This window comes from Ursus arctos, unplaced genomic scaffold, assembly GCF_023065955.2.
Source record: "Ursus arctos isolate Adak ecotype North America unplaced genomic scaffold, UrsArc2.0 scaffold_12, whole genome shotgun sequence".
Classification (NCBI taxonomy): Eukaryota; Metazoa; Chordata; class Mammalia; order Carnivora; family Ursidae; genus Ursus; species Ursus arctos.
In genome coordinates, this window is record NW_026622786.1 from 71,641,431 (window position 1) to 71,712,878 (window position 71,448).

The 71,448-nt window shown below is 45.7% G+C and overlaps 5 protein-coding genes across 5 annotated transcripts; 1 reads left to right on the plus strand and 4 right to left on the minus strand.

Annotated features, from left to right (window-relative positions):
• Positions 1–2,349: 2,349 nt before the first annotated feature.
• On the minus strand, positions 2,350–3,297 carry LOC125282897 (olfactory receptor 2A12-like). Its single transcript, XM_048220492.1, has one exon. The coding sequence runs from the start codon at positions 3,295–3,297 to the stop codon at positions 2,350–2,352; it is 948 nt and encodes a 315-aa protein (XP_048076449.1).
• An 8,878-nt stretch (positions 3,298–12,175) lies between these two features.
• On the minus strand, positions 12,176–13,123 carry LOC125282896 (olfactory receptor 2A12-like). Its single transcript, XM_048220487.1, has one exon. The coding sequence runs from the start codon at positions 13,121–13,123 to the stop codon at positions 12,176–12,178; it is 948 nt and encodes a 315-aa protein (XP_048076444.1).
• An 11,477-nt stretch (positions 13,124–24,600) lies between these two features.
• Positions 24,601–25,548, minus strand: LOC113249843 (olfactory receptor 2A12-like). The gene has a single exon (XM_026491293.4). It carries the CDS (start codon positions 25,546–25,548, stop codon positions 24,601–24,603), a length of 948 nt encoding a protein of 315 aa, XP_026347078.3.
• An 11,476-nt stretch (positions 25,549–37,024) lies between these two features.
• Positions 37,025–37,972, minus strand: LOC130543402 (olfactory receptor 2A12-like). Its single transcript, XM_057310262.1, has one exon. The coding sequence runs from the start codon at positions 37,970–37,972 to the stop codon at positions 37,025–37,027; it is 948 nt and encodes a 315-aa protein (XP_057166245.1).
• Positions 37,973–56,016: 18,044 nt separating this feature from the next.
• On the plus strand, positions 56,017–56,955 carry LOC113254281 (olfactory receptor 2A12-like). The gene has a single exon (XM_026497475.3). The coding sequence runs from the start codon at positions 56,017–56,019 to the stop codon at positions 56,953–56,955; it is 939 nt and encodes a 312-aa protein (XP_026353260.3).
• Positions 56,956–71,448: the final 14,493 nt, after the last annotated feature.

Consider the following 71,448-nt stretch of genomic DNA (forward strand, 5'->3'; position numbering starts at 1 on the left):
CGCTGGCTGTCTCTGTCTCTGTCAAATGAATAAATAAAATCTTAAAAAAAAAAAGAATACGGGAGTCCGGCTTTTGAGTTTAGTTCACTACACAACACTACGAAGAATCTGATGAAAAAATGCTAAATTCAGGGGCGCCTGGGTGGCACAGCGGTTAAGCGTCTGCCTTCAGCTCAGGGCGTGATCCCGGCGTTATGGGATCGAGCCCCACATCGGGCTCCTCCGCTATGAGCCTGCTTCTTCCTCTCCCACTCCCCCTGCTTGTGTTCCCTCTCTCGCTGGCTGTCTCTCTCTGTCAAATAAATAAATAAAATCTTTAAAAAAAATGCTAAATTTACTAGCAACCAGGGAACTACAAATGAAACAAAAAAAGATGTTACCACTTTCCACCTGTGAGACAGATAGCAACTTCAGAATGCTTGAGATAGAGAAATAATGTCAAGTGTTGATGAGAACTAGACGGGTGTATCAGTATAATTACTTGGAGAACAGTTGAGGAGTATCTAGTAAATCTGACATCTCTTTGATTCTGCCACTGCCCAGTCCATGGCTACACATAAATCCTAGGGGGAAACCTTGTATATGGAGAAATGTTCAGAGACATTTGTTGCAGAATTGTTTAAATAAAGAAAAATTGGAAATAAATGATTGACAATAAAGAATTAGATAAATGAGGGGCACCTCGGTGGCTCAGTCAGGGAAGCATCTGACTCTTGATCTCAGCTCAAGTCTGATCTCAGGGTCGTGAGTTCAGGCCCCCTACTGGGCTCCATGCTGGGTGTGGTGCCTACTTAAAAAAGAAAAAAGTGAAGGTTTGGGCAAAGAAAGCAACTTTATGGGGCCCCTGGGTGGCTCAGTCGGTTAAGTGCCCTACTCTTGATTTTGGCTCTGGTCATGATCTCAGGGTCCTCAGATTGACCCCGAATTGGGCTCCATGCTCAGCAGGGAGTCTGCTTGAGATTCTTCTCCCTTCTCCTCTGCCCCTCTCCCCGTCCCTCTCCAAAAACAAAACACAAAACAAAACAAAGATTCTCCCTCTCCCTTTTCTTCTGCCTCTTCCTCTCCCACTCAGGCACACGTGCCTGCTCTCTCTCAAAAAAAAAAAGAAAAAAAGAAAAGAATTAGATAAATGAGGCGTGGTATACTCAAACGCTCGCTACAGAGAATGCGGTAGGCCTGTGTCTACCAAATGGGTCGATGTCAAAAACATGATGTTCGGTTACCTTTTTTTCAGAATAATGCGGATATCATGCAGCCATTATAAATCTTCAACCTCAAACAAGAACAGTTCTGTGGGTGCAATTGTCTGTAAGCAAAAGTTTATTTTTTTAAATTTTTTTACAAAATTTAATTTTTAATTATGTTAGTCAGCATACACTATACCCTTAGTTTCTAGTGTAGTGTTCCATGATTCATTATTTGCATAGAACCCCCAATGCTCCATGAGTTTCAAACCACACGGAGTAGACTTCAGTTGAATGTTAGCGGTTGATTCACAGGAGCTGGGAATATTCATAGGACACTTCAATAGTATCTGTAATTATTTAATCCTTTTTAAAAAGAAAAAAAGGCTCAGGCTAAATATGGCAAAATATGAACAAGTGTTTCTTTGGAGTATGGGAAAATGGGGTCTTTATACCATTATTTCTCTCTGTGAGTAGCTGTTTCTTTCTTTCTCTCCTATTCTCTCTATATAGAGATAAATGCACACAAATATATAGATTTCCATATACACGTTCTTTTTCCTTTATGAAATACAGATGGTATTTATTTCTCAAAATAAAAATGAGATTAAATAATAAAAGCAGGGAAGACTTAGTATCACAAGCTGAGTCCAGACCAAATCAATTATTAGCCACATTGCTATACATTTGTGTCTAAAATAGTTCTAGCTTGGAATTTATAGCTCCTAGTGCAAAAAGCATTGCGAATTATTACTTGTAAGCGCAAGTAGAGACTGTGGACCTGCATGGCCTACTTTTCACGTCATTTTCACCCCCAAATCCCTTACACTGTGGAGAAGCATGTGTGCATATTACACATTTGGCTGTCATCAGAGGAACAGACATCAACTTCTCGAGGTGAGGATGGAACCAGGAAAAACAATAAAGCAATAGCCGTGAACCATGACCTAGTCACTGCAGAAGAAAGCCTTTGTTCTCAACACTCAACTGAGTCATTGGGGTGGTGGCAGCCATGGAGGGGCCTTCATTTATGGGTAGCCATACAGCCACCCCTAACTTGGGTGCTCACAACCCCAGAAAGATTTGTTAGAACCTACTTGTATGTCAACCAAATGAGTCCCATCAAATCTGCCCATGACTCTGGACAGCTCTGATGCATCCTAGGTCACTGAGCGGTTCTTCTGTGACCAAGTACATTCAGAAAGGCCCTTTTCACATCCTTGTTCCGGAGGCTGTAGATGATGGGGTTGAGGAAGGCAGAGACAACATTGTAGAACAGGGCCAGCTTCTTGTCCCACTCGGGGTCATACCAGGAGCCAGGCCTCATGTGCATGATCATGGCTGGCCCATAGAACATGATGACCACAGTGATGTGGGAAGCACACGTGGAGAAAGACTTGAGCCTCCCCTGGGTTGACTGGATTCTTAAGATGGAGGCAAAGATTCGCACATAGGAGGCCAAGATGAGAGAGAATGGGACCAAGAGCAGGATGAAACCCAAGATGAAGTCCAAATGGTCATTGAAGGACGTGTCCGCACAGGCCAATTTCAGGACGGCAGGGACCTCACAGAAGAAGTGGTTTATCTTGTTGGGGCCACAGTAAGGCAGCTGCATGGTGAAGACGGTGTAGATCAGGGCCCCAGCTACACTAATGCACCAACAGCCTGTGACCATCTTGATACAAATGGGACGGCTCATGAGTAGGGGATAGTGAAGGGGGAAACAGATGGCCACATACCTGTCATAGGCCATAATGGCATAGAGGACACACTCAGCAATGCCCAGGACCAAGAAGATGAACATCTGGGCAGCACAAGCCCCCCAGGAGATGGTGTTCTTTGGACACACCATATTAACCAACATCTGGGGCATGGTGGTAGTGACATAACTCACGTCCACCAAGGAGAGGACACTGAGAAAGAAGTACATGGGCGTGTGCAGGTGTGAGTCCAGGTAGATCAGGGTGACGATGAGTCCATTTCCCAGAAGAGTGATGAGGTAGAGGAGAAGGAAGAAGGAGAACAGGGCTAGCCTGACCTGTGAGTCACTGGAGAATCCCAGGAGGAGGAACTCAGACACAGAGCTGTGGTTCTCCTTGCCAAGGCTCTGCATGGTGGGCTGCCTATTAGGGAGACAAGGGCTTCCCTGCTCTGTGTTGGCCGCAGGGGGAGGGAGGACAGAGCTGACAGAAGCGGAGTCACACACACATAGCGCTTTGCACAGACTCGCACGGATTTCATCAAACCTTGTGGAGTGGGACGCAAAGGGAAGGAAGGATAGGGCATGTGGCACCCGGAAATACATCAGGAGATCTGGATTCCTACCTGTAATGGAACATAGGATGCCTGACTGCCCACAGGTCCTTGTCTGGAAACCACCCCCACCCACAGACGGCAAGGCATTCGGTAGCCATGTTTGTAGCAGGGGACGCAGACAACCAGGCCACTGCTGAGTTGTACCAAAGTGTACACCTGTCCCGGTCTGGAGGACAATTCTCTGCTGAGAATTCAAAAGGACGACACTGTCGGTGTCTATGTCAGTGGGCTGTGTGTGCCTGACGTACAATGTCCCGGAGTCAGTGTGGTGGTAACAAGGTCACAGGGGCGCTGGCGCAATAGAGAAGAAAAGTGGAGCCTTGAGAAATGCTAAAGAGCAGACGTGCAGGGCAGCAGACAGAGACCTCACAGCCCCAAGCCACCGGGAGCGTGACTCTGACTCCTGACTTACAGCCCCAGGTCCCCCTTCGTTTCCTGTGCTTGGATGCCTGTGGGATTTTCTGTTGAATCCTTGAAGTCACTCCCCCATGAGCACATTTCTAATGCAGCTCTTCCTGAATGTCCCGTGGTTGTCACTTACCCAGCTGTGTGACATTGGGAAAGTCCCTTCATATCCATTGGCCTCAGTCATCCCACCTGTTAGAGACGAAAAATCTATGGTACAGAGGGTCAGAGGGACAGAACAAGGCAAGTCACACAAGGGGAAAGAGGCAGAAGAGAGAGGAGGAGACAGGACCAGGTCTGTCTGCGGTTCTGGAAAGGGGGGGCGGGAGAAACAGGGGGGCTGCCTGGGGCAAGTACACCACCGAGAGCCAGCCGAGCCCAGGCAGGGAAGGAAAGGGACAGAGGCCATAGGAAGGGGCATGGAGACAGGAGGGAGAAGGAGCTGGAAGAGGACAGCGAGCAGGTGGCTGACGGCAGACCAGACAGAGTGGACAGAGGAGTGGAGGCCAAGGGGCAGGAAGCTGGAGGAGGGAAGGGTCGAGGGCCAGGTTCCATGGGGAGACCCAGGGAAACGCTGCAGGGGGGCATCTGTGTGAATCACAGAGGCAGCAGAGGCTGAGAAGAGGAGAACCAGGGACCCTAGAGAGGGGCCTCACCACAGGCTCCTGCAGAGGCCCAGCGAGCAATCCACGGAGGAGTCAAGAGGGCAAGGGAGGCCGAGCGAACTGCAGACCCAGTCAGAACAGCAGAGCCAGGGGTGCCTGGGTGGTTCAGTCATTAAGCATCTGCCCTCGGCTCAGACCGAGATCCCAGAGTCCTGGGATCGAGCCCCGCATCGGGCTCCTCCACTGTCAGCCTACTTCTCTTCTCCCACTCCCCCTGCTTGTGTTCCCTCGCTCACTAGCTGTCTCTCTCTCTCTGTCAAATAAATAAATAAATAAATAAATAAATAAATAAGTAAAATCTTAAAAAAAAAAAGAAGAAGAAGAAGAAGAGCAGAGCCAGAGCCAGAGCTGCAGGAGGCAGGGGGAGGACAGAGACAGAACCTTGGAGGCAGGGAAGCAGGGCAGCAAGCAGAAACAGAGCCAGGAAGAGACCGACGGACAGGGAGGGAAAGCAAGAAAGAGAAAGGCAGGGACAGGCAGTCGTGCGCCCACTCACACGGACATGAGGAGAGAGACAGGCGGCCGGTGAGCACGACTGTGGCCCAGGCTGGACTTCTCCTCGACCTCCCTGCGAGGTCGCTTGTCCCCAGCATGGTCGGGGCATTGCTGTCCGAGCTTATCAGCCCACAGGGAAGGGGGTTGTGGGCAGGGCTCCCGCAGACTCAGGGGGCCACTCTTGAGTGGCATGTGGCCCCAGGGCCGTAGTCGGGAGAGTCCCTGCAGCCTCTGGCCCAGGCTCCTGCTGAGGAACCTCACTCCCCAAGGACCTCAGGCCGTGGGCTCCTGGAGGCCCAGGTGCAGCGGGGGAGAAGGGGCTCAGCCGGGGTGGCATGGCCCACGCTGGGGAGGGTGTGTGTGGGGCTCGGACAGGGCGCCGAGGGCAGGTCTTTTCTCAGCTGTTCCTCCTTTCCCAGGAAAAAAAATGAGGCACCAGGGGAGGTCTAGGGTGATGAAGGCCAAGAAATTGTCCACTCCCCTGCCAAGTGGTGTCCCCGGGGCTGTCTCACCCATTGCGTACTGCAGGCAAAGTGTCTAGGGTCCTGGGGCTTTCTTAATCCACAGACACGCTGGAGGCCCTGAAGAAAACAATACTGGCTCAAAGATCGGGATCTCACAAAATAAAAATTAGTAAATATTTAAATGACTTTTAAAATAACAGTTTATCAGGCAGCGTGAACTCATTCAACTTTCTCATTGTGACACAGTGACACATTAATTATGCTTATGTGGGGCATGGTTACACTTCCCCGTGTCTTATAAAAGACGGTAACCTTGGAGGTCGTCAACTGCCAGTGGCTCTCAGGTCTCAGCCCCCTGGGAGGGTATGTTCTGGCGTTTCAGATAACTTGTGAGCAGCTTTCCTCTTGGTGGAGAAAAGAGCCAGAGAGAAAGGGTCAGAACTGTAGCAACAAAGACTAAAGACCGATAAGAGGAAGAACTTACACCCTGCAATTCTGACGTAGCAGCAAAGACCTGGGAGCCCTCTGTCTTTTGATGTTTCTGGCCAAAGGGTGAGGAGATCAGTTCTGTCTGGAGGGCAAAGGACACATCGTGCTCCATCCTTTCTGGGCATGCGATGGCCGGGTGCTCACAGATGGCCCAGGGAGCTGGCATAGCATTTGGAACGAGGCCCAATATGTCTCGCAGGAGTCAGACTGGGGTTTGGCTTCATTACATAGGAATGGTTTAGTTGGGAGCTGCATGGGGGAGAAGCCACTGTGAGCAGAGCCCCAGAACCTGGCTTCTGGGACAGGAGGCCTCCTCAGGCCGGGCCACCTGGCTCACACCAGCCTGCCTCATGGATGGGGGAGGGTGTGGGAAGCCAGGGCTGGGCGCCCTGGAGCCTCACTGGGTGCTGTGCTCCTCGATGAAGCCCCTCTCTCTCCCAGTGTTGGCACAGTGAGGGCTGGGGGCTTCCTCCTCAGTGACAGGGTCTCTGTCCTGTTCCCTGCTGTCCTGAGTCAGACCCCCACAGGGAGTCCACTGCAGCACTGACCAGGCCACAGTGGCCTCTTGCTCCCGTTGACGGGACCTCAGGATTTGGTGGTGTCTACGGCCAGCTAAAGCCGCACTCAGCTCCCTCTGAGACCCTCAGGGCTGGAGGCCTTTGCCTGCCCCACAGGGGAGTTCCCACCCTGAGATCCCCTCACTCTCTGGAGGGCTGTTGCTTTTCTGGCATTTCCTGGCCCAGCCTGGAACAGCCTCTCCCTGGCTGCCCACCCCAAGCACTAGGGCTGTGGGGGTGTCACCCACCTCCTTCCTCATGTCGCCGGGTGACAATGCTGACCCCAAATTCCAGTGTAGGCTTCCCCACACACACCACCAAGCACATCTCCCATACCAGTCAGTGTCCTGCAAGTCACCTGAATTCTGACACAGTCCACCTGGACATAGGGTTGGATCCCACAGGTAAGGGCTCAGTCCTACAAGACTGTCCCCCACTCTCCCAGCTCAGTACCGCTGGCCCCAGAACCGGCAGAGCAAGGGCACCCCCCTAGAGCTGAAGAAGCCAATACGGGTCTTTGCTTGGATCACTGTTGCTATTGTTTTGAATGTTCTGGGTTTTTTGGATATATGAGAAAACCCTTTCTCTGCCCCCCAACCTGTCTCTCACACGTGATTTCGTACATCCAGGGTTTTGGACCGCAGTGAAACATTTTTAACTGATACCTGATTTTACTAACTTACCAGATTTCAGATACTTAAATTAATCTCTTTACTTAGTGACCTACATTCCATAATTATGTCTTCTATTTAACCAGGATATACTTGGTCAAATTGATTGTTAACGAAGATGATATTTAAGAGTTCTCACCATAGTCGGGCAAGCTGAGACACTATTCAGTAGCAGGGATTGAATTGACTTCACTTGTGAATTCAATCTCTACGAAGCTCTCTCTGAAAAACTGACCTGGCTTACGAGGTCACAACCTCATAGATGTCACCCACTGGCCAGCAGGAAATTTCTGGAAACTTTGGAGCCTTGATTGGAGAGGAATTCACCCAAATTTATACGTACTGTGGGTCAAATATGAAGGACAGACTTTCTTGGGATTGGGTTTCCAACCTCAGCATATCGAATAATAGAGCATTTAAAAATTTCAATTTGAGATTATATATGGCAACTTCCAGGCAAAAGTTAATTCTGTGGCTTTAAAAGTGCTTCAATACTGCATGTCTCTAGACGGTCCGGATGGCTAAAATTCCTACTACACCGGTACAGTGAGGCCGGACAGAAGGAGACCAGTTTTTTTTAAATCAAGAATAATTTTTGAAGATTATTTATGATCACAAGGGTCGGTATTGTAAGAAAAAACATCAAGTAAGACTCACAGAGGGAACAGGGATTTCTTGGTGTCCAGCAGACCCCCAGAGGATTATCTAACATTATAAGGCTGTTCTATTTTAATTAACTTTCTGTGGCCTTGGGTATTTTATAAGTCTGCAGGTGTAACTGTGGAGTTCTAGAAAGCTAGTAGCAAGACAAATGATTTCTGTCTATAATATGCAAATAATTCCTATTCATAAAAACCTAAATCAAATTTGTCCAGGAGAGAATATAAATTTGTGTAAGCCAAGTGCTCCAATCATCACATCTTACTGGATCCTTCATGAGTTAATGAGCTTAGTGAAATCTTTGACACATGTTCATTTAAGAAAAACCATAAAGGAAAACATTCATAAGTTTATTAAGAATTCTATTGATTAAAAGTCATTATTCTATTCATCAAAGAAAAGAAAACTCTTTAGCAGTAAAAACAAAGCAACATGATACAAGTCAAAACCTATTATCAAGTGAATAAATCAAGTTCCAGAAGAATAAATGTAGTATAATTCAATTTAAAAATCACCACAGCCATAAAGGAAGGATAAGATCTTGCCACTTGTGACAACATGGAAGGACCACTTAGAGAGCATTATGCTGAGTGAAATAAGTCAGAATGAGAAAGACAAGTACCATGTGATTTCACTCCTGTGTGTAATCTAAAAAAACAAAAGGACAAACAAGGAAACCAAAAGTAGAATCGGACCTATAAATAAAGAGAACAAACTGGTGGTTGCCAGAGGGGAGGGAGGTGAGAGGATGGGCAAAATGGGTGAAGGGGAGAGGGAGATACTGACGTCCAGTAATGGAATGAAAAAGTCATGGGAATAAAGGTCACAGCACAGGGAGTATGGGCAACGACACTGTAATAGCGTTCATGGGGACAGGTGGTAGCTACGCTTGTGCTGAGCACAGCGTAATGTGCAGAGATGTTGAATGACTGTGCTGTGCACCTGAAACTACATTGTGAGACAGCTATTCCCCCAATCATAATAAACAAGATAAAATGAGAATGTGACCAAAAAATAGAGTGCTTTAAACATTTAAGAAATCATGAGAACACGTGATAGTTTAATAATTGTATTATATTTCTTTTAAAATATTAAGAAAAACAAAGATATTTTGAACCTTAAAATCGAGATGCTGAAATGTTAACGGTAATTATCTCCACGTCTAAGGTAATGGATAGTTTTCATTTTCTTCTTTTCATTTGCATCTGTGTTCTAAAATGTAAGAATAAACTGTATTACTTTTGCAATAAAGAAAACAAGCAATGTTGAGAAATCATTCTTTTTGATGGTTGAGTAATATTCCATTGTATATATGGACCACATCTTCTTAGTCCAGTCATCTGTTGAAGGGCATCTCGGCTCCTTCCACGATTTAGCTATTGTGCACAATGCTGCTATGAATATTGGGGTGCATATGGCCCTTCTCTTCACTACGTCTGTATCTTTGGGGTAAATACCCAGTAGTGCAATTGCTGGATCATAGGTAGCCAATTTTTAACTTTAAGGGACCGCCACACTATTTTCCAAAGTGGCTGTACCAATCTGCATTCGCACCAACAGGGTAAGAGGGATCCCCTTTCTCCACATTCTCTCCAACATTTGTTGTTTCCTGCCTTGTCAATTTTTGCCATTCTAACTGGCGTAAGGTGGTATCTCGATGTGGTTTTGATTTGAATTTCCCTGATGGCTAATGATTTTGACATTTTTTCATGTGACTGTTAGTCATTTGTATGTCTTCATTGGAAGAGTGTCTGTTCATATCTTCTGCCCATTTTTTGATTGGATTATTTGTTTCCCGTTTTCTCAACATTTGCAGCAACATGGACGGGACTGGAGGAGATAATGCTAAGCGAAATAAGTCAAGCAGAGAAAGACAATTATCATATGGTTTCACTCATTTATGGAACATAAGAAGTAGGAAGATTGGTAGGAGAAGAAGGGGAAGAAGAAAGGGGGGGTAAACAGAAGGGGGAATGAACCATGAGAGACTACGGACTCTGGGAAACAAACTGAGGGCTTCAGAGGGGAGGGGGGTGGAGGAATGGGATAGGCCGGTGATGGGTAGTAAGGAGGGCACGTATTGCATGGTGCACTGGGTGTTATACGCAACTAATGAATCATGGAACTTTACATCAAAAACTAGGGATGTACTGTATGGTGAATAACATAATATATTAAAAAATTATTATAAAAAAAAGAAAACAAGCAATGAACTGAGAGAAGATAGTCTCAATGCATGTAATAAACAAGGAAGATCCAAAATATATAAGAAAGTGCAAATCAAGGAAAGGAAAATGATATCTCATAATCGTTGAAAATTACAGCTTGTTTTTCACTATGAGAAATGCTTTTCATGTATTATCTCATGTAACCCTTCCAACAAACTCCTGAGGTCTATACTACTTTCTTCCCGTTGACAGATGGGGAAACGGAGGCTCAGAGAGTTATGTACCTTGCCTGTCACCACTGAGTTAGTACAGGGTACGGCTGGGATAGAATACGGGAGTCCGGCTTTTGAGCTTAGCTCACTACACAACACTACCAGAAATCTGATGAAAAAATGCTAAATTCATTAGCAACCAGGGAACTACAAATGAAACAAAAAAAGATGTTACCACTTTCCACCTGTGAGACAGATAGCAACTTCAGAATGCTTGAGATAGAGAAATAATGTCAAGTGTTGATGAGAACTAGATGGGTGTATCAGTATAATTACTTGGAGAACAGTTGAGGAGTATCTAGTAAATCTGACGTTTCTTTGATTCTGCCACTGCCCAGTCCATGGCTACACATAAATCCTAGGGGGGGATCCTTGTATATGGAGAAATGTTCAGAGACATTTGTTGCAGAATTGTTTAAATTGTGAGAAACTGGAAATAAATGTTTGACAATAAAGAATTAGGTAAATGAGGGGCACCTCGGTGGCTCAGTCAATTAAGTGCCCGACTCTTGATTTTGGCTCCGGTCATGATCTCCGGGTCCTGAGATTGACCCCGAATTGACTCCATGCTCAGCAGGGAGTCTGCTTGAGATTCTTCTCCCTTTTCCTCTGCCCCTCCCCCATCCCTCTCCAAAAACAAAAAACTAAAGAAAACAAAGATTCTCCCTCTCCCTTTCCTTTGGCCCTTCCCCTTCCACTCAGGCACATGTACCCGTGCTCTCTCTCAAAAAAGAAAAAAAAGAAAAAAATTAGATAAATGAGGCGTGGTATGTTCAAATGCTCGCTACAGAGAATGCGGTAGGCCTGTGTCTACCAAATGGGTCGATGTCAAAAACATGATTCTAAGTTACACTTTTTTCAGAATAATGCAGATATCATGCCACCATTATAAATTTTCAAACTCAAAGAAGAACAATGCTGTGGGTGCAATTGTCTGTAAGCAAAAGTTTCAAATCACACGGAGCAGACTTCAGTTGAATGGTAGTGGTTGATTCCTAGGAGCCGGGACTATTCAAAGGACACTTCAATGGTATCTGTAATTATTTAATGTTTTTTAAAAAAGAAAAAGGCTCAGACTAAATAAGGCAAAATATTAACCAGTGTTTATCTGGGGTATGGAAAAATGGGTCTTTGTATATTATTTCTCTCTGTGGGTGTCTGTCTCTTTCTTTCTCCCCTGTTCTCTCTATATACAGATAAACGCATACAAATATATTTTTCTTTATGAAATATATACACATAGTACTTAATTCTCAAAATAAAAGTGAGATTAAATAAAAAAGCGGGGAAGACTTAGTACCACAACGTACTCCAAACCAAATCAATTATTAGTCACATTGCTACACATTTGTGTCTAAAATAGTTTAGCTTGGAATTTATAGCTCCTAGTGCAAAAAGCAATGCTAATTATTACTTGTAAGTGCATGTAAATACTGTGGACCTGCATGGTCTACTATTCACGTCATTTTCACCCCCAAATCTCTTACACTGTGGAGAAGCATGTGTACATATTACACATTTGGCTGTATCCGAGGAACAGACATCAACTTCTCGAGGTGAGGATGGAACCAGGAAAAACAATAAAGCAATAGCCGTGAACCACGACCTAGTCACTGCAGAAGAAAGCCTTTGTTCTCAACACTCAACTGAGTCATTGGGTGGTGGCAGCCATGGAGGGGCCTTCATTTATGGGTAGCCATACAGCCACCCCTAACTTGGGTGCTCACAACCCCAGAAAGGCTCAGGTTGGTTGGAACCTACTTGTATGTCAACCAAATGAGTCCCATCAAATCTGCCCACGACTCCGGACAGCTCTGACGCAGCCTGGGTCACTGAGCGGTTCTTCTGTGACCAAGTACATTCAGAAAGGCCCTTTTCACATCCTTGTTCCGGAGGCTGTAGATGACGGGGTTGAGGAAGGCAGAGACAACATTGTAGAACAGGGCCAGCTTCTTGTCCCGCTCGGGGTCATACCAGGAGCCGGGCCTCATGTACATGATCATGCATGGCCCATAGAACATGATGACCACAGTGATGTGGGAAGCACACGTGGAGAAAGACTTGAGCCTCCCCTGGGTTGAGTGGATTCTTAAGATGGAGGCAAAGATTCGCACATAGGAGGCCAGGATGAGGGAGAATGGGACCAAGAGCAGGATGAAACCCAAGATGAAGTCCAAATGGTCATTGAAGGACGTGTCTGCACAGGCCAATTTCAGGACGGCAGGGACCTCACAGAAGAAGTGGTTTATCTTGTTGGGGCCACAGTAAGGCAGCTGCATGGTGAAGACGGTGTAGATCAGGGCCCCAGCTACGCTAATGCACCAACAGCCTGTGACCATCTTGATACAAATGGGACGGCTCATGAGTAGGGGATAGTGAAGGGGGAAACAGATGGCCACATACCTGTCATAGGCCATAATGGCATAGAGGACACACTCAGCAATGCCCAGGACCAAGAAGATGAACATCTGGGCAGCACAAGCTCCCCAGGAGATGGTGTTCTTTGGACACACCATATTAACCAACATCTGGGGCATGGTGGTAGTGACATAACTCACGTCCACCAAGGAGAGGACACTGAGAAAGAAGTACATGGGCGTGTGCAGGTGTGAGTCCAGGTAGATCAGGGTGACGATGAGTCCATTTCCCAGAAGAGTGATGAGGTAGAGGAGAAGGAAGAAGGAGAACAGGGCTAGCCTGACCTGTGAGTCACTGGAGAATCCCAGGAGGAGGAACTCAGACACAGAGCTGTGGTTCTCCTTGCCAAGGCTCTGCATGGTGGGCTGCCTATTAGGGAGACAAGGGCTTCCCTGCTCTGTGTTTGGCCCTTGGGGGAAGGAAGACATAGCTGACAGAAGCGGAGTCACACACACATAGCGCTTTGCACAGACTCGCACGGATTTCATCAAACCTTGTGGAGTGGGACGCAAAGGGAAGGAAGGATAGGGCATGTGGCACCCGGAAATACATCAGGAGATCTGGATTCCTACCTGTAATGGAACATAGGATGCCTGACTGCCCACAGGTCCTTGTCTGGAAACCACCCCCACCCACAGACGGCAAGGCATTCGGTAGCCATGTTTGTAGCAGGGGACGCAGACAACCAGGCCACTGCTGAGTTGTACCAAAGTGTACACCTGTCCCGGTCTGGAGGACAATTCTCTGCTGAGAATTCAAAAGGACGACACTGTCGGTGTCTATGTCAGTGGGCTGTGTGTGCCTGACGTACAATGTCCCGGAGTCAGTGTGGTGGTAACAGGGTCACAGGGGCGCTGGCGCAATAGAGAAGAAAAGTGGAGCCTTGAGAAATGCTAAAGAGCAGACGTGCAGGGCAGCAGACAGAGACCTCACAGCCCCAAGCCACCGGGAGCGTGACTCTGACTCCTGACTTACAGTCCCAGGTCCCCCTTCGTTTCCTGTGCTTGGATGCCTGTGGGATTTTCTGTTGAATCCTTGAAGTCACTCCCCCATGAGCACATTTCTAATGCAGCTCTTCCTGAATGTCCCGTGGTTGTCACTTACCCAGCTGTGTGACATTGGGAAAGTCCCTTCACGTCCATTGGCCTCAGTCATCCACCTGTTAGAGACGAAACATCTGTGGTACAGAGGGTCAGATGGACAGAGGGACAGAACAAGGCAAGTCACACAAGGGGAAAGAGGCAGAAGAGAGAGGAGGAGACAGGACCAGGTCTGTCTGCGGTTCTGGAAAGGGGGGGCGGGAGAAACAGGGGGGCTGCCTGGGGCAAGTACACCACCGAGAGCCGGCTGAGCCCAGACAGGGAAGGAAAGGGACAGAGGCCATAGGAAGGGGCATGGAGACAGGAGGGAGAAGGAGCTGGAAGAGGACAGCGAGCAGGTGGCTGACGGCAGACCAGACAGAGTGGACAGAGGAGTGGAGCCCGAGGGGGCGGGAAGCTGGAGGAGGGAAGTGCCGAGGGCCAGGTTCCATGGGGAGACCCAGGGAAACGCTGCAGGGGGGCATCTGTGTGAATCACAGTGACAGCAGAGGCTGAGAAGAGGAGAACCAGGGACCCTAGAGAGGGGCCTCACCACTGGCTCCTGAAGAGGCCCAGCAAGCAATCCACAGAGGAGTCAAGAGGTAAAGGGAGGCCGAGCGAGCTGCAGACCCAGTCAGAACAGCAGAGCCAGGGGTGCCTGGGTGGTTCAGTCATTAAGCATCTGCCTTTGGCTCAGACCGAAATCCCGGAGTCCTGGGATCGAGCCCCACATCGGGCTCCTCCTCTGTGAGCCTGCTTCTTCTTCTCCCGCTCCCCCTGCTTGTGTTCCCTCTCTCCCTGGCTGTCTCTCTGTCAAATAGATAAATAAAGTCTTTTAAAAAAAAAAAAAAAAAGAAAAAGAAGAGCAGAGCCAGAGCCAGAGCTGCAGGAGGCAGGGGGAGGACAGAGACAGAACCTTGGAGGCAGGGAAGCAGGGCAGCAAGCAGAAACAGAGCCAGGAAGAGACCGACGGACAGGGAGGGAAAGCAAGAAAGAGAAAGGCAGGGACAGGCAGTCGTGCGCCCACTCACACGGACATGAGGAGAGAGACAGGCGGCCGGTGAGCACGACTGTGGCCCAGGCTGGACTCCTCCTCGACCTCCCTGCGAGGTCGCTTGTCCCCAGCATGGTCGGGGCATTGCTGTCCGAGCTTATCAGCCCACAGGGAAGGGGGTTGTGGGCAGGGCTCCCGCAGACTCAGGGGGCCACTCCTGAGTGGCATGTGGCCCCAGGGCCCTAGTCGGGAGAGTCCCTGTAGCCTTTGGCCCAGGCTCCTGCTGAGGAACCTCACTCCCCAAGGACCTCAGGCCGTGGGCTCCTGGAGGCCCAGGTGCAGCGGGGGAGAAGGGGCTCAGCCGGGGTGGCATGGCCCACGCTGGGGAGGGTGTGTGTGGGGCTCGGACAGGGCGCCGAGGGCAGGTCTTTTCTCAGCTGTTCCTCCTTCCCCAGGAAAAAAAAATGAGGCACCAGGGGAGGTCTAGGGTGATGAAGGCCAAGAAATTGTCCTCTCCCGTGCCAAGCGGTGTCCCCGGGGCTGTCTCACCCATTGTGTACTGCAGGCAAAGTGTCTAGGGTCCTGGGGCTTTCTTAATCCACAGACACGCTGGAGGCCCTGAAGAAAACAATACTGGCTCAAAGATCGGGACCTCACAAAATAAAAAACAGTAAATATTTAAATGACTTTCAAAATAACAGTTTATCAGGCAGCGTGAACTCATTCAACTTTCTCATTGTGACATAGTGACACATTAATTATGCTTATGTGGGGCATGGTTACACTTCCCCGTGTCTTATAAATGATGGTACCCATGGAGGTCCTCAACTGCCCAGTGGCTCTCAGGTCTCAGCCCTTCGAGAGGGTATGTTCTGGTGTTTCAGATAACTTGTGAGCAGCTTTCCTCTTGGTGGAGAGAAGAGCCAGAGTAAAGGGTCAGAACTGTAGCAACAAAGACTCAAGACCGATAAGTGAAGAACTTACACCCTGCAATTCTGAGGTAGCAGCAAAGACCTGGGAGCCCTCTGTCTTTTGATGTTTCTGGCCAAAGGGTGAGGAGATGAGTTCTGCCTGGAGGTCAAAGGAAACGTCGCACTCCATCCTTTCTGGGCATGAGAAGGCCGGGTGCTCACAGATGGCCCAGGGAGCTGGCATAGCATTTGGAACGAGGCCTGATATGTCTCCCAGGAGTCAGACTGGGGTTTGGCTTCATTACATAGGAATGGTTTAGTTGGGAGCTGCATGGGGGAGAAGCCACTGTGAGCAGAGCCCCAGAACCTGGCTTCTGGGACAGGAGGCCTCCTCAGGCCGGGCCACCTGGCTCACACCAGCCTGCCTCATGGATGGGGGAGGGTGTGGGAAGCCAGGGCTGGGCGCCCTGGAGCCTCACTGGGTGCTGTGCTCCTCGATGAAGCCCCTCTCTCTCCCAGTGTTGCCACAGTGAGGGCTGGGGGCTTCCTCCTCAGTGACAGGGTCTCTGTCCTGTTCTCTGCTGTCCTGAGTCAGACCCCCACAGGGAGTCCACTGCAGCACTGACCAGGCCACAGTGGCCTCTTGCTCCCGTTGACGGGACCTCAGGATTTGGTGGTGTCTACGGCCAGCTAAAGCCGCACTCAGCTCCCTCTGAGACCCTCAGGACTGGGGGTCTTTGTCTGCCCCACAGGGGAGCTCCCATCCCGAGATCCTCTCACTCTCTGGAGGGCTGTTGCTTTTCTGGCATTTCCTGGCCCAGCCTGGAACAGCCTCTCCCTGGCTGCCCACCCCAAGCGCTAGGGCTGTGGGGGTGTCACCCACCTCCTTCCTCATGTCGCCGGGTGACAATGCTGACCCCAAATTCCAGTGTAGGCTTCCCCCCCACACACACCACCAAGCACATCTCCCATACCAGTCAGTGTCCTGCAAGTCACCTGAATTCTGACAGGCCACCTGGACATAGGGTTGGATCCCACAGGTAAGGGCTCAGTCCTACAAGACTGTCCCCCACTCTCTCACTTCAGACGCCAACTGAAAGTCCATGTTCTCACCTGTGTATCTGACCCCCTCCTTGGGTTCAATTAAAATGTTGAATGGCTTATAGAACTCAGAGAAATATTTAGTACAGATGACCAAGTTGTGTTAAAAGGATGGAACTCAGGAGTAGCCAGATGGAGGAGGCCCACAGAGAGAGGTATGAGGGAGAGGGCACCGGGAGTCCTAGAACATCCAGGTGGTCACTAGCTCAGAGGCTGTCTGAACCCATCCTTTTGGGATTTGATGGAGGCTTCATTACGTAGGTATGACTGATTACATCTCCGGCCATTGTTGATCGAACTCCATCTCCAGCCCCTCTCATTTGCCCAGAGGTTGAGGGTGGGACTGAAAATCCTCTAATCCCACGGTTGGCTCCACCGGCTGTCCAGAAGTCACCTCACTGACACAACACAAGATGCCTTTATGGCTCTCATCACTTAGGAAATTCCAAGGTTCTTAGGAGCTCTGTGCCAGGAACCAGAAGACTAAATCTATATTCCTTCTTATAAATCCCAATATCACCCAGGCTCTGTAGGAAATAAGTGTTCACACAGCTGCTAACGTCATCTTTGAAACCTTCAGCACTCACTTGGTTCCTCCCCTGCTCAAGAACCTTCAATGGTTCTCATCTGTGGGAAAAGTCACGCAAAACGACAACTGCTGTTTCCTGTCTGATCTCCATTCATGTGCCTCCCAGGTAGGCAGCTCTCTAAGAGAGCCCCCGCGGATCGCTACCTCCTGGTAATCACACCTGTGTGTAATCCCCAGCACTTGAGGTTGGTTGGGACCCAGCATTTTCCTTTGAACGAATTAAACAGGGCAAAAGGATGAGATATGACTTCTGAGATTTGATTAAGAAAAGACTGACTTCCATGTTGCTTGAACTGTCTCTCTTGGACTCTTCTCACTTTCTTGCTCTGATGAAGTAAGTTGGCCTGTGGTGAGCTGCCCTATGGAGAAGTCCATGCGTCAAGGAACAGAGGGTAGTCGCTAGCCAACAGACAATAGGGGACTGAGGCCATTGGAGCAATAGCCAGGGCGGAACGGATGGCTGCCAACAGTCACAGGACTCCGTGACAGTAGCGCTGGCCCCAGAACCGGCAGAGCAAGGGCACCCCCCTAGAGCTGAAGAAGCCAATACGGGTCTTTGCTTGGATCACTGTTGCTATTGTTTTGAATGTTCTGGGTTTTTTGGATATATGAGAAAACCCTTTCTCTGCCCCCCAACCTGTCTCTCACACGTGATTTCGTACATCCAGGGTTTTGACCGCAGTGAAACATTTTTAACTGATACCTGATTTTACTAACTTACCAGATTTCAGATACTTAAATTAATCTCTTTACTTAGTGACCTACATTCCATAATTATGTCTTCCTTTTAACCAGGATATACTTGGTCAAATTGCTTGGTAACAAAGATGATATTTAAGAGTTCTCACCTTAGTCGGGCAAGCTGAGATACTATTCAGTAGCAGGATTGAATTGATTCACTTGTGAATTCAATCTCTACAAAGCTGTCCCTGAAAAACTGACCTGGCTTACAAGGTCACAACCTTATAGATGGTAAGAAATATCACCCAGTGGCCAGCAGGAAACTTCTGGAAACTTTGGAGCCTTGACTGGAGGGGAATTCACCCAAATTTATAGGTACTGTGGGTCAAATATGAAGGACAGACTTTCCTGGGATTGGTTTTCCAACCTCAGCATAACGAATAGAGCATTTAAAAAGTTGAATTTGAGATGCCATATGGAAACTTCCAGGCAGAGGTTAACTCTGTGGCTTTAGAAGTGGTTCAATACTGCATGTCTCTAGGTTTGCAAAGCATTCTCAAGATGGACCATATGGCTAACATTTCTATTATGCTGATACAAGCAGTGAGGCCAGACATAATGAGACCAGTTGTTTTAAAATCAAGAATAATTTTTGAAGATTATTTAAGATCACATGGGAAGGTATTGTAAGAAAAAACATCATCTAAGACTTGCAGGAGGGAACAGGGATTTCTTGCTGTCCTCTTGGTACAGTGCTGGATATTGTCTAGGACAATATTGTCTAGGATTATCTAACTTTATAAGGGTGTATTATTTTAATTGACTTTCTATGGCCTTGCGTATTTTATTTATTTATTTATTTATTTATTTATTTATTTTTATTTTATTTTTTTTAAAGATTTTATTTATTTATTCGACAGAGATAGAGACAGCCAGCGAGAGAGGGAACACAAGCAGGGGGAGTGGGAGAGGAAGAAGCAGGATCCCAGCAGAGGAGCCTGATGTGGGGCTCGATCCCAGATCGCCGGGATCACGCCCTGAGCCAAAGGCAGACGCCCAACCGCTGTGCCACCCAGGTGCCCCGGCCTTGCGTATTTTATAACTGTGCACGTGTAACTGTTGAGTTAAAGAAAACTGGTAGCAAGACAAATGATTCGTATTTATAATAATGCAAATAATTCCTATTCATAGAATTGAAAATGGAATTTGTCCAGTAGAAAATATATATTTGCGTCAGCCAAATTCTCCTTTGAACCAATCTTAACATCTTACTGGTTCCTTCATGAATTAATGAGCTTAGTGAAATCTTTGACACGTGTTCATTTAAGAAAAACCATAAAGGAAAAGATTCATAAGTTTATAGAATTCTATTTATTAGAAGTCATTATTCATTTCATCCAAAGACAAGAAAACTCTTCAGCAGTGAGAACAAAGTGACATGATAAATGTCAAAACCTATTATCGAGTAAATAAATCAAGTTACAGAAGAATACATATGGTATAATTCAAATTAAAAATCATCACACAGCCATGAAAAAGGATGACATCTTGCCATTTGTGACAACATGGAAGGACCACCTAGAGGACATTATGCTGAGTGAAATAAGTCAGATTGAGAAAAAAAAGTACCTTCTGATTTCACTCATATGTGGAATCTAAAAAACAAAAGGACAGATTATGGAAAAATATTCCATGCTCATGGATCAGAAGAATTAACATAGTTAAAATGTCCATGCTACCCAGAGCAATCTACACTTTCAATGCTATCCCGATCAAAATACCGAGGACATTTTTCAAAGAACTGGAACAAATAATCCTTAAATTTGTATGGAACCAGAAAAGGCCCCAAATCGCCAGGGAACTGTTGAAAAGTAAAAACAAAATTGGGGGCATCACAATGCCGGATTTCAAGCTGTACTACAAAGCTGTGATCACAAAGACAGCATGGTACTGGCACAAAAACAGACACACAGACCAATGGCACAGAATAGAGAACCCAGAAATGGACCCTCGGCTCTTTGGGCAACTAATCTTTGATAAAGCAGGAAAAAACATCTGGTGGAAAAAAGACAGTCTCTTCAATAAATGGTGCTGGGAAAATTGGACAGCTATATGCAAAAGAATGAAACTTGACCACTCTCTCACACCATGCACAAAGATAAACTCCAAATGGATGAAAGACCTAGATGTGAGACAGGAATCCATCAACATTCTAGAGGAGAACATAGGCAGCAACCTCTACGACATCGGCCAAAGCAACCTTTTTCATGACACATCTCCAAAGGCAAGAGAAACAAAAGATAAAATGAACTTATGGGACTTCATCAAGATAAAAACTTCTGCACAGCCAAGGAAACAGTCAAAAAAAAACTAAGAGGCAGCCCACAGAATGGGAGAATATATTTGCAAATGACACTGCAGATAAAAGACTGGTATCCAAGATCTACAAAGAACTTCTCAAACTCAATACACAAGAAACAAATAAACAAATCAAAAATGGGCAGAAGATATGAACAGACACTTTTCCAATGAAGACATACAAATGGCTAACAAACACATGAAAAAATGTTCAAAATCATTAGCCATCAGGGAAATTCAAATCAAAACCATACTAAGATACCACCTTATGCCAGTTAGAATGGCAAAAATTGACAAGGCAAGAAACAATTGCTGGAGAGGATGTGGAGAAAGGGGATCCCTCCTACATTGTTGGTGGGAATGCAAGTTGGTACAGCCACTCTGGAAAACAGTGTGGAGGTCCCTTAAAAAGTTAAAAATTGAGCTACCCTATGACCCAGCCATTGCACTACTGGGTATTTACCCCAAAGATACAGATGTAGTGAAGAGAAGGGCCATATGCACCCCAATGTTCATAGCAGCATTGTCCACAACAGCCAAAGCGTGGAAGGAGCTGAGATGCCCTTCAACAGATGACTAGATTAAGAAGTTGTGGTCCATATATACAACGGAATATTACTCAGCTATCAGAAAGAACGAATTCTCAACATTTGCTGCGACATGGATGGCACTGGAGGAAATAATGCTAAGTGAAATAAGTCAAGCAGAGAAAGACAAATATCATATGATTTCTCTCATCTATGGAACATAAGAAATAGGATGATCGGTAGGGGAAAAAAGGGATAAAGAAAGGGGGGTAATCAGAGGGGGGAATGAAGCATGAGAGACTATGGACTATAAGAAACAAACTGAGGGCCTCAGAGGGGAGGGGGGTGGGGGAATGGGATAGACCGGTGATGGGTAGTAAGGAGGGCACGTATTGCATGGTGCACTGGGTGTTATACGCAACTAATGAGTCATCGAACTTTATATCGGAAACCGGGGATGTACTGTATGGTGACTAACATAATATAATAAAAAAATCATTAAAAAATAAATAAATAAAAATAAAAATAAAAAATTAAAGGACAAACAAAGAAACCAAAGGTAGAATCGGACCTATAAATAAAGAGAACAAACTGGTGGTTGCCAGAGGGGAGGGAGGTGAGAGGATGGGCAAAATGGGTGAAGGGGAGAGGGAGATACTGGCTTCCAGTAATGGAATGAAAAAGTCATGGGCATAAAGGTCACAGCACAGGGAGTATGGGCAACGACACTGTAATAGCGTTCATGGGGACAGGTGGTAGCTACGCTTGTGCTGAGCACAGCGTAATGTGCAGAGATGTTGAATGACTGTGCTGTGCACCTGAAACTACATTGTGAGACAGCTATTCCCCCAATCATAATAAACAAGATAAAATGAGAATGTGACCAAAAAATAGAGTGCTTTAAACATTTAAGAAATCATGAGAACACGTGATAGTTTAATAATTGTATCATATTTCTTTTAAAATATTAAGAAAAACATAGATCTTTTGAACCTTAAAATCGAGATGCTGAAATGTTAACTGTAATTATCTCCACGTCTAAGGTAATGGAGAGTTTTCATTTTCTTCTTTTTGTTTGCACCTGTGTTCTAAAATGTAAGAATAAACATGTACTGCTTTTGCAATAAAGAAAACAAGCAATGAACCGAGAGAAGATAGTCTCAATGCATGTAATAAACAAGGAAGGTCCAAAACATGTAATAAACTGCAAATCAAGGAAAGGGAAACGATATCTCATATTCACTGAATATTTAGTTTGTTTTTCACTATGACAAATGCTTTTCATGTACTATCTGATGTAATCCTTCCAACAACCTCCTGAGGTCTATACTACTTTCTTCCCGTTGACAGATGGGGAAACTGAGGCTCAGAGAGTTATGTACCTTGCCCGTCCCCTCTGAGTTAGTACAGGGTACGGCTGGGATAGAATACGGGAGTCTGGCTTTTGAGCTTAGCTCACTACACAACACTACCAGAAATCTGATGAAAAAATGCTAAATTCACTAGCAACCAGGGAACTACAAATGAAACAAAAGAAGATGTTACCACTTTCCACATGTGAGACAGATAGCAACTTCAGAATGCTTGAGATAGAGAAATAATGTCAAGTGTTGATGAGAACTAGACGGGTGTATCAGTATAATTACTTGGAGAACAGTTGAGGAGTATCTAGTAAATCTGACGTTTCTTTGATTCTGCCACTGCCCAGTCCATGGCTACACATAAATCCTAGGGGGGGATCCTTGTATATGGAGAAATGTTCAGAGACATTTGTTGCAGAATTGTTTAAATTGTGAGAAACTGGAAATAAATGTTTGACAATAAAGAATTAGGTAAATGAGGGGCACCTCGGTGGCTCAGTCAGGGAAGCATCTGACTCTTGATCTCAGCTCAACCCTTGATCTCTGGGTCCTGAGTTCAGGCCCCCTAGTGGGCTCCATGCTGGATATGGAGCTAACTTATTTTTTTTTATAATAATTTTTTATTATATTATGTTAGTCACCATACAGTACATCCCTGGTTTCCGATGTAAAGTTCGATGATTCATTACTTGCGTATAACACTCAGGGCACCATGCAATACGTGCCCTCCTTACTACCCATCACCAGCCTATCCCATTCCCCCACCCCCTCCCCTCTGAAGCCCTCAGTTTGTTTCCTAGAGTCCATAGTCTCTCATGGGAGGTAACTTAAAAGAGAATTGAAGGTTTGGCCAAAGAATGCAACTTTATGGGGTACCTGGGTGGCTCAGTCAGTTACGCGCCTGACTTTTGATTTTGGGTCAGGTCATGATCCCAGGGTCCTGAGATTGACCCTGAATTGACTCCATGCTCACCAGGGAGTCTGCTTGAGATTCTTCTTTCTTTTCCTCTGCCCCTCCCCCATCCCTCTCCAAAAACAAAACGCAAAACAAAACAAAGATTTTCCCTCTCCCTTTCCTCCTGCCACTTCTCCCCTCCTGCTCAGGCACAGAGGTGCACTCTCCCTCTGTTAAAAAAAAAAATAGATAAATGAGGCGTGGTATACTCAAATGCTCGCTACAGAGAATGCGGTAGGCCTGTGTCTACCAAATGAGTCGATGTCAAAAACATGAGGCTGAGTTACACTTTTTTCAGAATAATGCGGATATCATGCCACCATTATAAATTTTCAGACTCAAACGAGAACAATGCTGTGGGTGCAATTGTCTGTAAGCAAAAGTCAAACCACACGGAGTAGACTTCAGTTGAATGGTAGTGGTTGATTCCTAGGAGCCGGGACTATTCAAAGGACACTTCAATGGTATCTGTAATTATTTAATCTTTTTTAAAAAAGAAAAAGGCTCAGACTAAATAAGGCAAAATATTAACCAGTGTTTATCTGGGGCATGGAAAATGGGGTCTTTGTATATTATTTCTCTCTGTGGGTGTCTGTCTCTTTCTCTCCTATTCTCTCTCTATACAGATAAATGCACACAAATATATAGATATACATATACACTTTCTTTTTCCTTTATGAAATACAGATGGTATTTGTTTCTCAAAATAAAAGTGAGATTAAATAACGAAAGCACAGAAGAGTTAGTATCACAAGCTGAGTCTAGACCAAATCAATTATTAGCCACATTGCTACACATTTGTGTCTAAAATAGTCTAGCTTGGAATTTATAGCTCCTAGTGCAAAAAGCAATGCTAACTATTACTTGTAAGCTCGAGCAGAGACTGTGGACCTGCACGGGCCACTTTTTATGTCATTTTCACCCCCAAATCCCTTACACTGTGGAGAAGCACGTGTGCACACTACACATTTGGCTGTGATCAGATGAACTGACATAAACGTTTAGAGGCTGGAGAGAACCCAGGAAAAGCAATAAAGCAATGGCCTTGAACCATGAACTAGTCACTGTAGAAGAAAGCCTTTGTTCTCAACACTCAATTGTCATTGGGGTGGTGGCAGCCAATATGGGGGCCATCAGTTTAGGGGTAGCCATACAGCCACCCCTAACTTGGGTGCTCACAACCCCAGAAAGGCTCAGGTTGGTTAGAACTTACTTATACGATACCAAATGAGTCCCATGAAGTCTGCCCACGACTCTGGACAGCTCTGACGCAGCCTGGGTCACTGAGCGGTTCTTCTGTGACCAAGTACATTCAGAAAGGCCCTTTTCACATCCTTGTTCCGGAGGCTGTAGATGACGGGGTTGAGGAAGGCAGAGACAACATTGTAGAACAGGGCCAGCTTCTTGTCCCGCTCGGGGTCATACCAGGAGCCGGGCCTCATGTACATGATCATGGCTGGCCCATAGAACATGATGACCACAGTGATGTGGGAAGCACACGTGGAGAAAGACTTGAGCCTCCCCTGGGTTGAGTGGATTCTTAAGATGGAGGCAAAGATTCGCACATAGGAGGCCAGGATGAGGGAGAATGGGACCAAGAGCAGGATGAAACCCAAGATGAAGTCCAAGAAGTCATTGAAGGACGTGTCCGCACAGGCCAATTTCAGGACAGCAGGGACCTCACAGAAGAAGTGGTTTATCTTGTTGGGGCCACAGTAAGGCAGCTGCATGGTAAAGATGGTGTAGATCAGGGCCCCAGCTACGCTAATGCACCAACAGCCTGTGATCATCTTGATACAAATGGGACGGCTCATGAGTAGGGGATAGTGAAGGGGGAAACAGATGGCCACATACCTGTCATAGGCCATAATGGCATAGAGGACACACTCAGCAATGCCCAGGACCAAGAAGATGAACATCTGGGCAGCACAAGCTCCCCAGGAGATGGTGTTCTTTGGACACACCATATTAACCAACATTTGGGGCATGGTGGTAGTGACATAACTCACGTCCACCAAGGAGAGGACACTGAGAAAGAAGTACATGGGCGTGTGCAGGTGTGAGTCCAGGTAGATCAGGGTGACGATGAGTCCATTTCCCAGAAGAGTGATGAGGTAGAGGAGAAGGAAGAAGGAGAACAGGGCTAGCCTGACCTGTGAGTCACTGGAGAATCCCAGGAGGAGGAACTCAGACACAGAGCTGTGGTTCTCCTTGCCAAGGCTCTGCATGGTGGGCTGCCTATTAGGGAGACAAGGGCTTCCCTGCTCTGTGTTTGGCCCTTGGGGGAAGGAAGACATAGCTGACAGAAGCGGAGTCACACACACATAGCGCTTTGCACAGACTCGCACGGATTTCATCAAACCTTGTGGAGTGGGACGCAAAGGGAAGGAAGGATAGGGCATGTGGCACCCGGAAATACATCAGGAGATCTGGATTCCTACCTGTAATGGAACATAGGATGCCTGACTGCCCACAGGTCCTTGTCTGGAAACCACCCCCACCCACAGACGGCAAGGCATTCGGTAGCCATGTTTGTAGCAGGGGACGCAGACAACCAGGCCACTGCTGAGTTGTACCAAAGTGTACACCTGTCCCGGTCTGGAGGACAATTCTCTGCTGAGAATTCAAAAGGACGACACTGTCGGTGTCTATGTCAGTGGGCTGTGTGTGCCTGACGTACAATGTCCCGGAGTCAGTGTGGTGGTAACAGGGTCACAGGGGCGCTGGCGCAATAGAGAAGAAAAGTGGAGCCTTGAGAAATGCTAAAGAGCAGACGTGCAGGGCAGCAGACAGAGACCTCACAGCCCCAAGCCACCGGGAGCGTGACTCTGACTCCTGACTTACAGCCCCAGGTCCCCCTTCGTTTCCTGTGCGTGGATGCCTGTGGGATTTTCTGTTGAATCCTTGAAGTCACTCCCCCATGAGCACATTTCTAATGCAGCTCTTCCTGAATGTCCCGTGGTTGTCACTTACCCAGCTGTGTGACATTGGGAAAGTCCCTTCACGTCCATTGGCCTCAGTCATCCACCTGTTAGAGACGAAACATCTGTGGTACAGAGGGTCAGATGGACAGAGGGACAGAACAAGGCAAGTCACACAAGGGGAAAGAGGCAGAAGAGAGAGGAGGAGACAGGACCAGGTCTGTCTGCGGTTCTGGAAAGGGGGGGCGGGAGAAACAGGGGGGCTGCCTGGGGCAAGTACACCACCGAGAGCCGGCTGAGCCCAGACAGGGAAGGAAAGGGACAGAGGCCATAGGAAGGGGCATGGAGACAGGAGGGAGAAGGAGCTGGAAGAGGACAGCGAGCAGGTGGCTGACGGCAGACCAGACAGAGTGGACAGAGGAGTGGAGCCCGAGGGGGCGGGAAGCTGGAGGAGGGAAGTGCCGAGGGCCAGGTTCCATGGGGAGACCCAGGGAAACGCTGCAGGGGGGCATCTGTGTGAATCACAGTGACAGCAGAGGCTGAGAAGAGGAGAACCAGGGACCCTAGAGAGGGGCCTCACCACTGGCTCCTGCAGAGGCCCAGCAAGCAATCCACAGAGGAGTCAAGAGGTAAAGGGAGGCCGAGCGAGCTGCAGACCCAGTCAGAACAGCAGAGCCAGGGGTGCCTGGGTGGTTCAGTCATTAAGCATCTGCCTTTGGCTCAGACCGAAATCCCGGAGTCCTGGGATCGAGCCCCACATCGGGCTCCTCCTCTGTGAGCCTGCTTCTTCTTCTCCCGCTCCCCCTGCTTGTGTTCCCTCTCTCCCTGGCTGTCTCTCTGTCAAATAGATAAATAAAGTCTTTTTAAAAAAAAAAAAAAAGAAAAAGAAGAGCAGAGCCAGAGCCAGAGCTGCAGGAGGCAGGGGGAGGACAGAGACAGAACCTTGGAGGCAGGGAAGCAGGGCAGCAAGCAGAAACAGAGCCAGGAAGAGACCGACGGACAGGGAGGGAAAGCAAGAAAGAGAAAGGCAGGGACAGGCAGTCGTGCGCCCACTCACACGGACATGAGGAGAGAGACAGGCGGCCGGTGAGCACGACTGTGGCCCAGGCTGGACTCCTCCTCGACCTCCCTGCGAGGTCGCTTGTCCCCAGCATGGTCGGGGCATTGCTGTCCGAGCTTATCAGCCCACAGGGAAGGGGGTTGTGGGCAGGGCTCCCGCAGACTCAGGGGGCCACTCCTGAGTGGCATGTGGCCCCAGGGCCCTAGTCGGGAGAGTCCCTGTAGCCTTTGGCCCAGGCTCCTGCTGAGGAACCTCACTCCCCAAGGACCTCAGGCCGTGGGCTCCTGGAGGCCCAGGTGCAGCGGGGGAGAAGGGGCTCAGCCGGGGTGGCATGGCCCACGCTGGGGAAGGTGTGTGTGGGGCTCGGACAGGGCGCCGAGGGCAGGTCTTTTCTCAGCTGTTCCTCCTTCCCCAGGAAAAAAAAATGAGGCACCAGGGGAGGTCTAGGGTGATGAAGGCCAAGAAATTGTCCTCTCCCGTGCCAAGCGGTGTCCCCGGGGCTGTCTCACCCATTGTGTACTGCAGGCAAAGTGTCTAGGGTCCTGGGGCTTTCTTAATCCACAGACACGCTGGAGGCCCTGAAGAAAACAATACTGGCTCAAAGATCGGGACCTCACAAAATAAAAAACAGTAAATATTTAAATGACTTTCAAAATAACAGTTTATCAGGCAGCGTGAACTCATTCAACTTTCTCATTGTGACATAGTGACACATTAATTATGCTTATGTGGGGCATGGTTACACTTCCCCGTGTCTTATAAATGATGGTACCCATGGAGGTCCTCAACTGCCCAGTGGCTCTCAGGTCTCAGCCCTTCGAGAGGGTATGTTCTGGTGTTTCAGATAACTTGTGAGCAGCTTTCCTCTTGGTGGAGAGAAGAGCCAGAGTAAAGGGTCAGAACTGTAGCAACAAAGACTCAAGACCGATAAGTGAAGAACTTACACCCTGCAATTCTGAGGTAGCAGCAAAGACCTGGGAGCCCTCTGTCTTTTGATGTTTCTGGCCAAAGGGTGAGGAGATGAGTTCTGCCTGGAGGTCAAAGGAAACGTCGCACTCCATCCTTTCTGGGCATGAGAAGGCCGGGTGCTCACAGATGGCCCAGGGGGCTGGCATAGCATTTGGAACGAGGCCTGATATGTCTCCCAGGAGTCAGACTGGGGTTTGGCTTCATTACATAGGAATGGTTTAGTTGGGAGCTGCATGAGGGAGAAGCCACTGTGAGCAGAGCCCCAGAACCTGGCTTCTGGGACAGGAGGCCTCCTCAGGCCGGGCCACCTGGCTCACACCAGCCTGCCTCATGGATGGGGGAGGGTGTGGGAAGCCAGGGCTGGGCGCCCTGGAGCCTCACTGGGTGCTGTGCTCCTCGATGAAGCCCCTCTCTCTCCCAGTGTTGCCACAGTGAGGGCTGGGGGCTTCCTCCTCAGTGACAGGGTCTCTGTCCTGTTCTCTGCTGTCCTGAGTCAGACCCCCACAGGGAGTCCACTGCAGCACTGACCAGGCCACAGTGGCCTCTTGCTCCCGTTGACGGGACCTCAGGATTTGGTGGTGTCTACGGCCAGCTAAAGCCGCACTCAGCTCCCTCTGAGACCCTCAGGACTGGGGGTCTTTGTCTGCCCCACAGGGGAGCTCCCATCCCGAGATCCTCTCACTCTCTGGAGGGCTGTTGCTTTTCTGGCATTTCCTGGCCCAGCCTGGAACAGCCTCTCCCTGGCTGCCCACCCCAAGCGCTAGGGCTGTGGGGGTGTCACCCACCTCCTTCCTCATGTCGCCGGGTGACAATGCTGACCCCAAATTCCAGTGTAGGCTTCCCCCCCACACACACCACCAAGCACATCTCCCATACCAGTCAGTGTCCTGCAAGTCACCTGAATTCTGACAGGCCACCTGGACATAGGGTTGGATCCCACAGGTAAGGGCTCAGTCCTACAAGACTGTCCCCCACTCTCTCACTTCAGACGCCAACTGAAAGTCCATGTTCTCACCTGTGTATCTGACCCCCTCCTTGGGTTCAATTAAAATGTTGAATGGCTTATAGAACTCAGAGAAATATTTAGTACAGATGACCAAGTTGTGTTAAAAGGATGGAACTCAGGAGTAGCCAGATGGAGGAGGCCCACAGAGAGAGGTATGAGGGAGAGGGCACCGGGAGTCCTAGAACATCCAGGTGGTCACTAGCTCAGAGGCTGTCTGAACCCATCCTTTTGGGATTTGATGGAGGCTTCATTACGTAGGTATGACTGATTACATCTCCGGCCATTGTTGATCGAACTCCATCTCCAGCCCCTCTCATTTGCCCAGAGGTTGAGGGTGGGACTGAAAATCCTCTAATCCCACGGTTGGCTCCACCGGCTGTCCAGAAGTCACCTCACTGACACAACACAAGATGCCTTTATGGCTCTCATCACTTAGGAAATTCCAAGGTTCTTAGGAGCTCTGTGCCAGGAACCAGAAGACTAAATCTATATTCCTTCTTATAAATCCCAATATCACCCAGGCTCTGTAGGAAATAAGTGTTCACACAGCTGCTAACGTCATCTTTGAAACCTTCAGCACTCACTTGGTTCCTCCCCTGCTCAAGAACCTTCAATGGTTCTCATCTGTGGGAAAAGTCACGCAAAACGACAACTGCTGTTTCCTGTCTGATCTCCATTCATGTGCCTCCCAGGTAGGCAGCTCTCTAAGAGAGCCCCCGCGGATCGCTACCTCCTGGTAATCACACCTGTGTGTAATCCCCAGCACTTGAGGTTGGTTGGGACCCAGCATTTTCCTTTGAACGAATTAAACAGGGCAAAAGGATGAGATATGACTTCTGAGATTTGATTAAGAAAAGACTGACTTCCATGTTGCTTGAACTGTCTCTCTTGGACTCTTCTCACTTTCTTGCTCTGATGAAGTAAGTTGGCCTGTGGTGAGCTGCCCTATGGAGAAGTCCATGCGTCAAGGAACAGAGGGTAGTCGCTAGCCAACAGACAATAGGGGACTGAGGCCATTGGAGCAATAGCCAGGGCGGAACGGATGGCTGCCAACAGTCACAGGACTCCGTGACAGTAGCGCTGGCCCCAGAACCGGCAGAGCAAGGGCACCCCCCTAGAGCTGAAGAAGCCAATACGGGTCTTTGCTTGGATCACTGTTGCTATTGTTTTGAATGTTCTGGGTTTTTTGGATATATGAGAAAACCCTTTCTCTGCCCCCCAACCTGTCTCTCACACGTGATTTCGTACATCCAGGGTTTTGACCGCAGTGAAACATTTTTAACTGATACCTGATTTTACTAACTTACCAGATTTCAGATACTTAAATTATTCTCTTTACTTAGTGACCTACATTCCATAATTATGTCTTCCTTTTAACCAGGATATACTTGGTCAAATTGCTTGGTAACAAAGATGATATTTAAGAGTTCTCACCTTAGTCGGGCAAGCTGAGATACTATTCAGTAGCAGGATTGAATTGATTCACTTGTGAATTCAATCTCTACAAAGCTGTCCCTGAAAAACTGACCTGGCTTACAAGGTCACAACCTTATAGATGGTAAGAAATATCACCCAGTGGCCAGCAGGAAACTTCTGGAAACTTTGGAGCCTTGACTGGAGGGGAATTCACCCAAATTTATAGGTACTGTGGGTCAAATATGAAGGACAGACTTTCCTGGGATTGGTTTTCCAACCTCAGCATAACGAATAGAGCATTTAAAAAGTTGAATTTGAGATGCCATATGGAAACTTCCAGGCAGAGGTTAACTCTGTGGCTTTAGAAGTGGTTCAATACTGCATGTCTCTAGGTTTGCAAAGCATTCTCAAGATGGACCATATGGCTAACATTTCTATTATGCTGATACAAGCAGTGAGGCCAGACATAATGAGACCAGTTGTTTTAAAATCAAGAATAATTTTTGAAGATTATTTAAGATCACATGGGAAGGTATTGTAAGAAAAAACATCATCTAAGACTTGCAGGAGGGAACAGGGATTTCTTGCTGTCCTCTTGGTACAGTGCTGGATATTGTCTAGGACAATATTGTCTAGGATTATCTAACTTTATAAGGGTGTATTATTTTAATTGACTTTCTATGGCCTTGCGTATTTTATTTATTTATTTATTTATTTATTTATTTATTTTTATTTTATTTTTTTTAAAGATTTTATTTATTTATTCGACAGAGATAGAGACAGCCAGCGAGAGAGGGAACACAAGCAGGGGGAGTGGGAGAGGAAGAAGCAGGATCCCAGCAGAGGAGCCTGATGTGGGGCTCGATCCCAGATCGCCGGGATCACGCCCTGAGCCAAAGGCAGACGCCCAACCGCTGTGCCACCCAGGTGCCCCGGCCTTGCGTATTTTATAACTGTGCACGTGTAACTGTTGAGTTAAAGAAAACTGGTAGCAAGACAAATGATTCGTATTTATAATAATGCAAATAATTCCTATTCATAGAATTGAAAATGGAATTTGTCCAGTAGAAAATATATATTTGCGTCAGCCAAATTCTCCTTTGAACCAATCTTAACATCTTACTGGTTCCTTCATGAATTAATGAGCTTAGTGAAATCTTTGACACGTGTTCATTTAAGAAAAACCATAAAGGAAAAGATTCATAAGTTTATAGAATTCTATTTATTAGAAGTCATTATTCATTTCATCCAAAGACAAGAAAACTCTTCAGCAGTGAGAACAAAGTGACATGATAAATGTCAAAACCTATTATCGAGTAAATAAATCAAGTTACAGAAGAATACATATGGTATAATTCAAATTAAAAATCATCACACAGCCATGAAAAAGGATGACATCTTGCCATTTGTGACAACATGGAAGGACCACCTAGAGGACATTATGCTGAGTGAAATAAGTCAGATTGAGAAAAAAAAGTACCTTCTGATTTCACTCATATGTGGAATCTAAAAAACAAAAGGACAGATTATGGAAAAATATTCCATGCTCATGGATCAGAAGAATTAACATAGTTAAAATGTCCATGCTACCCAGAGCAATCTACACTTTCAATGCTATCCCGATCAAAATACCGAGGACATTTTTCAAAGAACTGGAACAAATAATCCTTAAATTTGTATGGAACCAGAAAAGGCCCCAAATCGCCAGGGAACTGTTGAAAAGTAAAAACAAAATTGGGGGCATCACAATGCCGGATTTCAAGCTGTACTACAAAGCTGTGATCACAAAGACAGCATGGTACTGGCACAAAAACAGACACACAGACCAATGGCACAGAATAGAGAACCCAGAAATGGACCCTCGGCTCTTTGGGCAACTAATCTTTGATAAAGCAGGAAAAAACATCTGGTGGAAAAAAGACAGTCTCTTCAATAAATGGTGCTGGGAAAATTGGACAGCTATATGCAAAAGAATGAAACTTGACCACTCTCTCACACCATGCACAAAGATAAACTCCAAATGGATGAAAGACCTAGATGTGAGACAGGAATCCATCAACATTCTAGAGGAGAACATAGGCAGCAACCTCTACGACATCGGCCAAAGCAACCTTTTTCATGACACATCTCCAAAGGCAAGAGAAACAAAAGATAAAATGAACTTATGGGACTTCATCAAGATAAAAACTTCTGCACAGCCAAGGAAACAGTCAAAAAAAAACTAAGAGGCAGCCCACAGAATGGGAGAATATATTTGCAAATGACACTGCAGATAAAAGACTGGTATCCAAGATCTACAAAGAACTTCTCAAACTCAATACACAAGAAACAAATAAACAAATCAAAAATGGGCAGAAGATATGAACAGACACTTTTCCAATGAAGACATACAAATGGCTAACAAACACATGAAAAAATGTTCAAAATCATTAGCCATCAGGGAAATTCAAATCAAAACCATACTAAGATACCACCTTATGCCAGTTAGAATGGCAAAAATTGACAAGGCAAGAAACAATTGCTGGAGAGGATGTGGAGAAAGGGGATCCCTCCTACATTGTTGGTGGGAATGCAAGTTGGTACAGCCACTCTGGAAAACAGTGTGGAGGTCCCTTAAAAAGTTAAAAATTGAGCTACCCTATGACCCAGCCATTGCACTACTGGGTATTTACCCCAAAGATACAGATGTAGTGAAGAGAAGGGCCATATGCACCCCAATGTTCATAGCAGCATTGTCCACAACAGCCAAAGCGTGGAAGGAGCTGAGATGCCCTTCAACAGATGACTAGATTAAGAAGTTGTGGTCCATATATACAACGGAATATTACTCAGCTATCAGAAAGAACGAATTCTCAACATTTGCTGCGACATGGATGGCACTGGAGGAAATAATGCTAAGTGAAATAAGTCAAGCAGAGAAAGACAAATATCATATGATTTCTCTCATCTATGGAACATAAGAAATAGGATGATCGGTAGGGGAAAAAAGGGATAAAGAAAGGGGGGTAATCAGAGGGGGGAATGAAGCATGAGAGACTATGGACTATAAGAAACAAACTGAGGGCCTCAGAGGGGAGGGGGGTGGGGGAATGGGATAGACCGGTGATGGGTAGTAAGGAGGGCACGTATTGCATGGTGCACTGGGTGTTATACGCAACTAATGAGTCATCGAACTTTATATCGGAAACCGGGGATGTACTGTATGGTGACTAACATAATATAATAAAAAAATCATTAAAAAATAAATAAATAAAAATAAAAATAAAAAATTAAAGGACAAACAAAGAAACCAAAGGTAGAATCGGACCTATAAATAAAGAGAACAAACTGGTGGTTGCCAGAGGGGAGGGAGGTGAGAGGATGGGCAAAATGGGTGAAGGGGAGAGGGAGATACTGGCTTCCAGTAATGGAATGAAAAAGTCATGGGCATAAAGGTCACAGCACAGGGAGTATGGGCAACGACACTGTAATAGCGTTCATGGGGACAGGTGGTAGCTACGCTTGTGCTGAGCACAGCGTAATGTGCAGAGATGTTGAATGACTGTGCTGTGCACCTGAAACTACATTGTGAGACAGCTATTCCCCCAATCATAATAAACAAGATAAAATGAGAATGTGACCAAAAAATAGAGTGCTTTAAACATTTAAGAAATCATGAGAACACGTGATAGTTTAATAATTGTATCATATTTCTTTTAAAATATTAAGAAAAACATAGATCTTTTGAACCTTAAAATCGAGATGCTGAAATGTTAACTGTAATTATCTCCACGTCTAAGGTAATGGAGAGTTTTCATTTTCTTCTTTTTGTTTGCACCTGTGTTCTAAAATGTAAGAATAAACATGTACTGCTTTTGCAATAAAGAAAACAAGCAATGAACCGAGAGAAGATAGTCTCAATGCATGTAATAAACAAGGAAGGTCCAAAACATGTAATAAACTGCAAATCAAGGAAAGGGAAACGATATCTCATATTCACTGAATATTTAGTTTGTTTTTCACTATGACAAATGCTTTTCATGTACTATCTGATGTAATCCTTCCAACAACCTCCTGAGGTCTATACTACTTTCTTCCCGTTGACAGATGGGGAAACTGAGGCTCAGAGAGTTATGTACCTTGCCCGTCCCCTCTGAGTTAGTACAGGGTACGGCTGGGATAGAATACGGGAGTCTGGCTTTTGAGCTTAGCTCACTACACAACACTACCAGAAATCTGATGAAAAAATGCTAAATTCACTAGCAACCAGGGAACTACAAATGAAACAAAAGAAGATGTTACCACTTTCCACATGTGAGACAGATAGCAACTTCAGAATGCTTGAGATAGAGAAATAATGTCAAGTGTTGATGAGAACTAGACGGGTGTATCAGTATAATTACTTGGAGAACAGTTGAGGAGTATCTAGTAAATCTGACGTTTCTTTGATTCTGCCACTGCCCAGTCCATGGCTACACATAAATCCTAGGGGGGGATCCTTGTATATGGAGAAATGTTCAGAGACATTTGTTGCAGAATTGTTTAAATTGTGAGAAACTGGAAATAAATGTTTGACAATAAAGAATTAGGTAAATGAGGGGCACCTCGGTGGCTCAGTCAGGGAAGCATCTGACTCTTGATCTCAGCTCAACCCTTGATCTCTGGGTCCTGAGTTCAGGCCCCCTAGTGGGCTCCATGCTGGATATGGAGCTAACTTATTTTTTTTTATAATAATTTTTTATTATATTATGTTAGTCACCATACAGTACATCCCTGGTTTCCGATGTAAAGTTCGATGATTCATTACTTGCGTATAACACTCAGGGCACCATGCAATACGTGCCCTCCTTACTACCCATCACCAGCCTATCCCATTCCCCCACCCCCTCCCCTCTGAAGCCCTCAGTTTGTTTCCTAGAGTCCATAGTCTCTCATGGGAGGTAACTTAAAAGAGAATTGAAGGTTTGGCCAAAGAATGCAACTTTATGGGGTACCTGGGTGGCTCAGTCAGTTACGCGCCTGACTTTTGATTTTGGGTCAGGTCATGATCCCAGGGTCCTGAGATTGACCCTGAATTGACTCCATGCTCACCAGGGAGTCTGCTTGAGATTCTTCTTTCTTTTCCTCTGCCCCTCCCCCATCCCTCTCCAAAAACAAAACGCAAAACAAAACAAAGATTTTCCCTCTCCCTTTCCTCCTGCCACTTCTCCCCTCCTGCTCAGGCACAGAGGTGCACTCTCCCTCTGTTAAAAAAAAAAATAGATAAATGAGGCGTGGTATACTCAAATGCTCGCTACAGAGAATGCGGTAGGCCTGTGTCTACCAAATGAGTCGATGTCAAAAACATGAGGCTGAGTTACACTTTTTTCAGAATAATGCGGATATCATGCCACCATTATAAATTTTCAGACTCAAACGAGAACAATGCTGTGGGTGCAATTGTCTGTAAGCAAAAGTCAAACCACACGGAGTAGACTTCAGTTGAATGGTAGTGGTTGATTCCTAGGAGCCGGGACTATTCAAAGGACACTTCAATGGTATCTGTAATTATTTAATCTTTTTTAAAAAAGAAAAAGGCTCAGACTAAATAAGGCAAAATATTAACCAGTGTTTATCTGGGGCATGGAAAATGGGGTCTTTGTATATTATTTCTCTCTGTGGGTGTCTGTCTCTTTCTCTCCTATTCTCTCTCTATACAGATAAATGCACACAAATATATAGATATACATATACACTTTCTTTTTCCTTTATGAAATACAGATGGTATTTGTTTCTCAAAATAAAAGTGAGATTAAATAACGAAAGCACAGAAGAGTTAGTATCACAAGCTGAGTCTAGACCAAATCAATTATTAGCCACATTGCTACACATTTGTGTCTAAAATAGTCTAGCTTGGAATTTATAGCTCCTAGTGCAAAAAGCAATGCTAACTATTACTTGTAAGCTCGAGCAGAGACTGTGGACCTGCACGGGCCACTTTTTATGTCATTTTCACCCCCAAATCCCTTACACTGTGGAGAAGCACGTGTGCACACTACACATTTGGCTGTGATCAGATGAACTGACATAAACGTTTAGAGGCTGGAGAGAACCCAGGAAAAGCAATAAAGCAATGGCCTTGAACCATGAACTAGTCACTGTAGAAGAAAGCCTTTGTTCTCAACACTCAATTGTCATTGGGGTGGTGGCAGCCAATATGGGGGCCATCAGTTTAGGGGTAGCCATACAGCCACCCCTAACTTGGGTGCTCACAACCCCAGAAAGGCTCAGGTTGGTTAGAACTTACTTATACGATACCAAATGAGTCCCATGAAGTCTGCCCACGACTCTGGACAGCTCTGACGCAGCCTGGGTCACTGAGCGGTTCTTCTGTGACCAAGTACATTCAGAAAGGCCCTTTTCACATCCTTGTTCCGGAGGCTGTAGATGACGGGGTTGAGGAAGGCAGAGACAACATTGTAGAACAGGGCCAGCTTCTTGTCCCGCTCGGGGTCATACCAGGAGCCGGGCCTCATGTACATGATCATGGCTGGCCCATAGAACATGATGACCACAGTGATGTGGGAAGCACACGTGGAGAAAGACTTGAGCCTCCCCTGGGTTGAGTGGATTCTTAAGATGGAGGCAAAGATTCGCACATAGGAGGCCAGGATGAGGGAGAATGGGACCAAGAGCAGGATGAAACCCAAGATGAAGTCCAAGAAGTCATTGAAGGACGTGTCCGCACAGGCCAATTTCAGGACAGCAGGGACCTCACAGAAGAAGTGGTTTATCTTGTTGGGGCCACAGTAAGGCAGCTGCATGGTAAAGATGGTGTAGATCAGGGCCCCAGCTACGCTAATGCACCAACAGCCTGTGATCATCTTGATACAAATGGGACGGCTCATGAGTAGGGGATAGTGAAGGGGGAAACAGATGGCCACATACCTGTCATAGGCCATAATGGCATAGAGGACACACTCAGCAATGCCCAGGACCAAGAAGATGAACATCTGGGCAGCACAAGCTCCCCAGGAGATGGTGTTCTTTGGACACACCATATTAACCAACATTTGGGGCATGGTGGTAGTGACATAACTCACGTCCACCAAGGAGAGGACACTGAGAAAGAAGTACATGGGCGTGTGCAGGTGTGAGTCCAGGTAGATCAGGGTGACGATGAGTCCATTTCCCAGAAGAGTGATGAGGTAGAGGAGAAGGAAGAAGGAGAACAGGGCTAGCCTGACCTGTGAGTCACTGGAGAATCCCAGGAGGAGGAACTCAGACACAGAGCTGTGGTTCTCCTTGCCAAGGCTCTGCATGGTGGGCTGCCTATTAGGGAGACAAGGGCTTCCCTGCTCTGTGTTTGGCCCTTGGGGGAAGGAAGACATAGCTGACAGAAGCGGAGTCACACACACATAGCGCTTTGCACAGACTCGCACGGATTTCATCAAACCTTGTGGAGTGGGACGCAAAGGGAAGGAAGGATAGGGCATGTGGCACCCGGAAATACATCAGGAGATCTGGATTCCTACCTGTAATGGAACATAGGATGCCTGACTGCCCACAGGTCCTTGTCTGGAAACCACCCCCACCCACAGACGGCAAGGCATTCGGTAGCCATGTTTGTAGAGGGGACGCAGACAACCAGGCCACTGCTGAGTTGTACCAAAGTGTACACCTGTCCCGGTCTGGAGGACAATTCTCTGCTGAGAATTCAAAAGGACGACACTGTCGGTGTCTATGTCAGTGGGCTGTGTGTGCCTGACGTACAATGTCCCGGAGTCAGTGTGGTGGTAACAGGGTCACAGGGGCGCTGGCGCAATAGAGAAGAAAAGTGGAGCCTTGAGAAATGCTAAAGAGCAGACGTGCAGGGCAGCAGACAGAGACCTCACAGCCCCAAGCCACCGGGAGCGTGACTCTGACTCCTGACTTACAGCCCCAGGTCCCCCTTCGTTTCCTGTGCGTGGATGCCTGTGGGATTTTCTGTTGAATCCTTACAGTCACTCCCCCATGAGCACATTTCTAATGCAGCTCTTCCTGAATGTCCCGTGGTTGTCACTTACCCAGCTGTGTGACCTTGGGAAAGTCCCTTCACGTCCATTGGCCTCAGTCATCCCACCTGTTAGAGACGGAACATCTGTGGAACAGAGTAACGGCAAGGAGCATATGACATTCCGTATGTCAAGACATTTGGTGAAATACAAAGCGGTAGACAAATAAAGGGTTAGTAGAAATAGAATGAGTCTGGAAATCAGAAGAGCAAAGGGCTGGTCCTAACTATGTCCTTGACTTGCTGTGTGATCTTGGGTCACTCCATACCCTTCTGTGACCTTCACAGCCCCATTTTTAAGTGAGGCTGTCGGACTTGCCCACTCCAAAGGAAACTGCCAGCTCTGTTATTCTTTGCTCCCAGGAATACCCGGCTGAAGACCTGTGATCACATCAGTGCCATGAGCATCAAGGGGAAGGCTGAGCTGGGCAGTCGGCTGAACAGGACTGGGCTGGCAGGAGATTCCTTTTGGGAGTTGGAGACGTGAGACCAGAGTAGAGGAGAATACATAGCGTGTAGACTTAGTGTCCACACACTTGAATCTTGTAGCCCCTTTACCTGCTCCTAAGTCATGTAGGCTCTCAGAATCCCAGGTTCTTCATGTGTAATACCCCCTCCATAGTGGAGATCATGCGAATTATACCTGGTCTACTGACACTGCTCCAAGAAGGTTGGGATTGTGATAATGGGCAGCTGAGTGGAAGGATTGGTAGAAGGAGGAGAGAGGAGCTATCCTGGTGTTTTCAAGCATCTGAGGCTCCAGAGGATAGGGTGGAAAACACGATTGTGAGGACCCCTTGCTTCAGGGTGTTGGTGGGGATCTGGAAGATGGAAACATTGTTTGAAGCTGCTTGGGCAAAAGAAAATGGTGTGATATTTTTGTGCAGAGCGTTAGGGAACTCCAGTATTGGATGAAGAAGAAAGAGGTCCTAGATCAGGCGTGTTTGTGAAGCAAGGAGGAGAGCCAGGGAAGCTCAGAGTCTTACACATTGCGGGGAAACTTTCAAGAGATAAGGACCGGTCAGCAGTGCCTGTGGCCGACCCCGAAGCCAGGATGATGAGGGCTGCAAAGGATGGGGGAGATCACATCTTTCCACCTGTCCGCACCCCAGACTGGGCTGTTCCAGGGCTTCGTCCTTCCCACTCCACCCACCAGCTACCAGTACTGTTTCATCTGTTACGCCCTTTCTCATGCCTCCTTAGACTGGAATTTAAGGGCTCCCCCATCTGCCTCTAACCAATTTCAAGTCTGTGATTCACCAGTGCCTCACTGAGACTTCTGAGCCATGGTGTTAACAGCATGGCCACCAAAAGGATCCTGGTCTGGGCAGGTGGGGTGCCCTCCTGTCTGAGCCACAGATCTTTTAAGCTAGCCGGCTTTCTCGGTATCAGCCACGCATGCCAATCCCATCTGCACTGTCCTTCCCTTGAGCTGCTTATCTGCTGGGAATACCTTCCGTAACCCTTTCTGTTTCTCCACATCCCACCGACCTCCAAGGCTCAGCTTGTGGATTCCTCCTCCTTACTCAATCGGTGTGGCCCATTCATTTTGCGTATTGTTCTCTCAGCCAGGCTGTAGGCAGAGGCCATGTCTCTTTTAGATCTCTCCACACTATCTAGCAGGGACTGGCAGACTGCTTGGGCACCTGTCCCCGTGCTGGGCTCTGGCTGCGTAGCCCACCAGACTCTAACCACTGTGCCCACGGCTTCTCTCAAAGCGCCCATGAAGAAACAATTAGATCAAGTGCTTCTGCTGGGAAAACGCCATGTTCTTAACCAGTCTCCTTTCTCCACATTCCTGTTCCTTCCCAGCCTCTGCTCTCTGGGTGCAGAAAAGCATAGAGGATGTCTTGTCAGTGGCCCCAGCACCTGAGCAAGTCTAGGAAGTGCCATGGAGATCCCAGTCCTCTTCAGTGTGGGCAGGTCCCCCCCATACCTCCTTCCCCAGTGAGTGAGGCAGAGAAGACTGGGCTCCTTTGTCATTCTTGGAGGACCCAGGAAAGGAACCCCTTCCGGCCCCTCCCTCAGTCCCACGCAGGAATGATCAGTACCTTGTTCTTCGGCTAGAGTAGCCTCCTTCCCTCCCGTGGTACCAACCACCTGCTTTCTCTGGTCTCAGCAGTGTAGAAGCGTGGATGCTTCGCACAGTGGCTCTGCAGCGGAGACAGTGCCTCTCTTACGTGCACTGGATGCAGAGCAGTCCTGTGGGAGGGGCTTCCAGGTGGCAGACACTGAGGTCCTCTTTGTATCAGAATGGGGTTAGAGAGTGGATTTCTGATCCCTGAAAAGCCCTGAGGAGTCTCTGTCCGTGCTGGTAAGTGCAGCACAGAGCCCCAGGGCTGGATGAAAGCCGAGGCCAGGAGGTTTAATGCAGCAAGACTCTCCAGGCTTGTCCCCTGGAGTTAGTGAGCTAGGCACCTTTCTTAAGTTTCCACCGGGGACTGAAACTTCTTCCCACTGAGACTCAAGAGGAGGGAGGAGTACTACTGCTTCGCTGCCACATCTCTCTATGACAGAGTGATTGTACTAGTAAGATGTGCTTTGTTTCTTTCCGAAGCACATGAGTGTGTCTTTGTGTTCTCAAGAATCTTTTCCGTGATCACATGTTAAGGCTTGGAAATGGGTAGCATAAATGTTGCTAATACTAGTGTCCTTATAACTGCCATTATCCAAGACCACAGATCTCATTGTGGTGTCAATGCTTCCAAACCTATTGCTCTAGCAGTAACTGCCTACTAATGAGCGCTGGCTTTGATCAGAGGGTACTCGGGGCTCGGCATGTAATATAATTCATCCTCACAACAAGGTCAGTAAGCCATTTGGTAGTTAGATGTTTAAGAGAATTAACTGGCCTGTTCGTACCTCCTAGCAGATAACACATAGTCTGAATTTGGACCTAGATCTGCCAGATTCAAGCTCATTCTCCCGCAGCGTCTCTATGGCCAAGGGCAACACTGTTTATAGGGTGTGTACACTCAGGCTGTAGCCGCAGGTGCCAGGTGGTCAAAGACCAGCACAGATGGACAGTCCTTCTCAGACCGACTTGGAAGATACTCTTGCCAACTAAGTACTCTCTTGGGTCCTTCTGGAATTCCAGGAGAGAAAGGCAGAAGATTGGCTTGGCCTCGTTAAGTGCTGCAGGACAAGGCTCACTGGAAAGGAGCCTACCCTGTGGGTGGGAGGCACTAACCAACTGTGAGAGATGGTGGAGTCCAGCAAGGTGGAGTTCAAATTCTGAGGTGTGTGGCAATGAAGGTGAGGTTCAGGGCGAGGTGAGGTCCAGTTTGGTCGCTGGGGGATTTGAGGCCAATGGGGAGTACTTTCACATTTCTAGAAGCTACGGATGAGGAATCCAAGTCAAGTGGTACTTGGAGGTCAAAGGGTGTCTGTCCATAGAACCCTGGATGGGACCTGAGGGGACAGAACTGGATGAGACCTGGGAACTGGGAGGGGTCCTGAAAAGAGCAAGTCATCCTCAAGGACAGGTTCTGAAGGCCAAGACCAAAGAGGTCTTGGTAACATATTGAGAGCACAAAGTAGGACAAGCCAGCAAGCTTAGAAAAACTGGACGTTATCTCAGATCTGCTGCTTAAGTTCCTAGAGACATAGCACATCCTTCCTGACAACATGGATTTTTAGGGTTGGCAAGTCTCAGTTACAGTGCTTGGCTCCTACTGTGGGGAGACAGGAGAGGCGAGGATGGGCTTGGGTAGGGTGATCTGATGTATTACTTTTCATGGAACAGTTCTGTTCTATTCCTGTGGTAGAGCAGTTAGCTCTTGTCACTCTTTTGAACGCTCCCTTTTACGGTCAAAATGCATCTGACTTTGGACTTGATATGGTCTCCTAGAGTAGGGGCCATGGGCCTTGTGGCCGTCTGACATGGGGCAGCCCTACCCAGGGCACAGGAAACAGATAATGCACAGTACAGTCCTCGATTTTGGTATATTTTCTCTCATCACTGTTTATCTCGACATCATTTCCCTCCTCAGGCCTAGTGTCTGAAGTTCCAGAAGATGCAGAGCCACTGTTTGTTGTGTAAGACAGGGGGAAAAGACCAGACAGATTTGTGGTGGACTGTTGTCCCTACCCCTTCTTCACCATGTGATTTGGGAAAATCACTTCCCCTCTCTGGGCCTCATTTTCATCATATTTAGAACAGAAAGCAGTGCTATGAGGACTAAGGAGGTACCATGTAAGGTGCTGAGCACAAGTCCTGGTCCAGAGGAGAGACTTAGTCAGTGGCAGATCCCACGCTGACTGCAATAAGTGAGCAGTATTAAGGGTCAGGCTAGTTCTTCCGTAGCTGAGGGCTGGGACACCCTGTCGCAGGGCAGGAGTGGATGCCTAGCTGCAGAGTCGGGTCTCCTGCCCAGGTCACACTTCTTAAGCAGGAGGGAGGGGACTATGCTTGTGGAGTGGTCATTTCCTTCCTCCTGCAAAGAGGATGAACCCATTGAATCTGGCAACCCTGGGATCCAGAGCAGAGATTTAACTTCCCAGAGGGGACAGCACATCCATAAATGACTGAGCAGTAAGGCAGCTTGTCTACTGAGCCAGGCAGGGTGGAGCCAGCTGCTTAGTCATTGTCTCATTCAACCCCGATTTTGGTTCAAATCTCAGTCTGGTCCCTACTTGTAACTCAGGCAAGTTATTTCACCTTTTGAAGCCTCAGTTCCTTAAACTGTAAAATTTGGAAAATAATATGAACTTCACATGTTTGTTCTGAGGCCTAAGCAAGATGAAGTATTTAAGCATCTGATACCAGGAACATAGGATGTGGTCGAGGGGTGGGAGAAGTCGTGGACATCAGCATTCTCCTGAGGCCAACAGCTGGGACGGTGGAACCCAGACCCATGACCCTCTGGTGCCCCTTCCTTCCAGCACACTTCCCTGACTCTCCACTTAGTCTCTCTCTTATTTTTTTTTTAAGTTCAATTAGCCAACATATAGTACATCACTAGTTTTTGATGTATTGTTCAATGACTCCTTAGTTGCATGTAACACCCAGTGCTCATCAGATCACATGCCTTTCTTTTTGCTCAACACCCAGTTACCCCTTCCTCCCATCTCCCCTCCATTCTGCAATCCTCATTTTGTTCCTCAGAGTCCAGAGTCTCTAATGGTTTGTCTCCCTCTCTGATCTTCCTATTCAGGTTTCCCTCCCTTCCCCTATGGTCCTCTGCCCCATTCCTTATATTAGTGAAACCATGTGATAATTGTCTTTCTCTGCTTGACTTTTTTTACTTAGCATAATACTCTCCAGGTCCAACCATGTCGACGCAAATGGTAGGTATTCATCCTTTCTGATGCCGAGTAATATTCCACTGTGTATATGAACTGCCTCTTCTTTATCCATTCATCTGTCGAAGGACATCTTGGCTCCTTCCACCGTTTGGCTATTGCGGACATTGCTGCTATGAACATTGGGGTGCATGTTCCCCTTCTTTTCACTACAGCTGTATCTTTGGGGTAAATACCCAGGAGTGCAATTGCTGGGTTGTAGGGTAGCTCTGTTTTTAACATCTTAAGGTACATCCATTCTGTTTTCCAGAGTGGCTGTACCACCTTGTAGACTCACAACTGTGAACATCCTACCTTGCAAAAAGCAGTCACTTTTCTGCTTGTAGAGATCCAGATATATATTCCTATATCTCAGGTTGATTTCGTGGGTGTTCAAAATGGTTTGATAGCTATGCAGCTAAATTCAGGGGACCAGTTGAAATGGGGTCCCCTACTCCTCTGCCATCTTCTAAGTCCACTCCTTCATTTCTATTTTTTGAAACAGCTTAAGTAGAATAAGTATTACTTCTCCTTTAAATGTTTGGTAGAACTCATTTTGAACCTAAAGACACCTCCAGATCAAAGGTACAGAATGAAGAACAATTTACCACAATAATGGACCACAAAAGAAAGGTGGCGTAGCAATCCCCATATAAGATAAATTAGATTTTAAAGCAAAGACTGTAGTAAGAGATGTGGAGGGAAACTATATCATACTGAAAGGGTCTGTCCAACAAGATCTAACAATTGTAAATATCTATGTTTCCACCATTGGAGCAGCCATTTATATAAGCCAACTAATATCCAAAGTAAAGAAACATATTGATAATAATTCATTAAGAGTAGGAGACTTCAACACTCAACTCACACCAACAGACAGATCATCTAAACAGAAGATCAACAATGAAACAAGGGCTTTGAATGACACACTGGACCAGATGGACTTCACAGATATATACAGAACATTCCATCCTAAAACAACAGTAGACTCATTCTTCTCGAGTGCTCATGGAACTTTCTCCAGAATAGATCACATACCGGGTCACAAATGAGGTCTCAACCGATAGCAAAAGGCTGATATCATTCCCTGAAGAGTTTCAGACCACAATCTGAATGCTTTGAAATGGAACTCAATCACAGGAAGAAATTTGGAAGGATATCAAACAGTTGGAGGTTAAAGAGCATCCTGCTAAAGAATGAATGGATGAACCAGGAAATTAAAGAAGAACTTAAACAACTCATGCAAACTAATGAAAATGAAAACACATCAGTTAAAACCCTATGAGATACTGCAAAGGCGGTCCTAAGAGGGAAGTAGATAGCAGTCCAAGCCTCTCTCAAAACACTGGGAAAATCCCAAATAAAGAAGCTAACCTCACACGTAAAGGACCCAGAGAAAGAACAGCAAATAAAGCCTAGACCAAGCAGGAGAAGAGAAATAACAAAGATTAGAGCAGAAATCAATGAAATAGAAACCAGGAGAATGGTAAAACAGATCAAGGAAACTAGAAGCTGGTTCTTTGAAGGAATTAATAAGATGGATAAACCTCTGGCCAGACTTATCCAAAAGAAAAGAGAAATGACCTAGATTAATAAAATCATGAATGAAAGGGGAGAGATCATGACTTATACCAAGGAAATGGAGACAACTGTTAGATCTTATTGTCAGCAGCTAATTGCCAACAAACTAGGCAACCTGGAAGAAATGGATGGACTCCTGGAAACTTGTAAACTACCAAGAGTGAAGCAGGAAGAGGCAGAAGATACGAACAGACCAATAACCAGTAAGGAAATTGAAGCAGTCATCAAAAACCTCCCAAGCAGCAAGACCCTAGGGCCAGATGGCTTCCCAGCGGAATTCTCCCAAGCGTTTAGTCTCTTTTTTACCTGACACTTGGCCATGGTGTAGTCACCTTTCAAAATATATTTTTGGATTGCATTTGTTAAAATTTTGTGAAGAAGGGTGCCTGGGTGGCTCAGTCGGTTGAGCATCTGTCTTTGGCTCAGGTCAGGATCCCAGAGTTCCTGGGATCAAGCCCCAAGTTGGGCTCCCTGCTCAGTGGGGTTTGCTTCTCCCTCTCCCTCTGTTCCTTCCTCCTCCTGTGCGTGCTCTCACTCTCCCTATCAAATAAATAAGTCAAATCTTTAAAAAAATTTTTTTGCATTTGTGCTCATGAGAGATACGGGTCTGTAGTTTTCTTGCGATATTTGTGTTTGGCTTTCATATCAGGTTGATGCTGGTCTTACGTTGAGTTGGCAACTATTCCCTCCTCTTGTATTTTCTAGAAGAGTTAGTGCAGACTTGAAATTATTCCTTCCTTAAAGCATTGGTCGACTTCACAAATGAATCCATCTAGGTCTGAAATTTTCTTTGTGAAAAGGTTTTAATGCCACATTTAAATGTTTAAAATAGATATGTGGTTATCAGCTCTCCTATTTCTTTTCAAATGAGCTTTGGTTCATTAATGTCTTTCAATGAATTTGTCCTTTTTATGTAAGTTATCTAAGTTATTAGAATAAAGTTTTCATAATATCTATGGAAAACCTTTAATATCTATGGAATCTCTACTGATGTTACCTTTCTAATTCCTGGCATTGGAAATCTGTGTTTTATCTTGTTTTTCCTGATCAGTCTGGCTAGACTATTATCAATATTATTCATCTTCTCAAGAAAAAAAAAAAAAACAAAAAACAAACTGAGGGCCTCAGAGGGGAGGGGGTGGGGGAATGGGATAGACCGGTGATGGGTAGTAAGGAGGGCACATATTGCATGGAGCACTGGGTGTTATATGCAACCAATGAATCATCGAGCCTTACATCGGAAACCAGGGATGTACTGTTATAATATAATAAAAATATTATGAAAATAAAATAAATAAAACATAAAAATAAAAAAAGAAAAGAAAAAAACAAGAAAACCCAATCACTGTGGGATTCCTTAGCTGTTATGCTCATGCTATCAAGTTTACTAATCTTTGTAATCCCACCCAGCGCTTTTTTCATCTAACATATTATAGTTTTCATCTCTAGAAGTTAGATTTCTATCTTTCACATTTCTCCTTAATATGCTCAGTCTTCCCTGTTGCTTCTTAAACATATGGAGTATAGATTTAATTTTTTAATGTCTGTGCCTACTTATTCCATCATCTGTGTTGTTTCTCAGTTGGTTTTAATTGGGTGATATTTCTCGTGATGGGTCATATCTTCTTAGTTCATTGCTTTCCTGGTAACTTTTCATTGGATGCCAGGCATTTTAAATCGTACCTTACTGAGTGTCAGATACTTCTGAATTCCTGATAAATATTCTTAAGCTGTTTTTCTAGAATTTAGTTAAGTTACTTGTAAACAGTTTGACTCTCTTGAATTTGGTTTTTAAGTTTTGTTGGGCAAGATGAGAGCAGCATTTAGTCCAGTGGTGAGAACAGGAAACATCTCTGGTCCTTAGCAAGCTCCGAGAATGGTTCCGTCTAACCCTTCCACTTGTCTTCCCCCTTCTCCAACCTCCTTCCCCATTTGGTGCTTTCTTCACACACATCTACTCATCAGTGCTCATCAGGGACCCTCTGCAGACCTCCAGAGCTCTCTTTTCCCCCAGTACTCTGCTCCGTGAACTACAGCAACCTTGGCTTGTGTCTTACTCAGTTTGGGCAGCTATAACTGAGTACCATAGACTGGGTGGCTTAAACAACAACCATTTATTTTTCATAGTTCTGGAGGCTGTAAACCAAGATCAAGGTGCCAGCATGCTCAGGTTCTTGGCAAGAGCCCTCTTGCTGGTGTAGAGATGGCTGTCTTCTCATTGTATCCTCACGTGGTTGAGGGAAAACATCTCTTGTCTCTCCCTCTTTTATAAGGGCATTAATCTTATCATGAGAGCTCCACCCTCTTCACCTAGTTACTTCCCAAAGGCCCCACCTCCAAATGCCATCTCATTAAGCGTTAGGATTTCAACATATGAACCTTGAGGGGACCCAAACATTCAGTTTATGGCAGCCACCGAGACTCTCAACTATGTCTCTTGGGCCCAGGGAAATGACCAGCCTCCTCTGTGTCTTCACTTCCTCTGGCAGCGTGGTCACTTTGTCAGCAGCAAACTGGGACAACTGCAGGGTTCAGCTCATTGGTTTCTCATCTCTGACAAGTCATCGTCTTTTCTTGCTTGACGTCCAAGTCTTGGAAAACATTATTCCATGCAATTTGTCTAGGTTTTTAGTTATTACAGGTGGGACAGTAATTCTGGTCTCTGTTACTTCATCCTGATTGGGAACAAAAGTCTGAAACTGGTGTCTTTATATCTCTAATTCAACCCAATAAATTTCTTGTGCCAGGAAATCAATACATTCTGGTGATATCCAACGTGATATCATTTGTACTAGAAAAAAATGGGATTGAAATTACACATCCATGGGGCACCTGGGTGGCTCAGTCATTAAGCATCTGCCTTCGGCTCAGGGCATGATCCCAGAGGCCTGGGATCAAGCCCCGCATTGGGCTCCCTGCTCTGCTGGGAGCCTGCTTCTTCCTCTCCCACTCCCCCTGCTTGTGTTCCCCCTCTCTCTGGCTGTCTCTCTCTGTCAAATAAAGAAATAAAATCTTAAAAAACAAAAAACCCTGCACGTCCAACCATAAGTGAACAAACACTTGACAATAATGGTTCTAAAGAATATGTGAGTAGATGGTGACAGGGTTATCAAATAATATTAAGTATTTTAAAAGGCAGGTACTTAACCCATTAGGATTTGCATACAAAACACAGGAAACCCAGTGAACGGTGGCTTAGCTATACAAGAATCAATTTATTTTCCTCACTAACAAAAGTCTTGAGGTACGAAGCTACTTGTATTTTGAAGCTAGATAACGTTAGTGAGAGAACCCCTGTGCTCCTCCAAGCCTTTTCCTTATGGTCTCAAGATGACTTGCCCAATGAGAGACATGTCATTTGTATTCACGGGGTTTTGGGAGAAGTGTATCACACTCATTCTATCCCTTTTGTTAGGAAAAGAAGTTTCTTCATGAAAACTCCTCAGCTGAGTTTCCCTGGTGTGTCTTATCGGACAGGACCAAATTCTGTGACTGCCGTTGCTGAAAAGGATTCTGGGAAAGGAGGAAATGGCACTGTCATTTGGGCTTGGACCATTCGTGAGGTATTGACTGCCTCAAACAAATGTTGTCAGCAAGCACATAGTTCTACCAGCAAAGAAGGGGGGAATGGACAGTCAACCAAATAGTATCTGCCACAATAAAATTGTATGTGGAGTGTGATATTAACGAGGTGGGAAAAAAGCCACTATCATTTAGGCATTTAAAAAAAGAGAGAAACATCTGGAAGTCATAAGTGAAATTTCCTCCGTACTAAGGAACTAAAGGGTAATTATTTTCTTCTTTCTACCTTTCTCTGTTTATGAATTTTCTCTGATGAACATGGGTTACTTTTGTAACTTGGAAAACAGGAATGACTCCATCAGGGATTGTCCTGGATAGAAAAGAATCCACATGGAATGGCCTCTTGACTGAGAAGAGGATTCTCTATTTCTCACTCAGCTTCTGCCACCTTGCAGCTCGCATGGAGGCCTCAGAAAGAACTTTGAACTCAGAAAGGCTGGGGTCCAAATTGGGAAATCAGAAAAGCTGAGGGCAGAGCCCATCCCCAGACTAGAGACTTGGGTGGTCCTGGCTCTCCCCGCCCCCAAGCGGATTGTGCTAGAGGCACTTTATAATCTGGGAGACCTACTTGGGATCTCGGCTGCCTCCAACAGCTGCTTGACCTTGAACAGGTCATTTTCTCTCTGAACTTCAGTATCCTCATTGATAGAGTGGAAATAACTTGCTTCTTGGAGGATTACATGAAATGATACCCGGGAAGTGTTGGGCACATAGAAGGTACTTAACCAATGCTGACCCCTTTCTCATTTTCCTTCCCTATCCCCTGGAGAATGTGTATCTGGCAGAAGCCCCTGAAGAGCCTGCTACCCTCAAAAGTGCTGCTTTTGGGTCTAGAGGACATTACCCAACCACCTTCCGCTCCACGTGTGACTCTGTCCTTTCCCCCCACCTCAAGACGCCTCATGGCTCCCTGCCTCTGGTCTGCCTTGTGTCTGATCACAACACTGGGTTCAGCATTGGTTAGGAACACAGCCTGTGTGGTCAGACAAAACCACGTGCAGAATCCCAGCTCCACACAGGCTCCCTAATGTTCTGAGTTTCCATTTCTATATTTCTAAGGTGGTGATAATAATGCTGCGAAGATATCAAGTGTCTGGCCCATAATGACTACACACACACGTAAAAACCCAAACAAACCCCAATAGCAAGTATTATCATGATCTAGGGAACACAGCCGCATTTTACAGAGAGGAAGCTGGGGCTCTGGGAAGCCATGTGGCTTGGCTAGGTCACAGGGACCGCATCTGTCTGACTACAAATCCCTGGGTCTTCACCATCGCACCGGTTGCTTCCCCAGGGCTGTTCACTGGAGCCCTAGGTGCTGCGTGGAAGGGCGGGGCCCTCCCTGGGCTGCCAGTGTGAGGGCTCTGCTGGGGGTGCTGCCTGGCATTAGAGACGCTGAGTGTGGCAGGGTTCCAGCTTCGGGAAAATGGGCTGCTCAGAGCATGAGGGCTTATCAAGAGCAAGGAAGGCAGCCCAGACAGCCCCACAGACCCTCCTAAGGAAAGGTAGGGCAGGTAAGAGCTAGTGCATTATAATGCAGGCTGGGGATTCTGGAGGAGAGGGGAGGGTGTGGTTAGAAGCAGGAGCGGGAAGGGGCAAAGAGGTGTTTTAGAGAACGCAGCCTTGATGTCAGAAGTACTTTCTTTCAGTTCAGTACAAGAAAGGATTTTGTGAAGGGCAGTCAAGTCTACCGAAGCCGCCTCGCGAGATAGTGAGCCTCTCGTCCTTGGCGGGATGCGAACAGGAGTAGGAGCACCTTTGCCGGGGAGGCTGCCGAGGAAATGTGTGTCCTGGCAGGGATTAGATTCTCCAAGATCGCCTCCAGTCCCAAGATTTGGTGAATCACCTGCCACCCGGACGCAGGATCTCGGCTGGACTGGGATCGCCCTCCTCGGCTGGGAGGGGAGGACCAGGCTTGGGAGTTGCTTTGGGCAGAGTCTTACCCTGAAGGCGGCGTCTGCCTTCTGCGGTGCTTGGGAGGCGGTATGTTTCTGGCATCCCTGCTCACCATGCTCTGGCAAGAGGGGTGAGTGAGGGTGGAAGCCTTCCCAGCCCAGCTGCCAGGGGCCCCTGAGGCCAGGCTCCAGGTTCCTCTCTGACTTGCAGATTCTGTCTTCACTTTCCATCCCTTTCCAGTCTAGTCATCCTCTGTCCTGCCTTCGTGGTCCTCTGTCTCCTTGTCTGTCCATCTGTCTACACTGGTCCTGCCTGGTCTGCTTCTGGGTCTCTGGTCTCTGCCCTAGTCCATCCTTGCTGCCCTTGGATGGGGAGCTGCCACTTCAGACCCCTCCTTACACCTGCTCTGCCTTTGGTCTCCCAGCATGCTCTTGCTCCCACCAGGCTCCCGTGGCTCATTCCACCAATCCCCTGGTGCAGCAGGCCCAGACCCTCACAGAACGCCCTGTTACCCTCGTGCCCCACAAGCAATGCTCTCTTGGAGGTTTCCAGGGGCTGCTGGATGAGGCGGCAGGAGGACGTGTGGGGAAGGGCGAGCCCTGGCATCGCCTGCCTGGCCTCTGACCTCCCATCAGGGTGCCGATTCCCCTCACGCAGCTTGCAGGGAGGACACAGACCATGGAAAGGAGAGCAGAGGGGACACATGGGCTCAGGCAGGGCCAGCATATGACTGTGTGCAGAGCAGGCAGCAGCAGCCTTCGGAGCATGGCTGGTGTGGTTGCCTCCCTGCATCAACTTGGCCTGGCGGGCTGCCTGCCCCAGCTTCCCTCCCCCTGCTTTTTGGCCATGATTCCTGCTCTTCCCGTTCCCTTTCATGTCAGCTTCTACCCTGGAGGAGGCAGAAAACCAGAGAGCAAGTGAGGGAGTCGGTGATGGGGAGAAAACAGGAGGACCTCTTTCCAGATGGGTCAGTCCAGCTCTGGGCTTGTCAGAGATGCTCAGGGAGGCAGCATCAGCTGGTGGTTTCGAGCCCGGGCTCTGGAGTCGCCTGCCGCTGTGACCCTGGGCAAGCTGCGTCTCGGCTCTCCGCACCTGCAGCGTGGGCACAGCGGTAACGCCCACTCTCAGGGTGGCTGTGCGCAGGGCGCTCGCTCAGCTTGTGCACCTACTGGTACAGCTTCTCCTGTTCTTAGGGCAGGTGTGTGCTCTGATCAGAGGGTGCCCTGTTTATTATTAAATCTTTCAACCATCACCCCAATTCCAGTGCATGTACAGCACGTGTTACAGCGTCTGGCCCATAGCGAGTTGCTAGAACAACAATATTTTACTATATTAAATTATTAAATAGGAATGATTATTACTTTAATTATTCAATTATTATAGTATTTAAAACAGTGTTTCTGTTTTATTATTATTACTTGTTGGCTAGGACAGGATTGAGAGAAATGACAGAGATTCGTAACTCCTGATGCCAGCTTTCTCCATTTTTTCCCTCAGTCTGCTTGTGCCCTAACTTTTCCCAAGAGACTCATGATTTCCATGCACAGATGCTTTTCTCCAGATCGCTGATAAACTGGAAGGGTAAGTGAAGGGACAATGTCTGTAATCTCTTCCTTCTCTCTTTTTTTCTGGTTCCCAGGGTCTCTCGGTTTGTAGACCACTCAGCAAGCAGTTACTGAGTCTTACTACGTGCTGGGCTGGGTATTAAGTCATGGGAACAGTGGGAAACCGTGACAGTGTGCACGGTGAAGCTGAGCTGCCAGTAGGCTGTGTCTGACCTGCGGAGTCCCAGTTTGCCTGGGCTCACAGCTAGCACAGAGGCCAAGGAGCCGAGCAGCTGGTAGCCGGGAGCTCTGGGTCCTAGTCTGAACTACGGGACAAACTCCCACGGTGACTTGGGATCTGTCTCTTTCCTATGTCTCCTCTCTGCACATGTCCTCTTGGGTCACTGGGATGCTTTCTGTTTCAGCCCTTGCAGTGGCCAAAGATCCCTCCAAAGTGTCAGCCCGCCAACCTTCTTCAGAGCCTGGTGACCCAAACTAAGTCTGACTTTAAGGAGTGAAGCCAAGGTATTGGTCTGACCCTCTTAGACTTTTTCCTGTAGACAAGCGAGCTGCTGAAGAAGGGCAGGAGTGGCCCAGTCAGAGTTTTGTTTTAGAAAGAGCACTCTGGAGGCCAGTACAGAGCACGCGCTGGGTAAGGACCCAGCTGGGAGACGGAGATGAAACCAGGTGAGAGAGAGGGACCAAGTATCTGAACCAGACAGCGGCAGTGGGATTGGAGAGGGACAGGTGGGTGTGAAAGGCATTTGGAAGGTGGCAGCAATGGAACCTGGAGTCAGATAGGATGTGGGGAGATGGGAAAGGAGCTGAGGAGATTTTCCCAAATTTCTGTTTGGTGTGACTTTGTTCACCTGAGAGATACCATCAATTAATCTGTGTGTGTGTGTGCGTGCACACATCTATACCCATGTATCATATAGTTAAATTAAGCCCAACGCAAAATTCTTTGCCATATTTGCCTTTCCCCCTAAAAATCAAAAACAGAAAACATTTCAGTAAATTGAGGACTCATATTAGTTGAGTTCTGGTTAGCTATGGTTTTGCTAAAGATAGAAAACCCTATTGTTGCTACAGAATAACTGATTTCCATTTCTCCTATATACTCTACCTCTGAGCCTCAGTTTCTCACCTGTGAGGTAGGGACAATGATCCCTACCCTATGCATCTGGCAGAGCCATCACGAGGCTCAAAGAGAATGAATGTCAAGGTAGCTTGTAAGCCACATCTCAAATGCCAAAGTCTATATTTTTGGCCCAAATAGAGGCACAGAGGCCAGGCTTATCATGGTAGATAATAATGTCTCCCTTTGTTCTCCCTCGCATGAGGCTTCTGGGTACAATCCCTGAGAGTCAGGCAATTTTTTCCCCCAGGAACAAAATTCTTTACCCTCAAGAGAGTCAGGGGAAGGATGATGGGGAACCAGGGATTCAGGGAGCCTGAGTTTCTGACTCAAGATTCTGGTTATGGAAGGGCATCCTTGGGCGCACTTTGCTGGTTTATAGAAAGCTTGTTTCAGCTGCCCTCAGCTTCCCTGCGTGGATCAGCCAGGTTAATAACTCTTCAACATAAGACTATTAAAGTCCATCCATCGCTGTGTGTGAAAAAGCAAAAGTAGAAATGGCAGCAGGTTCTCCCGCTCTTGGCCCCAGGGTGGGGTATTCCCACCTTGGGTCCTTGGGAAATTCCTCTCAGGAAGAACGCGGCTTGCCCCAGGGTGGGGTATTCCCACCTTGGGTCCTTGGGAAATTCCTCTCAGGAAGAACGCGGCTTGCCCCAGGGTGGGGTATTCCCACCTTGGGTCCTTGGGAAATTCCTCTCAGGAAGAACGCGGCTTGCAAGGTGAATATTTTCATTCCTATCTTACAGGTGAGGAAACTGAGGCTTAGGAAGTAAGCTAGCAGCCCAAGGTCACATAGCAAGTAAAGCCAGAGCTAGGATTGAAGCAGAAACCACTGTCTCTAAATCCCGTGCTCTTTCCCCCTGGGGAGAGAATGTGACTTACAAAGACCCTTTGGTGAAAGGTAGGGATTTAATTTTTAAAAAAATCATTATTTCCAGCTATCTGACTATTGGATAGCTATTGGATAATGTCTCTGAAGGTTCTGGAACAGTGCCTAGCATATAGGAGGTTCAGAGTGTGTGCAGTCCTTTGGCCAAAGTCAAGAAACCATCTGATGTGTTCATGTAGACACAGGTTCTTGTGCAGATTCGTTCACGATACTCCAAAAGACAAGAAGCAGACTGGAGAACGAGGAGTTTGGGTCAGATAAACTGACACCAGGAGAAGGAAAATACCGACAGCAGCAAGATTGCTCCCATTCCCTAAGTACCGAGGATGCACATGACGTCTCTTCGGTGAGGCTGTCCTTTCCCTGTGCCCCATGAAGAAGCTGAGGCTCAGGGAGGTTAAGTTGAGAAAGAGCTGACAGTCAGTAAGAAGCTAAAAGAAAGAATGAAATACTGGCTGTTATGGGGAGAAGCACGAGAGGGTAGGCATCTGGGAGAGTGAAAATTGATTACGGGCTTCTAGTATGGTGGGGTACTTCTCAGGAAGTTTGCCTGCATAGCTTGGACCTGAATCTCAGTCCTGTGTGTGGAAAACCATCCAGAAATACAGTTAACATCCACTGTGCACCTACCCCATGGTTGGCCTTCTGTGTGACACTTTTCATGCCAAAACATCATTCCTTGATATCATATATCATAAATACCATATTCTTGCAGCAAACTTGTAGCTAAGAGACAATTATTCTCATTTTGTACTCAGGGAAATAGTTTCAAAGGGGTACATGAGTGGGGTAAAGGGCTTGCTCAAGGTCATTCACTCAGTAAATTATAGAGCCAGGACTTAGAACTCAGTGTTCCTTCTAACACACCATGGCCTGAGAGGGGGCCCGTGGGTAGCAGGGAGATGGCTCAGCCTGGGGCAGATTGAAGGTGAAATTAAAGTGGAAATAAATTGAGGTCTTCAACAGGACAAAGTAAGGTCTCTCACTGTAATTTGCCAAAATGCAGAGAGGCTGTATCCCAATATTTATCTCTAAATGACTGGCTGCCTTACTAAGGAGAAGCGGATGCTAAGGGGAAGTAGAGATCAGTTAGCCCAATGCTTTCATTTTTCAGCTGAGGAATCTGAGGCTGAAACGTATAATTACTGGTGGGTCAGAGACAGAGCCTGGACCAGATGTGGAAGCCCTTTCCTCTTCATAGATTTCTTGAGAGTAGTGGCAGTGGCCAAGAGCAGATAAAATGGGCTGTCATGTTGAGGGGGATCATGGTCTCTCATCATAACTGAACACTGACCACTACTACTCCAACCCCATTAGTAACCCTCACCCTGGTGCGTAGCTTAGCTAGTCCTCTGTCGGAACTAGTTCCTTTCTTTTTCATTTAGAAGTAGAACACGATGCAAGAGCCTAACCTGTCCTCTGTGACTGAATTCATCCTTCTGGGCTTTTCCTTCAACCCCAGGACAACTCCTCTGCTCTTTTCAGCCTTCCTGCTAACCTACCTGTTGATAATTCTGGGCAACGGCTTAATCACCATCCTCATCTGCCTGGACTCACACCTCCACACGCCCATGTACTTCTTTATTGGCACCCTTTCCATGTTGGATCTGGGCTATACCACCACAACTGTGCCCCAGACGTTGGCACATCTAGCCAGCCAGAAGAAGACCATCTCTTTTGCCAGCTGTGTGGCCCAAATGTACATTTTCTTGGTGCTAGGCATCACTGAGTCATGGCTCTTTGCCATGATGTCTATCGACAGGTATGTGGCCATCTGCCACCCACTCAGGTACAAGGTCATCATGAGCCCATGGCTATGTGGAGTAATGGTCATTTTCTGTGGACTCTGGGGTGTCATCTCTGCTCTTATCTACACTGTCTTTGCCATGCGTCTGCCATACTGTGGCCCTAACAAGATCAACCACTTCTTCTGTGAAGTCCCTGCAGTCTTAAAGCTGGCTTGTGCAGACACCTCAGTCAATGACTGGGTAGACTTCATTCTCGGCTTCAGTGTCATCCTGGTCCCACTCTCCCTTATCCTTGTCATTTATGTCAACATATTCATTGCCATCTTGAGGATCCGTTCAGCCCAGGGACGACTGAAGGCCTTCTCCACCTGTGCCTCCCATATCACTGTGGTCACCATGTTCTGTGTGCCAGCCATGGTCATGTATATGCAGCCTGGCTCTGAGGCCTCCCCGGAAGAGGACAAGAAGTTGGCCTTGTTTTACAATGTCATCTCTGCTTTCCTCAACCCCATCATCTACAGCCTCCGGAACAAGGATGTGAAGAGGGCTTTCCTCAAGGTGGCAGGCTGGGGCAGGGCCCCAGAATGAGACCCTGGAAGGATAGCTGGGGGACAGAGAAACAAGACTCATGATGCACAGTCAATGCCCTAAACACTCATTCCCATGACCCAGCAGCACCAGGACACTCACAGCCCCCAGCCCAAATGTCGACTCTACACAGCCCTTGGGGGACAGCCCATAATTTAATTGACAGACTGGTCACCATGAAATATCTTGTAGACGCGTCAGTTTTTCATCTTTCTTTTGTTTTGGAGTCTCAGGAGGTAACAACAGAAGGGGTGTCTGAGCCATTAAAGCCTTTTATTGAGAGAAAAGGAATGGGCTTTAGGGTATGCCTTGTGGCTGAATCTTGAGAAAAGTTCATTCTCCTCTGGAAACCATACACATGGCGTTAGGTTGGCTGGAGAGAAGGCAAGGGCACTAACATTGGAGGATTCCTGGCCCTGGGAGGAGGAATGAGTGAACATCATTGCAGTGACTGAGGGGTATGGTGGGCTTGCTTTGGAGATGCAGATTGGAGACAAGCTGGGATGGCTGGAGGCCCGCTGTGATCAGCCACACTGACCTCCCCCTGAGATCCAGCTCAGGTCACTCTGTTCCTCCTTCTCTCCTCCCAAGTAAACTGGTCTCTCTTTGCCTCAAATGTGCCATTCTCTTTTTCCATTTCAGGGCTTCCGCACATGGTCTTTGTTCTCTCCTCACCCTTAAACCCGCCCCACCCCACCTCCATCCTACCTCATTATGACATTGACTCCTGTTCATCTGTCTGGTCTTGGCTTAAACTGCAGCTCCTCAAAGAAGACTTTTCTTGAGCCCCCAGAAGGAGCCCTCCAACGCACCCTGCACCTCTCGCTCAAAATAGAGGCGTGCGGTTCAACATCTGAGTTCTCTGCTGGGTGGCAGCTTCCATGAGGCGGGACCCTGATCCTTCAGTTGACCCCTAGGATCCAGCCCCATGCTGCCCACATCCTAGCTTCCAACAGATATTTTATGAATGAAGGGATAGACACTTCGCAGATGAAGCCAGTAAGTGGGAGAGTTGATGAATTAGGACGACAAAATATAGGAAATCATGGCAGGTACAAAAAGGGGAGGCAATAAAAAGGATTAAGTGTTGTTCGGTTATAATCATATGGAAAAAAGTTTGCTTTTATTATTAATAAACATGAATTGCATCAGTGGGATAACATTTTTCACCTATCAAACTAGCAAAATTTAGAAAAATGGTGATACTCAGTGCTGGGAAGGATGCAGTGAGACTGACACCCACATGTATTGCTGAAAAGAATACCCTTGGTTCTAGCTTTCTAGAGCAGTACCCTCCACATAGCAGACACTCAATAAATCTGTTATATGAAGAGTATAATACTAATAATTATGGCTCTATTTATTCAACACTTACATACCAACACAGTTGTTAAAATTTTACATATATTAATTCATTCAATAAAAACACCAATAATTAGAAACATGTGACAATATGTGTCATGAACCTTCACAATATTTATATGCTTGGGTCCAGAAATTTCACTTTTAGGACTTTGTCTTAAGAACAAAATCAGAAATGCAGACCAAGTTGTATGTACAAATATGTTCATCAGAGAGTTATTAGAAACAGCTATAAATATGATATATCAACTTTATTAAATGCTATGCAATCAATACTGTGTATATTTCAAAATTGAAAAGTGTGATATAATGTTAGGTAGAAAAAAAATCAAGATATAAAGTTATATATATAAAGTTAATCCAAGTTTTATAAAATATTCATACATTCATTTTTAAAAGCCTGAATGGATACATGTTAACATGATAACGTGGGATATCTCCAGGTAGTAAGACAACAAGTGATTTTTATTTTATTTCTTATTTTCTCTATTTTCTAAAATATCTACAATCAGTATATATTGTCTTTATAGGAGAAAGAAATTAAGATTACTTGACAAATACTTGCCCTGCCAGAGAAAAGAAAGTTAGCCATGATGCTGGCATCAAACCTTCATTGACCAAATGCTGGGTCCTCTGGGTGCGGGCACGGTAAGCTCGGCCCCAGTCTAGTGGCGAGAGACAAGTACAAGACAAGGGTGCCATAAGGTACTAACTGTGCTGCTGGGAACATGCTCAAAGCTCTGAGGGAGTGAGGAGGAGGTGCCAGGCTTCACAGATGAGGCCCTGTTTGTGCTGGGTGTTGGCAGCATGAGTAGAAGCTTGATACATGAAGAAGAGAGCAGGGAGAGGAGGTGAGGGGACCCCAGACAGAGGAGACACGATGTTGAAAGCCTAGAGACATGGAGCTTATGGAGAATGGGTAGGATGGCTGGGACACAGGCCCTGTCAGGGGAGAGCAGATATGAGAGAGAGGGTAAAGAACTTCAGGTTTTCCCCTCCTCTAGATGACTATATTTACCAAGGACTGTTACCTGGACCTCTGGTCCTGTGAAATAGTCTACAATGAAAAGATTTCTTGCCCATATGGCCTCAGAAACACTGATGTCCTCTTCATGCTTCACAGGGCACAAGATAGGATGTTAAAGACTCTGAGAAGACTGATAGTAATAAACCAAGAGATAAAAGAACAATTAATAATAAGGAAACCGCTAGGGCACCTGGGTGGCTCAGTTGGTTAAGTGTCCAGCTCTTGATTTTGGCTGGGGTCATGATCTCAGGGTCAGGAGATGGAGCCCTGCTTCGGGCTCCACACTTAGCACAGAGTCGACTGGTCCCTCTCCCTCTGGTGCTCTCCCTCTGCTCCCCAGCCCCTCGACGCTGTCTCTCCCTAATAAATGAATGAATGATTAATTAATTAACTTTTAAAAAGAGTGTTAAGGGAAAAAAAACCAAGGAAAATACCTATGCTAATTCTGTTAACACAATATTTACCGAACTTGTTGGATCGTGGAGCTTTTTCTTCCTTAAAGAAACTAGAATTTTCTAAAAATGTACTTTGAGAAGTGCCATTGTATGAATGGGTGGCTTTGAGGGGGGAAATACAGAAAAATGTAAAGTAATTAAAATATGCCTCAAATGTCACCCCCGAGAGTTAACTATTCTTAGTATCTTTGTGTATTGCTTTATGTCTCTATGTGCCATTTGCCACAATTGAGATCATACACACACATTGTTCTACAGCTTCTCATCATGACCTCTATGTCTCTTACACATACAGTTTCCAGAATTTTATTTGATTGTGCTTCAGGTTCTGTATTCTCTTTTGACCTGATTTCCAGTAATTTTTCTATTCAGCTGGGTCCAGTCTGCTGTGAAACCCAGGAATGAATTCATTACAATTACATTTTTAATTCTAAAATTTTAATTTTATTCTTTTTTAGTTTCCAAATCTCGCTGAAATTCCCCACCTTATAATTTAATCGCAGTTATTTTTATGTCTGTGCCTGACATGCTTCAAGATCGAGATGTCCGATAGGTCCATTTCTTATTGCCTCTGTTTTTCCTCTTAATTTTGAGTGAGTTCTTATCTTTTCGTCTGGTAATTTTTCATCGAATTCCAGACACTAAGTATAAAGAACCTTGTAGAGATAATTTGAGGCTCTGGATGGCACTGTATCCCTTCAGAGTAGATTTACTTTTTGCTCTGGGAGGCAGTCTGGGCAGTGGAAAATCATCTTAAGTTATTGAGGGGTTGAGCTGACTCAAAGCTGAGCTTCAGTGTTCGTATTTATGGGCATTTTTCTGGTTGACTTGTACTTACAGTCCCCTGGGGGCCCCAAACTGAAAGTCTGTGATGTTTGCCAGGGCACTCCTCCGAAGGCCATCTTAAGTCCAATTTTTCTTCTTCCAGTCCCTGAGCTCAGCTTCTCGGTATCAGTGTGGTCTATTTTTTTTCCCACAGAATGTCATGAGCATTCCCCTATGACATGAATAGCACTGAAAATGGTTGCATTAGAGTGGATGACTAACTGTCCTATTTTTGCTGTATTTTTCTAAGCTGGGGTATAATGATCATCTCTGTATGTACGTCCTTAGCTGAATTTTTTTTTCAGTGAGTATCGTAGTCAGTTTGGGCTGGAAAAAGTTTCCACTCGTCTTTTCTTCTAGGAATTTTATGGTTTCAGGTCTTACGTTCAAAACTTTGATCCATTTTACCATGCAATATGGTGTTACACACAAATAATGAATCATGGAACGCTACTCAAAAACTAAGGATGTACTGTATGGTGACTAACACAACATAATAAAAAATTATTTAAAAAAACTTTGATCCATTTTGAGCCTTTTCGTTTTTTAATGGTGTTTTTTTTTTTAAAGATTTTATTTACTTATTCGACAGGATAGAGACAGCCAGCGAGAGAGGGAACACAAGCAGGGGGAGTGGGAGAGGAAGAAGCAGGCTCCCAGCGGAGGAGCCTGATGTGGGGCTCGATCCCAGAACGCCAGGATCACACCCTGAGCCGAAGGCAGACGCTTAACCGCTGTGCCACCCAGGCGCCCCTTTAATGGTGTTTTTTAAGTTTTTATTTAAATTCCAGTTAGTTAACATACAGTGTAATATTAGTTTCAGGCGTACAATGTAGTGATTCAACGCTTCACACAACATCCCGTGCTCATCACCGCAAGTGCTCTCCTTAACCCTCACCTCCGATTTCACCTATTCCCTCACCCACCTCCCCCCGGTAACCATCAGTTTGTTCTTTGTAGTTAAGAGTCGGTTTCTTGGTTTGCTTCTCTCTCTTTCTCCCCCCTTAATGGTATTTTTGATAAGTGAAAGTTTTTAGTTTTGCTGAAATCCAGTTTATTAATATTTTTTTGTGAGACAGTTTTTTGTCATGGCTTTCATTTATTTAAGGTACATGGAAATATTCAGACTTTGTTTCCTCTCATGCCCACTTTGGTAAGCTTTTTCAAGAAATTTGTCCATTTTATCTAGTTGTTGAGTTTATTGGCATAAAGTTGGTCAGAACACACCCTTATTACTCTTTTCATATCTGTGACGCCCGTGTGATCGCTCCTCTTCCCTCCTGATAGGATTTGTGGCTTTTTTCTTCATCCACTAGCTAGAGATCTATCAATCCTACTGAACATTTCAAAGAATTATCTTTTGATTTCATTGATCTTCTTTATAGTTTGTCCATTTCTGTCCCATTGATTTTTTTCAGTTTATTTAGGTGGAACCTGAGATTTTTTTTAAAGGACCTTTCATTTTTTCTAACATAAGTAGCTAAAACTATAAATTTTCTAAGCATTGCTTTAGCTGCAGCCACAGATTTTACTATGTTGTTTTTTCATTATCGGTCAGTTCAAAATATTTTCTTATTTCCTTTGTGATTTCTTCCTTGATACATGAGTTATTTAGAAATGTGCTGTTTAACCTCCAATATTTGGGGCTTTAACAGGTATATTCTTTTTTTGTCTTCTAATTTCATTCCATTGTGTTCAAATAACATACTCTGTAAGATTTCAATATTTTGAAATTTTATAGCCCAATATATGGTCTATACTGGTGAACATTCCATATGTCCTTTAAATGAATGCTGTTTTGGGCTATAATGATTAATAAATGACAATTAGATTAAGGGGGTTGACATTGTTGTTCAGATCTGCCTCTTTACGATTTTTTTGTCTAATTTTTGTCTAATTGTTCCATCAAGTACTATGACAAGAGTATTACAATTGCCACTACAATTATGAAATTACCCAATTTTCAATTTAATTCTGTCCGTTTTGCTTCATGTATTAGGTACACGTACATTTATGATTGTGCATTTAAGATGCATGGGTATTACACTGTGTGGCAGTTTTATCTCACTGATACTTAAAATAATCTTATTAGGACTCAGGGCCAAAAAGGGTGAAATATAAAAGAGAGTCTATGAAGAAAATTATTTGGGAAAAAACTGAAATAGAAATGAAATTATCTACAACTTGCTTCAATTTACTTTTTCAAGATTTCCCCTGGCCATTATGAGAACTCACATCAAGATCTAAGAATGGTTCACTGATGTGACTTTGGTCACAGGCAGAGTCATAGCATCAACACCTCCAACCGACGTGAAGCGGTCTTTCCCGGTGAGGCACAGGGGGGCGCTTCAGCTTTGAAGACTTGGCTCTTGGGGCGCCTGGGTGGCACAGCAGTTGGGCGTCTGCCTTCGGCTCAGGGCGTGATCCCGGCATTATGGGATCGAGCCCCACATCAGGCTCCTCTGCTATGAGCCTGCTTCTTCCTCTCCCACTCCCCCTGCTTGTGTTCCCTCTCTCGCTCGCTATCTCTATCTCTGTCAGATAAATAAATACAATCTTTAAAAAAAATGAAGACTTGGCTGTAGAGGATCTTCTCTGCGGTACTCAGCTCTATTTGATGCTTCTTTCTTAAAATTTTACCTTCCCCTTGGCTCCCAGGCAAATGTTATGGAACGGAATGAGTAGTCCCTTAGAGGCCAATCTAACCCTAGGCAGGCAAGCTGAGGTCCCCTCATGGAGAGGGCAGAAGGTGTCAATGGCTCTGAAAATGGATTGTCTGGAAGGACAAAGCTTCTCATAAGGGCGAAAATAGAAAGTGCTCAAAACAGAGCAACTGAAGCTCTTGGGGCCACAAGCGGGGCTTATAGATTCATGTCCAACCTCAGAGAAAGAAGGAATCTGTGCAATGGTGAGGAGTAGAGCTACAGTGGAGGGAAAATCTTTTTTTTTTTTAAGATTTTATTTATTTATTGAGAAAGAGAGAGAGCAAGCATGGGGGGGGAGCAGAGGGAGAGGGAGAAGTAGACTCTCCTAGACTCTCCACTGAGCAGGAGCCTGACGTGGGCTGGATCCCAGGACCCCGAGATCATGACCTGAGCTGAAGGCAGACGTTCAACTGACTGAGCCACCCAGGCGCCCCCAGTGGAGGGAAATTCTAGAATCCTATGCTATTGAGTGAAGTTAATTCCAATTCCATTTGAATATTGGGATTCGATGTAGTAAGTCTTAGCCCTCTAGAAGGTTAGTTAACGAACATACATCTGTGTCCTTCTGCCTGACTGACATCCAACTTAATATCTGAGAGGCAGATCTTAACATATTGGAAAGGAAACTCATCACCATTCACTTAATCACATTCCCCTCATGGGTTTTTCATTTCTCTCTTTCTTTCTTTTTTTCTTTTCTTTTTTCTTTCCTTTTTTTTTTTTTAAGTTTTAGAGGTAGAATTTAGTGATTCATCAGCTGCATTTAACAGTGCTCATTACATCAAGTGCCCTCCTTAATGCCCATCCCCCAATTATCCCTTCCCACCACCCACCACCCCTCCAGCAACCCTCAATTTCTTTCCTGGAGTTTAGCATCTCTTATGATTTCCTCCCTCTCAATTTTCACCTTATTTTATTTTTCCTTCCCTTCCTGTATGTTCATCTGTTTAGTTTCTTAAATTCCACATATGAGTGAAATCACATGGTATTTGTCTTTCTCCGACTTATTTTGCTTAGCATAATACCCTTAGTTCCCTCCATACTATTGTAAATGGCAAGATTTCATTATTTTTGATGACTTAATAATATTCCATTGTATATATATACCACATCTTCTTTATCCATTCATCTGTCAATGGACATCTGGGCTCTTTCCATATTTTGGCTATTGTGGACATTGCTGCTATAATCACTGGGGCGGATGTGCCCCTTCAAATCACTAGGTTTGTGTCCTTTGGATAAATACCTAGTAGTGTAATTGTTGGGTCATAGAATAGCTCTATTTTTAACTTTTTGAGGAACCTCCATACTGTCTTCCAGAGTGGCTGCACCAGTTTGCATTCCCGCCAACAGTGTAAGAAGGTTCCCCTTTCTCTGCATCCTCACCAACATCTGCTGTTTCCTGAGTTGTTAATTTCAGCCATTCTGACCAGTGTGACGTGGGATCTCATTGCAGTTTTGATTTGTATTTCCCTGATGCCAAGTGATATGGAGCATTTTGTCATGTGTCTGTTGGCCATTTGTATGTCTTCTTTGGAGAAATGTCTGTTCGTGCCTTCCGCCCATTTCCTGACTGGATTTTTTGGGTTTTGGGTGTTGAATCTGATTAGTCCTTTATCAATTTTGAACACTAGCCTTTTATCTGATAAGACATTTGCAAATATCTTCTCCCATTCCGTTAGTTTTGTTGACTGTTTCCTTTGCTGTGCAACAGCTTTTTATCTTGATGAAGTCCCAGTAGCTCATTTTTGCTTTTATTTCTCTCGCCTTTGGAGACATGTCTAACAAGAAGTTGCTGTGGCTGAGGTCGAAGAGGTTGCTGCCTCTGTTCTCCTCTAGGATTTTGATGGTTTCCTGTCTCAACTTTAGGTATTTCATCCATTTTGAGTTTATTTTTGTGCATAGTATAAGAAAGTGGCCCAGTTTCATTCTTCCGCCTGTGGCTGTCCAATTTTCCCAAAACCATTTGTTGAAGAGACTGTCTTTTTTTCCATTGGATATTCTTTCCTGCTTTGTCAAAGATTAGTTGACCATAGAGTTGAGGGGCCATTTCTGAGTTCTCTATTCTGTTCCATTGATCTATGTGTCTGTTTTTGTGCCAGTACGACACTGTCTTGATGATGACAGTTTCATAATAGAGTTTGAAGTCCAGAATTGTGATGCCTCCAGCTTTGGTTTTCTTTTTCAACATTACTTTCGCTGTTCAGGGTCTTTTTTGGTTCCATACAAATTTTAGGATTGTTTGGTCCGGCTCTGTGAAAAATGCTGATGGTATTCTCACAGGGATTGCACTGAATGTGCAGACTGTTTTGGGTATCATAGACATTTTAACAACATTTGTTCATGCAATCCACGAGCATGGAATGGTTCTCCATTTCTTTGTGTCTTCCTCAATTTTTTTCATAAGTGTTCTATCGTTTTCAGGGTACAGATCCTTTACCTCTTTGGTTAGGTTTCTTCCTAGGCATCTTATGGTTTTTGATACAACTGTAAATGGGGTCAATGCCTTCATTTCTCTTTCTTCTGCTTGCATTGTTAGTGTATGGAAATGCAACTGACCTCTGTGCATTGATTTTATATCCTGCCACTTTGCTGAATTCCTGTATCAGTTCTAGCAATTTTTGGGTGGAGTATTTTGGATTTTCTACATAGAGCATCATGTCGTCTGCGAAGAGTGAAAGCTTGATTTCTTCTTTGTTAATTTGAATGCCTTTTATTTGTTTTTGTTGTCTGATTGCTAAGGCTAGGATTCCCAGTACTATGTTGAACAACAGTGGTGAGAGTGGACATTCCTGTCATGTCCTGACCTCAGGGGAAAAGCTCTGTTTTTCCCTGTTGAGGATGACATTCTCTGTGGGTTTTCCATATACGGCTTTTATGATATTGAGGTATGCTCCTTCTATTACTACACTGTGGAGAGTTTTTATCAAGAAAGGATGATGTATTTTGTCAAATGCTTTTTCAGTAAATGGCATTATCATCCACCCAACAGTCCAAAGCAACTGATGTTCCACATCCAATTAGTAGCTGCTAAATCCCCTTGATTCTCTCCAATCTGTCTCCTTCTTTTCATTCGTACTATTCCTGGGCAATAAAGTCTAATAATCTCTCAGTTGGACTCTTTTAGTGGACTCCAACTGGTCTTTCTCCTTCCAGTTTTATTAGCCAAATTGGCTACTAATCTTTCAAAAACACTAACCTGACTACTCAATGGTATGCTGGTAAATATTTAACAATCAGTTCTCTTGGGAAAATAGAAAGCTCTGATTTGTTGTGTTTGCCAATTTCTTTGGTGTAAATACTGCCACCATGACCAATTTCATGCTACCAGTGTGATACTAGTGAACACAGAGTTGGAAAGAAGTGAGCACAATATGCTTTCATGAGCCACTGAGTGAGCTCCAGAATGCCACTAAACCATGACAATCTCCTTATTAAATAAATTTCAACGGATCTTTGATGCCCCTAGGTTACACTATAAACTCTTCAGCCTGGTCTACAAGACTCTCCATGATCTGGCCCTGATCATTTCTCCAGACTCATCTTCCTCGTCTTTCCATTCCTACCCAACCCACGTTGCTCAAATACTCACTTTGTGCTTTAATCAGTGGGGACAAACATGGGAAAAGATATTCCTGGACTCTGGAAAGGAGAGCTAAATGTGGGTGGGGTGGGCATAGAAATAGAAAGAGGCCAAAGTCAGCTGTGCAATCATCTCAGCCTTCAGTGGGACACGCTAATCACTGGACAGGTGAGACAACATTACCTAACGAGATCAAGATACCTGACTCCTAGTCCTAGTTCAGTCTGTGTGACTTTCCACAGTTAGGTGGACACTATGCCTCAGTTTTCCCACATCTAAAATGTGGGTTTGGGAAGGCAATACTTAAGAGCTTTCCAGTTTAGACATTCTTTTCTATGGAAGCCCTAAATAAAGTTCAAATAAGACCAGCAGAGCAAATAGAATTTGAGTCCTGATGATGGCTCCCTGGTTGCACTCACATAGGGGCCCCAATTATGGAGACTTGAGTTATTAAAGTAGCAATTTCCACACCCCTCCTGTAGTTCTAGTTCCCCCAAATCTTAGGTGTCCTTTGGAGCACATTTAGCCCTTCTCTGTATCCTGAGTGCTCTTCCTTGATGAACCTTCCTGTGAGTAATGGGATCCCTCAGGATTGGAAGACTCCTGAGGTGACACTGGGATCTATTTGGCTACACCTTTGGGACTCCTTGATCCCTGATACCCATGGGCCTCATTAAAACACCAATCAGGTATCTCCCAGGGAGCTCCTGAGATACAGCAGCTTCTGGAGAGTGGCTAAAATAGGACCCTCTTATAGACCAGTGGGATACTGGAGCTGTCCAAGGCAGTTGTGGAGCATGAGTGTGAAGGAGGGGTGTGTACTAAATTTGGGATCAGAGTAGGAGGATAATTAAAGGGTGTGAAGGACAAGACCAGGAGCCTGGGAAGGCTTCTCCCACCAGATCTCTGTCAGCCAGAGCTCTGGCACAGGGTAGTCATCTCCAGGTAGTACAGAAGCAGCAGAGTCCAGTGACACGAGGTCCTTGGCGAAAGACACATCTGGGTTGTGTCCTTTAATACTGTGTAACTTCAGGGGAGCGGCTCTGAGCCTCAATTTCCTTTTTTCCTAATAATTCAGAATTTTTGGAAAAGACTTGCTGTGAGATTGAAATGGTATAGCAGTAACAGTTACACGTTTTTTGAGCACTAACTACTCTGCAGGCACAGTGTTAAGCAACTTTACATGTACTATTTCAATTAATCACCGGAACAATCCTTTGAGACAAATGTATTATTATTACTGGTTTCTAGAAAAGGACATAGACACACAAAGTTTAGATAACTTTCCCAAGGTCATTCTGCTAATTAGCAATGAGTCAGGATTAGAATCTGAGTCTGATTCTAATGCCAAGCTCTTAACAATTATTCTATCTTGGATATAAAGTAACTGGTCTGTGCTAAGTGTTTGGTGAAAATAGGCTCCATCCCTGCCTCATCCCCCACTTTAATGCCACTTCAAGCGGCACAGACTAAGACTGGAAAATAAGCACATTTGAGGAAGATAATACCAAGGACTGTTCATGCGTTATTGATTTCATTTCTCCTATTTTCCATTTAACTTTGTGCATTTCAGCCAACAAATTGCCAAGAAGAGGATTTTGGTTGTGCTGGGAGTGGGTATCCTGGGTGGAAGTCCTCAGAGAAGAAGACCTTGATAGTAGTTTTGAAAGAGAAAGTGATGGAGAAACCACTGGACTGAGAGTCCATCCTTGCAACAAACTCTTAAACCAACGGCATAACTTCACAAAGTCATTAATCCAATGTTTACTACCCCCTACCCATTCCCTGTGCTAAGAACTGGAGATAGAAAGGTAAGACATGGTTCTCCAATTAAGGAGTTCCACAAACCAGTGTGTGTGCCGGCCTATGTCTGGGGAGTAACAGAAGCACCTTAAAGGTATTATCATAGCCCAGAAGTGTGGTGAGAAACACAGGAGAAGCTTGGTGGGAGTCACAGAAGAATTCCGTGATTAGGATTTTACCAAGAGGAGGAAACAGTGAAGGGCATTTCAACTGGGAAGTTATTTGATGATAGGAGTAATGACAACAGATGTTTACTGCTACAGTGTTACACATATCTACGATAACACTTAATCTTCACAAAAACCTTCAAGGTAGATGTTATTCTCCCAATTTCACAAATGATGAAATGCAAGACTTTTTTTAAAGATTTTATTTTTAAGTAACCTCTACACCAATATGGGGCTTGAACTCACAACCCTGAGATCAAGAGTCACATGCTCCACCGACTGAGCCAGCCAGGCACCCCCTACAAATGATGAAATGAAGGTTTAGTGATTAAATGATTCTCCTGGTTGTGCTGTTGGTAAGTGGCAGAGTTAGGTTCAAACCCAATTTTCTTTGACCCCAGAGCCTCTCTTGCCCCCTTGGTACACACCACCTCATGGAAAACAGCTTTGTGAAAGGACCTGGAATATTCAGAGGATGGCGAGCAAGTTGGTTTGTCTTCAGCTGGAGTTAGCAAACCCTGCCTGTAAAGGGCCAGATAGTAAATATTTAAGGCTTTGTGGGACACATGTGGTCTTTATCACTGCTTCTCCACTCTTGTCATAGGCAAAAGCAGCCACAGACATCAATGAATACTTTTTTCAACCATGCTAAAATGCAAACCCATTCCTAGCTGGAGGGCCATTTAAAGTATGAGGGCTGAGAAGAAGCGCAAGAAAAAAGGGAGGACGCCAGGAGGTGAGGATCAGATTCCAAAGGGCATTGAGCACCTTGCTAAGGACTTTGGGCATCAGGTCATAGATAACAGGAGTCCTGGAATCATGGTCAGCTCTGCCTTTTGGAACAGTCTCTCTGGCAGTGTGTAGGGTGGGATGGATGGAAGAAAGACTAGAACAGGAAAGATCAGGGAAGACACTTTTGTTCTTCTTCAATGGAAATACTCCTCCGGGATGTTTCTTGTCCATGCTCTGTCTTGGGTCTTGTGTAGTCCTCCTGTGATTTACATACGGCTGCTACTTAATTTCTTAAGTAGCCCATATTTCCCCAATTTGATTCTTAGAACACTCTCCCAAAGGAGACAAGAGTAAAGTATTTTCAAAAGGAAAACATAAAGATTTAAAGCAGACTTTATAATAATGTTCTTCCTTTAGCTTCTAGCCTGCTCTTTTTCTTAGGCCTTCCCTTTTTCTTCCTGAACAGAGCTTATGTGGGGTTTGCTCAGAAGGTGGGAGAGTAATCCCTCCTGGGTACCAAGCATACCATGCATATTTCTGCAAAAATAAGCCAGTAAAACCTTTAAATTATCCTTTAAATGTTCACACTCCAGTTGGTTAATACTGCATTCCCATGTTCTTTCAGGCTTCCTTGGTTCTCATCAGTACCATATTACTCTGTTTTGACTCTAGATTGTGGTATGATGTTGGCTGCATAGTGAAAAGTCACCCCTAAAATCATAGATTCTCTGAATCTTGGTGTCACTGAGCTTTTAGGATATTTGTGGTAAAGGGGACTTTCAAAGTTGTACATTCTGACTTCACTTCCAAAGAAGTGATAGTGCCCCTGAATGGTATGGACTTCTAACTTATGCTGGAGCACTTCTGAAAATGGAGAGCCTGTTGTTTCACTCTCCCACTACCAGCAGAATGTTTCATTATCGGGCAGATTAATCACCAGAGGTTTTGTTTTGGTTTTTTTGTAAACTGAGTTTAAAGCTTGTCCCCTCACCCCCCTCACCCCACCCAGCAACTTTCACTAATCATTTCTAACTTTTTGCTCTGAGAACACACAGTACACGTTTCCACCTTTCTCTATAGGACAACTGTTGAAGTCTTTGGTGGGGTCTCTCTGGTTCCTCATAAGCTTCCAAGCTAAGCATTCTCAGTATCTTCCACTCTTCCCTAAATAACATGGTTTCACAGGTATTTTACTGAAAAGCTCTTTTCTTATGGTTTTGTGGATCCTTTACTGAAAACCTCTTTTCTCCGTAGACAAGCTCTAGTTTGTCATTTTCCCTTTTAAACTGCAGGTTTGAAAAATAAAAACTGCTCTGGGCAGCCCTTGGACTCTACGTAATTAATAGCACATATTGACTTTGTGGCCTCGTGGGATGACTGTAGATGATATCTGTCTGTAGATGGTCTGGTCCAGGTCTTATTTAGAAACATGTCGAGAGCTATGTAAGTCCAAGGGAAAGCCTAAAACGAGCTCAGCACAATGGCTAGCTTTATAGGAAGCAAAATTCAGCACTAAATATAATTCCACCATAAGTAGCACCAGTGGCATGCCCCCTCGGAGACCCAGCTCAGGTTCAGTCTATCCATTTATCCAACATTTATAATGCCTACTACATGCCAGGCACTGTTCTAGAATCTGACGGTACACAATAAATCAGGAAGATAAGAATGCCTGCATTCTTGGGAGGGCAACTGTTAAAGTTATATTGTACATTAGAAGACGCTAACTACCATGAAGAAAGATAAAACAGGCGATGGGGTAGGGAGTGTGGGATATTTTAGTTTTAAGCAGGATGGTCAGAAAGACTCAAGTCTTCCCTGAGAAGATTGAGCA

Excerpts from the sequence above, each read along its gene's own strand:
- LOC125282897 (XM_048220492.1), bottom strand. The coding sequence starts at position 3,297 with ATGCAGAGCCTTGGCAAGGAGAACCACAGCTCTGTGTCTGAGTTCCTC.
- LOC125282896 (XM_048220487.1), bottom strand. The coding sequence starts at position 13,123 with ATGCAGAGCCTTGGCAAGGAGAACCACAGCTCTGTGTCTGAGTTCCTC.
- LOC113249843 (XM_026491293.4), bottom strand. The coding sequence starts at position 25,548 with ATGCAGAGCCTTGGCAAGGAGAACCACAGCTCTGTGTCTGAGTTCCTC.
- LOC130543402 (XM_057310262.1), bottom strand. The coding sequence starts at position 37,972 with ATGCAGAGCCTTGGCAAGGAGAACCACAGCTCTGTGTCTGAGTTCCTC.
- LOC113254281 (XM_026497475.3), top strand. The coding sequence starts at position 56,017 with ATGCAAGAGCCTAACCTGTCCTCTGTGACTGAATTCATCCTTCTGGGC.